This window comes from Salvia splendens, chromosome 7 (genome assembly GCF_004379255.2).
Source record: "Salvia splendens isolate huo1 chromosome 7, SspV2, whole genome shotgun sequence".
In the NCBI taxonomy this organism is placed as follows: domain Eukaryota; kingdom Viridiplantae; phylum Streptophyta; class Magnoliopsida; order Lamiales; family Lamiaceae; genus Salvia; species Salvia splendens.
Window position 1 is genome coordinate 31,399,660 of NC_056038.1, and position 51,608 is coordinate 31,451,267.

The following is a 51,608-nucleotide window of genomic DNA, read 5'->3' on the forward strand; positions in this document are numbered from 1 at the left end:
CAATTAACAGTGCCGTTTTAAGGGAAGCTAATTGTAGTGTCTACTAAGTGGATCTAACTCGCCAACCTCCTCTCACGATTATGTAGCAAGTTATATTAAATCATCATCGAATGTGTCACTCAAACGTGAAGTATTATAGAATAACTTAGGGAAGAAACGAAGTAGAAACAAAACGGATATTAAATAGAAAACGTATAACCAAAGTCGTTACTAACACATCCCTAGAATCCTATGAATTTAGTTACACATAATTGAATAAGCTAAAAAACATAGAATGAAAGGAAAACAAAGTGAACATAAGAACTAAAGTAATAAAACCCAAAGGTTGAATCCTTGTAGCCTTGATCTTCTCTTGATTCCTTCTTCAACCTCTTGCACAATGAAGAACTCTCAAATTTATGCTCTAGAATTAAATGGCAAAAAGAGGATGATTTATTGAAGAGGTTTGAGGGGGTATATATAGGCTTGAAAAAGGTTTAATCATGGTAAAAGGTGTCCTTCAAGTAATAGGAAAGATGGAATTTTCGTGCACCATAGATTAAGGAAAAGATTTGGCTTGACAAGGTAATGTCTTCTTTCATTCTTTAAATTTTCACCTAAATTCTGCATTTGACAGCTTTGCGCGACCTTCGTAAAATAACCATAACTTTCTCCACAAAACTCTGTTTGAGATGATATTAGTACCAACGCGAATCTCTTTCGAAGGCGAAGAGAATGACATAGAGAACGCCCTGATCGGACTTCAGAATCGTCAAAAACATGAGTTTGAACACAGGCTATCGTGCGCTGCGTTTTCCCAGCGAGCCGCTGCACCATGGCCAGAGGTCGCTGTATGTTGATCCGTAGCCTCTGCCTCTCGAACAACGGTCACTACACTTCATTCCAGCGGTCGCTGGCAATTATCCCGTAGTTCTGGATCTCTTGGAGCGATCGTTGCGCAATCATATCCTGTTTTTTGAATGCTTATTTTAGTAATTGGTGCATTGATTTATTCTTTTGTTCGTAGCAGTGAAGTATTTTTCATACCGAATGAAACTTTTTATCATCGTAATAAACTAGTTTTCATTTTGTATGAAGTGTGTTATTCTTTGCAAAATTTGTTTATCATCTCTGATTTATTATTTTTCGCTTAGTTTCAATTAATGTGTTTTTTATGTTGTTGGGATGAAACCTTTTAGCTATTTTATGTTAATAAAATCATTATTATGTGTTAGTCTTATGAAAGCTTTTAGTTAATAATGTCAATATTTATTCTGTGTTTTTATATATTGATAAATTGAAATTTTTAAAATTTTCTTTTTTTTTGTTTTTATCTCAGTGTCATATATCCCTGAATGTCCTCCCCAAATGGTTCAGGAAGACGGCCTCTCACACGCTGATACGATTCTTCACTTAATTAGTTTAGATTTATTAAGATTTTGCATATCTTTACGTATATTTATTTCTTGTTCGATAAGTTAGGATTTAGTATTATAAATAGGGAAGAATGTGATCATTTGAAGCAATCAAGGAAATACAATATTAATCTTTTACCCAACGACGAGTTGAGAATTATCTTTTACTAAGATCTCGCGCTGCCCGACGGAGAGGAATTCCCGCGCACAGCCGGTTCTTGCTACCGCCGATCCTTCGTTAGGACGCCGGTAAAACGGGATACAACGTAGGGTCGTATCATCTGGTGCTTTCATTGAGAGCCTGTTGGGTATCAGTGGTGCACACCCGAACTCCACATTAGTATGATATTGTCCGCTTTGGGCAAAGCCCTCACGGTTTTGCTCTTGGGATTCTCCCCAAAAGGCCTCATACTAATGGAGTTGGGGTAGCCCATTTATATGCTTGCATCTCTTGTCCATTCTCCGATGTGGGATATGGTTTGCTTCACCACAATCCTCCCCTCAAACCAAGACCACCAGACCAAGACCACATGTCTGTGCCCCCATGTTACAGGTCACCAGGTCACCCCGGGTCTTGGTCAAGCTCACATACCACATCGGAGAATTTGCAAGCGCAACCCACCGAACCCCGAGCCACACAGGCCCAGCCCCTGAACCAGGGCTCTGATACCACTGTAGGGATCAGACTATCCGGGTTCACTATTTACCGAGACCTCTTTGGTCTTGTTTACAAGATGACTCAATTAAAACTCTCACTGTGCAGGCTTTCTTTTCTCTCTCAGTTTTTTTGATTTCCCTTGAGTTCTTCTTCTTTGGTGATTCTCTGAGTGTCACACGGTGGTAGGGCTCATGTGCTTGAGTGTGTAATCGTGTGAATGGGTGAGATAAGCAACTGATTCGGTTCTGACGTGAGGGGTCGTCGCGCCGACAGGTTCAGCGGGAGCGCTGACTGGGAACCTCCAGGAAATCGATATGGCCGCCCCGCGTTTGGTGGGTGGCAGCAGCGGTCAGACGCGCCGCCGTCGTGTTGGGACCCCCCCCAACGATATAACCCAGCCGCGGCGGGGTTTGACAGGAACCAGGTTTCGATGAAGCCTCCCAGATTCGATGGGAGCGAGGCAACAAATTGGATTGCTAGGGTTCAATACTACTTTAATCACGTCATGATGCCCGATGCCCAACGTCTTCACTATGCAGTTATGTTATTTGATCCGCCGGCATCTGAATGGGTCTTCAATTATTGCGCGAACAACGAGTTCGTAAGTTGGCAGAAATTCCTGGAGGATGTACGTCACCATTTTGATCGTCAAAGCTTCAGAAATTTCTACGGCTTGATAGCAAAGTTGACACAAACAGGGACGGTACTGGAGTACCATGACACGTTCGAAAAATATATGAATCGGGTGAAAGGGGTGCCGGAATCAGATCTGTTTACATTGTTCGTCGCGGGCCTTAAACCCGCCATGCAGGAGCGGCTGCAGCTGCACAGACCATCGTCCTTGGCAGCTGCTATGGCTCTAGCACTGGAGCTCGCAGATACGCAGGCTGACCGCTGGCACCAGCCACCGCAGCCGACGGCGACTCGTCGCCCCTGGCAGAACAGGGACGGTAGGGGTCCGACGGGAGTCCCCCCCGGGCAGCAGCCGCCCCAGGCATCAGGTGTTGTGGTTCAAACCCATGGAGGTTCAGGCCGACCGACTGTTCAGATGAGACCCCTGATGGTTCGGGTTTCGCAGACGGAGAAAGCGGAACGGGCTCGGATGGGCCTCTGCTATTACTGTCCTGACAAATGGGTGATAGGTCATGTATGCAAACAACGTTTATTGTGTTACGCTGGAGAGAATGGAAGTGGGGATGATGGAGAGAATAATAAGTTGAAGACTTATTCGCAAGAGCATGAGGAGCTGAGGAAGCAGATTGTGAAATCTCTGGAGGAAGAAGATGATGGTAGCAGTAGTGAATCAGAGGGCAATGATGAAGAATCAATAAAAATTCCTAAAGTGGATGGTGATAATTCTACTAATGAGTCCGATTCCTTTGACAAGGATGGGAGTAAAAGTGAAAATTTTGAAGAAAAAGCAAAGATAACAAAAAATGCACTTCGGAACATTATTTCTTCATATTCTGGAAATGTGGATGGTGGTGATGATTCCGGATTGTCTAGAGGAAACAGCGATAAATCCATGCCAGGTGAAACATTTGGTGAGAAGTATTATGGTGCCGAGGATGTTGATCCGCAGTTTGGGACTGTTGAAGATGAAGATGAGAAGCTGCACATTGACAATGTTCTTTGGAATGCTTTGAATATGTTGTCGGATGATGATAAGGAGCCTCCATATGGAGTAGTTATGAAGTGCTTGCTAGCCACAAAGACAGTTAACATCGGGCTAAACATGCCGGCAAAACCAGTTGTCTTCACAAATGTTCAGGACTTTGATGAGGATTACTATGTCGGGAGACGTTTGCCTATTTGGCGTGTGTTCGATCCAGGAGGAGACGCCTCACCAAAGCTTCTGCTACCGACTACCGTTGTTGCTTCGTAATTTCCACCTTGAGGACAAGGTGGATTTTAACCGGGGGAGAGTTGATACGATTCTTCACTTAATTAGTTTAGATTTATTAAGATTTTGCATATCTTTACGTATATTTATTTCTTGTTCGATAAGTTAGGATTTAGTATTATAAATAGGGAAGAATGTGATCATTTGAAGCAATCAAGGAAATACAATATTAATCTTTTGCCCAACGACGAGTTGAGAATTATCTTTTACTAAGATCTCGCGCTGCCCGACGGAGAGGAATTCCCGCGCACAGCCGGTTCTTGCTACCGCCGATCCTTCGTTAGGACGCCGGTAAAACGGGATACGACGTAGGGTCGTATCACACGCCTTGAGCAAGCTATAAAGTTGAAGGCGAAGCCTGGTCGTAAACGTGCCGAATGCGGCGAGGTTGGTAACCATGATGCTAGAAATTGCAAAAAGATTAAGGACCAGCACAAAAAAAAGTAGTTCAGGATCCATTTTGTTACTCTGTCTTGATGTAATGTCTCAGCTTTTGAACTTCTTTATATTTTACTTAGATGAATTTATTTTTTAGTTTCAATGAAACTGATTTCATGATAAATGAAATATTTAGGCTATTCTGTTTATGGTTTAGGTGGATGAACTAATCTAACTTTATGATGAATATTGTTTTATATAGAATGATCTCTTTATATTATTTGGTTTATTTATGTTTTATTTATCTCATAAAATATTTTGTTCATATTATAGTAAATTTAATTCATCTTATAACCATATTTATGCATCCAGCAGCATAATAATCCCATAATATAATCTTACTCATTATGTATTGTAGTCTTTTCATCATGTAATCATAGTACTTTATCTTATAAAATTCTAATAATTGCACTTGACAATATACTAGTATTGATTAGTTTGAGCTAATAATAAAATCTGTGGAAAAAATTGTGTCATTCTCAAATTATTACATCACTTCTTCTTTAGGTAAACTGCTATCATTTTTTCAACATAAATGTCCATTTTTTTTGCTTGCCTCTGCGTAGTATCCTATTGTTCTGCGCTTGTTGTTGAGGCATTCATGACTGGTGGTTATTGTATTCATCAAAGCTTAACAGTATTTGGCCCTCAAGCTCTGTAATACTCCTTTGCTTGTATTTTTAGCCCACAATACCAATATTCCAAGCGCTCGCCCTTGTAAGTTTCCATGTGTCTCATCGGAAAGACACCACAATCTTCAGCATTAGTTGTTGTCCTCCATGGCATTGCCATCCTCTGTATTCTGTCACCTTCCCCAACAAACTCTTCATCCGTTCCCCTATTTCTCTTCGATCCTAAAATAAGGATTTATGGTCAATATGGATAATCATATAGAATGTATTACAATTATACGTTAATAAAACACACCTTTGGCATTATCGACTCCTGAAGTATGATCATTATCGGCTTCTGAAGTAGAACCATTGTTCCCATCATTGTTTATATTGCCCTTGCCTTTTCTGTACTCTGTCGTTGTTCCGTTTAGACCTCCCTTCTTCATTAGCTCATTCTTGATCAAATTTTGAAGCTCCTAAAAGTATCAGATAATAAACATTAATGTAAAACCACTTCATTCCCAAACCACATATATACATTTTATCATACCAACATATTTTCAGTTTTAAATGAAATTAATTCGGTTAAATAATCAGAGTAGGAAATTATCTCGTCTAATAACCATCTTACTTCATTATATAAAGAAATCATTTCACCCCAAAAATTTATCAAATTTCATACAACAAATTACTTACAAGAATTACTTCATGTTATGGTATACTTTATTCATCTTTATACAAGATCACTTCAAACAAAACTTCACTACATATTTGACCAATATCACTCAGCATGTCTACCTCAATATGTTTGATCAAACAATTGCGGCGAATTTTCAAGACAGCCGGAAAATAGTGAAGATGGTTAAATTAAAAGACTGGAAAATGGCTTTCAGGGTTAAATTAAAAGACTAAACTTTGTACTGTTATTGACAAGACTTCATCTTATAATTGTATAAATTCAGTTACATCTTTAAAACCTTCATTCAATAAATATCACCACTAATTTGAATGAGTGAACTTTCTTTACCTCATAAGTTCCTAAATTCCAGTATGGAGGAGTGAAAACAAAGAGAATTCAGTTACATGAGTACATATTTAATCCAATATTGAGCACTTCATTGTATAAATTACTAGATTCACCTTCACACGTCACTTGATTACACATTGTGATAAATCTAGAGCATCATACAGTCAAAATCAACTCATCAATTCAAGTTTATAATGAATGCAGAACTAATAAGGATACATACATTACACAATACAACAATTTCACTTGATTGAGGAAAAAAAATACTTCACGGTTTTGAACATACTTCATCTTATAATTTGATAAGTTCAGTTACATCAGTCAAACATATTTGATCAAACAAATTCAACCAAATTTGAAGGAAAAACAAGAACTTTAATTAACTAAATTAAACAAAAAATAGTGAACAAAAAGTAAATTTCAGAATTGGGAATAGCTCATCTGGAAGGTTTGGTTCAATCGGGTTTGGGGTGGACCTGGGTTTTGTTTTAGGAGGGCGTTGCGGTTTACTTGTTCCAATTGAAGGCCGTTGTTGTACTAATTAGAAGAAAAACGAGAATCTGAAAATAAAAAAGCTGAAGTAACTTACTGTAGTGAACTAGTTTGTGTCAAAACTAGATTTAGAAAACACAAAATCTGAACTAAATTAACAAATGATCTGAACTCACCAGCATCGGATGAAGTTCTGGAACGCAACATCCGCTCATTTACAACCAAAATGTTTTGTAAAGATTTGGTGGACAGTAACAATTGTGAAGACAACAAATACCGTTCAATTTTATATATTTTCAAATTATAAAATCTATTGTGAAATTTAGGGGAGAACCTCTTGAACCCCACCCCACGCTTCTTCTAAGGTTTACTTGTAATAATGAAGAAATCGTGCACATGCATTTCAAATGTATTTGATCCCTACGTCTCTTATCAGGTTAACTTGTCAGGAAAATCAATTCACGTGCATATCATTGTAATTTTTAAGCTCGGCAGGCATTTAGGCTTTACTTATATATTGTTGGAGCAGTCAAGTAGGATCAATTTAGAATATTCTGACTTCTTATAATGGACTATCTAAACATGAATCAAAGGAGTATTAATATTTCTTGATAACATCATTTTTCATGGATATGTATGTACACGTGTCATATATTCCTTCTATTCCATAAAAATAAAGATTTTTCTATTTTAGTTCGTCTCATAAACACTTTTTTTTATTTTTAATAACTTTTTTCTCTCTATTGAAGTAGATTCATCTTTTCATTGTAGATTCTTAATCTCAAGCCTTTTTTTTAAAGAATGAAAATAAGTTGAAGAATCTATCAATATATAAAGTGCTAATTTTTTGGACAAGTTTTGACAGGAAAATGTCGCCTCTTTCCTTTTTTTTAAAAAAATAATTTTTGTAGGCTTTCAATATTCATTTTTTGAGTTGCAGGCCTATTTTCTCTTTGCACACAATAGATCCAGTCTACTATTGGAATCTGATTGGTGTGTGCACATGTGACTATGCGTTGCAGCCTTGCATGTATGTATATGTTGTAGTATTTTATTACTATCTATTACAAAATATATTTATTATATTACAATGTTGATACACTATTTATTAGCACTAAAAATACCTGCAAGTTTACAGGGTAGAACAAGTATAGTTAAAGGTCAGTACCGGGATATCGAACACAGGGAATAAGATTGTAACTGACTATCATATACAAAGCGTCATATACTATCTAGAGACACGGAGTTTTGGGTTTTGGTTTTATAAACTAGACATAAATATAAAAAAAATATAAAAACAAAATAATACAAAGCAGGCTAAAGAAAGTAGAGTTTTAGGATCCAACTACTACGACCTAGTGATGATTAATCTCACAGAACCTTTACTTTTATGTGTCTCCAGGATTATTAGGAAAGTCGCGATTTTCAGATAAGCCCTTCTCGAGGGCACTTATCCAGTAGATTAGACTCTAACTATCAAAGTCTCCTTCCAATAGATTAGGTTCTAACTCCTTAAGTTCCTTAAACTCAAGTCCTCACAAAGGGTCTCTTCTCTCGAGTGCAAATAAACCTATGTGTTGTACTCGTTCCCTTTACCACGTAAAACTAGCTATCTCTCGATTAATCTAGTTAGACGGACATAGTTCTAAAGTTGGCCAGACAAAAGAACAATAAAAGCACGAGAACAAGCAAAACAATCACAAGAGCTAGGAAAAGGTTCAATTCAATAAATCAAAACATGTTCATAATAGTCTTCACCAAAAAATCTAAAAATGATGTTTAACTACTCATACACAAGTAGTAAAATCAATAATAAATGTACTAGACATGAAAGAAATTGATAAAACCCAAGGTTGAATCTTCAATCTTCAGTCTTCTCTTGCCTGGATCTGCAGAGCTCCGCTCCAATGGAAGATGGATGAATTATGTATGAAATATGGAATGGAAGAAAGTATAGAGAGGGAGTAGGATTGGAGGCTCTGAGATGGGGATTATGAATTAGGTTTAGGAGTATTTATAGGCTAGAAAAAGGGTTAGTCTTGGTTATTTTCGTGACCTACAAGAAATGAGAGAGATTTGGTTTCACAATTTAATAATTTATTCTCTTTCTTGAATTTTCGCCCAAATTTCCGTCAGCTTTGACTACATTGCGCAATGTTCGTAGAATTGTCATAACTTTCTTCACAGAACTCCGATTGAGACATGCGAGATATCCACGCGAAGCTCTTTCGAAGACGAAGAGAATGGCATGTAGTAAGCACTGACTGGACTTCAAAATTGCTGGCAGAATGGGCTCGAACAGAGGCTGCTGCACTTTGGCCTTTTTCACCTTTTTCTATATTTTTCTATCATTTATCAACAAACACGTCAAAAATACCAAATGTATAACATATGCAATTTAAGAACATAATTTGCATGATTGACATTTAAAATAAGTCAAATCTAGTCTTTAAAAACATGCAAAATCTGTGTTTGTCAACTCCCCCAAACTTAATTAATTGTTTGTCCTCAAACAAAACAAGAGAAAAACTACTAAAGAAACACGGATGCTAAGAACTAGACTTCATAGTTGTCTCAAAAATTGTAACAAGAAATAAGAGTTTGACAAGAATACAAATCAAATCAAGCAAAGCTTATTAGTGCATTTTCATTACTAGCTCGTTGATCACCTTAAAGTACATGCGCTCACAAGTATTTAGAAGTGTGTTTATCACTCACTCTCAAAGTATATATTGGAAAAAGTGTATGCTCTCATATCATGCAACATGCAATGTTTACCATAAGCTTGCTCAAAGTCTAATCCTTCCTCTACTTTATGTGATTAAAATCAAAAATCCGAAAGGTCTTTATTTTAGGTTATAATGTAGGCTCTTTGGTAAGGTGATGAAATATGACTAAAAAGTGACTAAACCCAAACATAGCAAAAGTGATCAATTTCTACTACATCAAACTTAGCACCCCACCAACAATTCAAATATCAGTAAATTCCAGACTTTGTCTAAATTTCTTCTCACTTCCCAAATTCCTTTGATTTTTATTTCTTTTCATTTTTTTTTCTTTTGTAGATTTTTTTTTCTTTTGTAGATTTTTTTTTCTTACTATGCACAACCAATTATCTCATTCAAACCACAAATGTCTATGCACTTTTCACAAGTAAGCACACTACTTTTCTTTCTACCTTATCTCTCCAACTCTTTTCATAAGATATGAACTAACTTTCTCCAAGAGTGTATGAATATTCCCCCTTTATTTAGCTTCCAAAGAAAAAGGCTTTAAAGACTCAAAATGGCTAGCTAGGGAAAAATATTTTGAGTAAGATCAATAATTTGGATATATAAAGTAGCTAAGAAGGATGGCCTAACGTCCTCTTTTATCATTTAAACACTTTGCAGACTTAAGCAGACTAGGAGCAAGTTCTAGAAACAACTACATGAATGCAGATAAATCACACAAGAAAGAAAATATAGCTCAAGTCTCACAAGGTATAAGCATGATTCAAGGTAAACAAGCAATTCATTATTTATGCACATTTTCACTAAACCTTAAATCAATGCATCAAGTCAACTCAATCAACACATAAACGAACTTTTAATCATAGGCAACTCAGTCTGATGTTCCTAAACATGAGTATTTCTAAATTTTCTATGTTATGGTCATGACAAGATTCACCTCGGGATTATTAAAAAAAACTAATAAAAATAAGCAAAAACAACTAAACTCACGGTCCACCACTTCATCCCCCCAAACTTATTCAAAACTACGTTAAGAATAAGTTTGCAAAGTTTGTGGAGATGTGAGTAAACTAAGAAAACAAATCAAACTTAATAAAAAAATACCAATGTTGGGTTGTCTCCCAACAAGCGCTTGGTTAACGTCTTTAGCTTGACGTTCTTTGAGGCTCATAAAATATCCCCCATTCTCGGGATTTTCTTTGGGATGCCTTATGTACCTACAATTTCGCAATGTGAGCATAGAATGAAGAAAATTATAGTAGAGTACAATGCATAACATGTGGCAATCCCCTAAACTTTAATCATATCAAGGCATATTATCTACCTTAACATGATCATTTTTCATCCCCCGTAATATTCTCTATCCCCCAATTAATTGCAAAAAATTTTCATCATTCCCCATCAAACTCCAATCCAAACTATCAATACATATCAATAACAAAATCATTCATGAAAGAATTCAAGTTCAAATCTCAGAAATTAAAAGAGAACGTACCTTGTATTGGTTAACGATTGAGCACAAGAAAATTGGTAGCATCCAAAGAATTTGATTAAGTGATGTGAACGTGAAGTGTGAGTGGGTGATTTATGTGGAGAAAAAAAATAAAAATAGAGGAAAAGAGGTTCTAGTTTTTTTTTTTTAAGATTTTCTTTAAAAGAAATGAAGAATAAGAAGGTTAAAAAAAAGGAGAAAAAAAAGAAAAGGAAAAATTCAAACGGAAAAGGAAAAAAAAGAAAAGAATTTTTTTTAATTTTATTTAACTAGCTCTACGGAGAAAAACTTCAACTCTACGGAGGAGAAAACTAATGGTAAAAAATAATAAAAGCAAGAGAGCAAGCATATTTTATATTTCACCCATGCTCTACGGAGTATATCAAATGTTGTAGAAGATAATTGTATCTTCCATAGGAGCGCAGAGTAATCCATTGTTGTGCTTCGTGCTCCTTGCAAAACAAATAAAACAAAAAAAAATTAAAATAAAACTATACAAAATATTACACTCCAAATTAGTATTATCAACTGTTCTACAATATCAGCTTAAAGCAATAATATTCCCCGGCAACGGCGCCAAAAACTTGATGCACTATTTTATTAGCACTAAAAATACCTGTAAGTTTACAGGGTAGAACTAGTATAGCTAAAGGTCAGTACCGGGATATCGAACACAGGGAATAAGATTGCAACTGGCTATCATATACAAAGCGTCATATACTATCTAGAGACACGGAGTTTTGGGTTTTGGTTTTATAAACTAGACATAAATATAAAAAAATATAAAAACAAAATAATACAAAGCAGGCTAAAGAAAATAGAGTTTTAGGATCCAACTACTACGACCTAGTGATGATTAATCTCACAGAACCTTTACCTTTATGTGTCTCCAGGATTATTAGGAAAGTCGCGATTTTCAGATAAGCCCTTCTCGAGGGCACTTATCCAGTAGATTAGACTCTAACTATCAAAGTCTCCTTCCAATAGATTAGATTCTAACTCCTTAAGTTCCTAAGACTCAAGTCCTCACAAAGGGTCCCTTCTCTCGAGTGCAGATAAACCTATGTGTTGTACTCGTTCCTTTTACCACGTAAAACTAGCTATCTCTCGATTAATCTAGTTAGACGGACATAGTTCTAAAGTTGGCCAGACAAAAGAACAATAAAAGCACGAGAACAAGCAAAACAATCACAAGAGCTAGGAAAAGGTTCAATTCAATAAATCAAAACATGTTCATAATAGTCTTCACCAAAAAATCTAAAAATGATGTTTAACTACTCATACACAAGTAGTAAAATCAATAATAAATGTACTAGACATGAAAGAAATTGATAAAACCCAAGGTTGAATCTTCAATCTTCAGTCTTCTCTTGCCTGGATCTGCAGAGCTCCGCTCCAATGGAAGATGGATGAATTATGTATGAAATATGGAATGGAAGAAAGTATAGAGAGGGAGTAGGATTGGAGGCTCTGAGATGGGGATTATGAATTAGGTTAGGAGTATTTATAGGCTAGAAAAAGGGTTAGTCTTGGTTATTTTCGTGACCTACAAGAAATGAGAGAGATTTGGTTTCACAATTTAATAATTTATTCTCTTTCTTGAATTTTCGCCCAAATTTCCGTCAGCTTTGACTACATTGCGCAATGTTCGTAGAATTGTCATAACTTTATTCACAGAACAACGATCGAGACATGCGAGATATCCACGCGAAGCTCTTTCGAAGACGAAGAGAATGGCATGTAGTAAGCACTGACTGGACTTCAAAATTGCTGGCAGAATGGGCTCGAACAGAGGCTGCTGCACTTTGGCCTTTTTTCACCTTTTTCTATATTTTTCTATCATTTATCAACAAACGCGTCAAAAATACCAAATGTATAACATATGCAATTTAAGAACATAATTTGCATGATTAACATTTAAAACAAGTCAAATCTAGTCTTTAAAAACATGCAAAATCTGTGTTTGTCAAAGGTATTTTTGAAATGAGAGAGAAAGTTGTCAGTGATCCATTTGTCTCTTTCTAATGAGATGTTGTCCCTGATAATAAATACAAAAGGAATGTTAGGAATCATAAAAATATATCATTTGGAGTATATAATTTTGATATAATATGTGAAATAGTAAATTTCTGTATGCAAAAAGTGCATACTTATTGAATACAACTATATGAATATTCCCCACTTTTTTCTTGGAACAAAAAGGGAAACCCAATTAAATTCAATAATTTTCCCTGCAAACAATTTAGTTATTAGTATCTGACAGTTAAAATACAAAATAGAAATATATCTATATGAAAATAGTATAATAATATTCAAGATCTTTAATTTAATTCCTAAATACTAATAATTTAACTCTAGATGAATATACATTTAAGCATGGTCTGAAAAAAACAGAATTGGGTAATTTAATATTATCATGTATAATAATGTATATGCATCTGTTAAGGTGATATATAACAACTACATCTCTGGGACGATTTGGATTCATATCTAAAGAATAGAGTTTAGGCACCCACGCCTGCCATGTCATCTGTGCTCTCTTTATGGATTGTGGCGTTCCAGTCCTCTAGGACTTTCTCTCTCTCCTTATTCTGCAGAGTGAGAGGTGGCTCCTCTATATTAGGGTTTGTTTTGTGTCACAACTGAATGAGTCACCTATATACACAAGAGTAAGTTAGTACTATAATAGAAGATATGGGCTTTATATGTAGTTATCTGATTCTGAACTTTATTAAATTAAATGGGCAGAGCTTTACCAATTTTTTCCAGTAATTTAAATGTCTTATATCAATGTGTGTTTATAAAATTATAATTTAGCTTTTTTGCATATTATTCTTAAAGGCCTTTTAGTGAATATTATTAACTGGTCCAATATTTATATTTATTATATGGCAGGTTCTTTGATGATTGTGCTTTTTTTTTGGAACCTACACTTTTTTTAACCAGCATGCACTCCATGCGTGTCCTATAAATACCCAGTTATAACACTTGATAATCACTCATCAAGCTCTCTCTACCTAAATCACTCAATAAGCTCTCTCTACCTAAATCACTCAAACATTATCAGCTTAAAAGATTACTTCGGTTTCTTTAAACATTCTTCCCTCCATTCTTCTTCATTTACAGTTCTTCATGCATTTCTTTGTTTTTCTGTCTTTTACTATTTTTAAATGTTCATTAGCTGCTATATAAAGTCATTTACCACCATTAAATGATATTTGCAGGAGGATGATCTATTTTTAAATGTTCATTAGCCTTGGAATGATATTTGCAGGAAGATGATCTGTATCTCTTATCAAGCTCTCTCAACCTAAATCACTCTAACATTATCAGCCAAAAAGATTACTTCGATTTCTTTGTACATTCTTCCCTCCATTCTTCTTCATTTATTGTTCTTCTTGCATTTCGTTGTTTTTCTGCCTTTTACTATATTTAGATGTTCATTAGCTCTAATATAAAGTCATTTACCTTCTTTAAATGATATTTGCAGGAGTATCATCTGTATCTCATATGTTTATACTAACATGTTTATATAGAATTCTTTTTTAATGTTCCTAGTTCTGAAAAAGTTCATACCTTTAATCTTCCATAGCATCCACTGCTATCTTATTTTTCTTCCTATCATGGCCCCTTCATGATGTCTGTTCTTTTAGATCATCTCCTACAAATAGACTGTAAATTACATTTTTTTCATTTACTATTCTTTGTGCATTTTAGAATAAAGTTTGTACTATTAATCTGTAATATTATTTACCTCATCCAGTATCAGGATTTAATATTGGTTTATGTCTTTGATGCTTTTTGTTATTGTTGGAGATCATTGATAAGGCTCGTTTCATGCATTGGTTTTAGATCTAAATTTCATGTTTTCGTTGCACTAATGTATGTTTGTAAGTTCGGGTGCGTGAAAAATTTGCCGGACCTAAGAAACACATACAAATTACCTGGGGCAGGGAAAAATGAGCAAAAAAGTGAAGCAAGGAGCAGTTTTAAAGATCCTATTTCAGAAGGGGTAAAAGTGACAAATCATGAAGAAAGAATCCCTAGGGATCTGAGCCTCAGCTATAAAAAGGGACAACTATCTTGAAGAAAGAGAGCTCTCGATACACTCCTTAGTTTTCACTTTCTAGTTAGCTCACTTTACACGCACTTGGCACAATGGGGAATTCTGGGCCGACGTGGTGGTTTGGATAGTTTCTGTGGTGCAACACCGTCCTCACGAGGGTGAAGATACAATTAATTACTTTTCCGTTGTTTTATCTCTCACCGTGAACTTCCTTGCCGGAAGCTCGACGACTGTTCTTGTGTTTGAACTTCATTTCCGTGGTTTCTGATGTTTGGTGTTGGTTTACTGATTTTGGATGCTTTTCGCAATTGAATGTTGAATTGGAGTTTAGATTGATTGAATCTAATTTGTTTAGTTGTGGAATTGTTTGAATCGGAGTTGTAGAAGATGGATCTGAATGTTGTTGAGTTTGGATCGGTTGGATCTGGAGTAGATTGTGGTTCCGAGGGATAAATCTGATACGTACTTGTTAGATCTGCATGGCTATGTCTGTTGCTCTTGATTTACTTGACCTAGTAGCTTAGATCTGATAGTTTTCTGCTTAATCATAATGTCTGACGTTCGATCTGAGTTTGCTCTGTTTTTTGATGCTCTGTTCCGTTTATGTTCATATTTGTTTGCTGAAGAAGATGAAGATCGTTGGTAGTTAGATCTAGATCTGTTGTTTGTTTGCTATTCGCAGCTTTTTCTGTTCCTAGCTATTTCGGGAAATTTGTCCCACTGCTTTCTCATGTTCTTTTGCCTAACCGTTTTAGGAAACCCCTTTTTACTTGACCCAGTAGTTTGATAAACCTTCTGCAGTTAATTTCAAGTTTCGAATCATGAATGCTTTTGTTTTTAAATCACTTTTAATTCTCCGGGACCAAGTAGATAGAGTAGTTTAGCTTTAATTTCTCAAGTCCAGTAGTTTAAATTCTTGACCCACTTGTTGCGTGCAGCAGCCGAACCCTTCCAAAACCCTCCAAATGCATGCTAACTCATCCGTCCTCGTGGGATCGATCCTTTACTTCACTATACTAGCCAATAGTGTAGTGGGTTGAGGTTTTGAAGTGGGAAAGTGTGTGTCCAACGACCGAATTCTGAAGGTTCCACGATCTCCTAGACCCTGTGATCTAGCGAATCCTCTGGACCTAGGGGTTTGTGATACATATCAATTGCATACGCTCTATCAAAAGGCTCTCTTCAAATGACGCCGTTGTCGGGGATGGATGGCGTTGTTAATGTTTGTGTTTAGAGGTTTTGGTGTATATAGTTTGATTTGTTTGTTTTTCCCTTTCTTTTAAGTTTATGAACAGAGGCTCAAAGTCTGGACACAGGAACAACTCACCCGGTTGGAGAGACGCCCAAACTAGTTGGCAGATCAAGAAAGCAGTATCCCCTGTCACCACCAGGTCAGGGTTAACAACAGGAGATCCAGTCTAGTTGAGTTCGGAAAGTGACGAAGATCTAACCTCACCAATCAAAGAAGAAGTAGAGTCATCTTCAGACTCATGAAGAGAAGAAGGTGTTATCATGGCGGTTGAACCAGATAACGACCCCGAGATTGGCTCACTCAACGCCCATCTGAATAGCGAACCATCCCAAGCCATTGTTATTACCCCAGCCCAGCAGTCTATTGATATCAAAACAAACGTGTCGGTCGTGATACCTCATTTCTACGGGCGAAAGATTGAGTTCCCATATGAATTTCTCCATGAGTTCTGCAAACTTTGCAGTGTTCAGAAGAGGGCCCCTAATTCGACCGAAGAGGATTACAGGTTGCGTGCACTCCCATTTGCGCTGAAAGGTGAGGCCAACACATGGTTACTAAGGTTACCGGCCAATTCTATCAGCACATGGGCAGACTTCAGACTACTTTTCTTGGACTACTTCTTTCCCTCAAACAAGACGAATACTATCAAGAAGAAGATTCTAGCGTGCAGACAGGATTATGATGAGTCCTTGAGCCAGTATTGGTCACATTTCAAGGGATTGCTCGATTCTTGCCCCAAAAACTGGATGTGCGAAGAAAAGGTCTACAATATTTTCTACGAAGGGGCGAATCCAGAGTCCAAGGATTTACTAAACTCTTCGAACGGGGGAATTTCACAAAGAAACGTGTGAGCGAGGTCAGAGAAAGTTTGGGAAGACTGATTGATGCAAAGAAGGCGTATGACTACCCTCGTACTATCTTTAGAAAGGGGAGTGTGGATGCAGTGAATGTGCAAAGTGATGATATGATGGATGTTAGGTTTGATAAGCTGGAAAAGACGATTATGATCGCCTTAGGAAAAAATAATCCGCCGGACCCAGCCGAAAAGGCCAAGCAAATGTCGGGCCCAGAGGAAGGATACCATTGCTATGGTCAGCAAGGAGATGGAGGATTTCAAGCTCAGGTAAATGTGTTGGGAAGTTGGAATCCGAATGGAAGTTGGAACCCAAGGAAGAAAAGGGACGCCCCGTGGAGGGAGCACCCAAATTTTAGATGGTCTGATAATGACCCAAATCTACCACTCCAACAGCAGAACACCAACTATTCGAACCCTCAGGAGCGGCAACCCAACTGGGCGAACCGAAATCAGGAAGGGCAGAACAATTGGGGTAACCGGAATCAAGGCGACCAATCTAATTGGGTAAATAGAAATCTATACAATCCAACAAACTCTCATGTGCCACCACTCCAGAGGAGTTACCAGGGCAACAACCAGAACCCTCAGCCCAATTACCAATGGAATCAAGGGTATCAAGGGTCGAGTCATCAATACAACAACAATCCGGGAGGTCAAGGAAATTTTCGTCCAAATCAGGGACATGGACCAAACCACCATCAGGGACTGAATACCAGTCAGCCAAACTCCAGGCAGTCGAAGTACCTCGATGAGATGGTGAACGATTTGGTTATCTCGCAGCAACACATGCAGAATAATATGCAGTCCAACATTGATGTGGTGCATAAGCTTCAAGACGCTCAAGTGGAGCACAAGGCAACCATGGACATGCTGGCGAAGCAGCTATCTCAGATCACGACTTCCCTGAGTGAGATGCGCGAAAACGAAGGACGGATTCCCGCCACAGTCAAGCCATCGGCCAGGGCGAACATCAGTCAGATCAATCTTAGGTCTGGATGAGAGTATAAATGTCCGACAATGAAGATTGATGACGGAACGCCTCCTGTGGAGAGCAAGGAAAAGGATAACCCAACCCCACAGAAGGAAGACACTAAAACAGGGGAAGTTGAAACAGGGGAAGCTAGAACAGGGGATGATATCCAGATCGGAGACTTGGGGAAACCAGTACCCCGAATGGCTGACCCGTTCTTCTCGTACCCGGGGACTGAGGTGGAGGTTGAAGAAATGAGGAAAGAGGCTGGAGAGTCCTCCAAGGGAGATTCCAGCGACACGGTCAAACAAGTGAAACATTTTCCTACCGAGGGGAAGCCAAGAAGAAAAAGGATGATCCAGTAGACTTCATGGAAATCTTCAGGAAGCTGGAAATCAACCTGCCATTTCTCCAGGCTTTGAAGCTTCCTATTTTAAGTAGATTCATCAAGGAGTTTATTGCCGGGAAGACTAAACCCAATGGCAAAATAGTGATCGGAGAAACTGTGTCAGCAATGATCCAGAAGCGGAGGATGTCGTCAAAACGCACTGACCTAGGTATGTTTACTCTTCTCATTTCAATCGGGAACATTAGAATTGAGCATGCTATGTGTGACCTATGAGCATCAATAAATGTTTTACCGCTTTCCACATATAAGAAACTAGAAGGAGTAAGAATGGTTAATACAAATGAGAAATATATTTTTTCAATTTATCTTTCCTTTTTAAAGAGGGTGATGCCGTGATGTTGTTATATTTAGTTCCCAATTCTATCTTCTTATTATTCGTTTTTGAAAAATGTTTGGGTTGTATATCGCACGAGGATAGCTACTAAAGGTGGTATACATAGCTATAATTGATTTGATTTTTATTTCTTTCATGATCATAATTGTTGCAATATGGGAAAAAATATTTAAAAAGTTTGAAAAATTATATTAAAACTGTATAAAATTGTTTGCCGAATATGAAATGTTTCATTTAGAGTAGGTAGAGAGAAATGCATTTCTCTTTTTGTTAGTATTATTTATAATATTTTTAATTATTTATAATGTTATGAATACTTATTTTAATTAACCCATATTTTTAATTATAAACATCATTATATTTTTATTTTTTTTATTTTAATCTACTTACCTTTTAAAAAGTCTCTATCTTTAAGGGATGGAGGGAGTATATGATAAATGCATGTGATATATAAAAGTTATAACAACATAAGTTTGATATTAATTTAATATGTGATATATGAAAGTTATGACAATATAAATTTAATACTATTAATTATTTAATACTATTAATTTATAATTTTAAAAATATTGAGATGAACAAATGATAATATGGTGTCGTGTAGGATAATAATTAAAAATAAATATCATATATACAGAAGAAATACGTTAGATGAAATGCCATATTATTTAATTGGGTTATAAATATTTTACCAAGTATATTATGATTCAATGAAATACGTTATTTAAAATAATTAATTTTGGTGACAAGATCTTGATATTCACCATGTGGCATGTAAAATTGTTAGACCAATTTATTTATTCAAATTATATGATATTTAGTCGCGTCCTTTATGTGTATATCTTATCATAATTAACCCATGCTCTTTAATTCTTATAGTCACACACCTCCTCTTTGTCATTTGTTTTATTTTATTTTATTCCACTCATATTAGAATTTGAAATTGTATAGAATCATTTTGCTGAATATAAAATGTTTCATCTAGAGTAGGTTGATAGAATTATATTTTTCTTTTTTCGTATTGTTTATAATATTTTTAATTATTTATAATTTTAAGAATACTTATTTTAATTAACATATATATAAACATATTATATACTCTTTATCTCTTTTTTATATTTAATTTTTATTATTTGAAATTCGTATGTCCTGTGCATAGCACGGGTGATACAGGGAGTGACTTTAGACAAATTTTATATGTTGTTCCTAAAGGGAGTCGACAGAATGTTGTGAATGCCACCATTAACTCTTCATATCTTTGGAGTAATTGTACAGTATTGAGGTTGACTAGAAACATGAGACTGTTGAGTGTCGAATATTCTGTTGAAGCTTCTAAGTTGAAGGAATTTTCTTCTTGGGTTACTTCTATAGGTGATGGAGTTGTTGGTGGTCCTAATTATGGTGAAGTCGTAATTGTTCTTCCCTCTGACATTGTAATGTCTAATGCTGGAGATCCTCTTAAAACCATTGTTGAGAATATATATCCTTCTTATATGGATCCTGAAGAGTTGAACAATTGTTTGCATGATCATGCTATACTTGCTCTCACGCTTGATGTTGTCGATGAGGTTAACCAGTTCATGATTTTGATGGATCAATCTCAGGGTCAAGTATATTTTAGCTCTGATAGCATTTCAAATTCAGATTCCACATCGAATGGTTCTACTGAGATACATTCAGTTGAATTTTTGAATAATTTGAAGTGTTCAGGTACACGTAATCATGAATTGATGTTGAAAGTTGGAACTCCTGTGATGTTGTTAAAAAACATACATCGTTCTAAGGGTTTGTGTAATGGCACCAGATTGATAATTACCCGGTTAGGTGATTATGTTTTGGAGGCCCGTGTCTTGAGGGGGCATAATATTGGTCATAAGGTTTTGATTCCGCGAATGTCATTGATACCGTCTGATCCAAGGCTACCATTCAGATTCCAACGACGCCAATTTCCATTGGTTGTGTCATATGCAATGACCATTAACAAAAGTCAAGGCCAATCTCTGTCCCATGTTGGATTATTTTTGAAAAAACCGGTCTTTAGTCATTAACAACTTTATGTTGCTATATCTAGAGTCACAAGTCGTGAAGATTTGAAGATTTTAGTTTGTCGGGATTAGAATGATAGTAGAAGTGATTCTACTCTTAATGTTGTTTACAAAGAAGTCTTTCAAAATGTATGAATTACTGGTGTCAAAGAGATGTTATGAATACAAAATTTAAATAGTTTCTATTCTTGATTTGCAATAATTTTTACATTTTTACTATATATTTTTTAGTATGATTTAATTCATTTTAAATATATTTTTTTATTTTTTTAAAAAAATCATTTGGCCCGTGCACGGGTGGTAACACTAGTTTTCAATAAATAGTCAAGTTCGGGAAAATAAATTGTGCTCGCATTGATGATTGGATGGTCAAGTTTACATGGGCTCCAGTTATGTGACAAAATCTATCGCCAAATTTTCAGTTTCTCGACCTATTTTAAAATACCACGAAAGAGAAGTTTTTTTTGAAAGATAACTGTAATTTGAAATTTAGAAACATGAAAGATAGAAGTTTTTAAAGATAACTGTAAGTTGAAACTTAGAATTAAAAAATGTACCCTATTATACAATCATTACATCGTAAATGTAACTCGGATCATTATACTACAAAGGAATGTTTTGTGCATTAGAGATCAATATTGTTGATCTCTCCAAAATATTATTTCGAGGTAAATTTTATTTCATCCCTTCCCGTTTAGGTTCCTGGATCCACCACTGTATACATAACTTATCTCCGTCGTAGAAACGTTTTTCCCTGCGCATCTTCTTCGAGAATACGCATAACTTCATTGGGAGGAATGTGTCTCCAAATCTGCGGCTTCTTCAACCTATGCCCCATCTGTGCGAATCTATCGGCCGCTCTGTTCCCTTCCCGATAAATATGCCTCACAACGCACTTTTCAAATTGCGGTATGATATAATTCACCCACTCAACATGGCTCTGCACTTGCCGGCATTTGGCCTCTCGTTTACGAGCAATAATGTCGATGAGACTCTTGGAATCCCCCTCAAGGCAGACGTAGGCCCACCCATTCTCGAGGGCGATTTCAAGGCCTCGCACGAGGGCAGCCAGTTCCGCTATGGTGCTGTTGCTCTCGCCAATGGACTGGGCGTACCCAAGCACGAACCCTGCCCTCTCGTTTCTGAAGATGCCGCCGATGCTGCATTTTCCGGTCTTGCATTTGCACGAACCGTCGTAGTTTAACTTGGTCCAACCGATCTGCGGCTTCTCCCACGTCACGTTGATTCCTTCCTTGTGAAAGCTTCTTGCTGCACGGATCGCGCTACCGTACCGGAATAATCTTGAACTTATACTCATCATCTCTAGTTATTTTGATTTTTAGGTTCATCAATATTTTGTTGGACGAAATGTGGTTTAAGAATTTTATTCAAGGAATCTGTATCTTCATGCATTTTGTGCTAGCAATCCATATTCTTACATATATATAAAGAGAGAGAGTTGGTTTAATTTGAACCATTGTTTTAATTAACCGCGAATATTGGAGATTAACCGCCGAAGTATCAGAAGCCAAGAACTTAGGCATTGGCAGTTTTAAGTTTTAACCAATAAAGGAAAAGGCCACACGCAACACCCTTTATAGAAGAATCCTTTCCCGGAATGTGATCAAATGCAAACTCTAAATATTGTACAAACTCCAAACTATGATCTGGACTGTTAGAAAATATCAACAGATGATAAAATAATAGCAACAAAAAATGTCAACACAATGCCAACGGTTAATGTTGTTTTGAAATTGTGTTGACATTGTATTGACATTGTGTTGACATCAAAATCTTGAAATTTTACACTGTGTTGACGTTGCGTTGATACTGTGTTGAAAAGCTTGGAGTTTGTATAATATATGAGTTTGCATTTTATTGTTACCCATCATTCCCCTTAGTCTACGATGTTTAAATTCTAATACAATCATATACGTCTCATATCCGGTTTCCATCTATTTCATAATTGGAGTATTTGATAGGAAACTCATACAGAAAAATTAAAAAACAAGATGCGTGCTTGGTATTCAATCATGGCTTTTCAAGTCAACACTTTCAATTCTTTTCTTCCTTCTTTAAAATAGAAATGAGTTAAATAGACTCTATACTATTCTTCACGTTTCAAATACTATATGAATTGAGTAATTTAGAAGTACAAAGAAATTGTTATTGTTTGCCTATGCAACTAAATTAGATGTACATCTACAAATATAAACTAACAACATATTATGTTATTATGTTTATAAGTTACTATGTTTTTCTAAAGAAATTTTATATGAACTGGTAAAATAATGATAGCCAAATTTCTAAAAACGGTTTTCTTTTTATAACTTTCTAAAAAAGTCGTACATAATTCTTAAACTACTGAATGCTACAACCCCCCCCCCCCCCAAGGTATCAAATTAGGTAATAAAATTGTAAATATATTACCAGAGATTTTTCATCTTTGGATTAATATTTTTTGAAGTACTTTTCACGTTTTCGAAGAAACTACCCTTTTTCACGTTTTCGAAGAAACTACCCTCAAGTCCTTATAGGACATTTTAGTCTATTTGTTGTAAATATATAGCTTTGGCTAGATTAAATATGGCTCATGCATGGGATCATTTCTTAGCTAAGTTAGTTATTCTTGATGAAGTGGAGAAATTGAGGAGAAGATATATATAATGGTCTATGTCCGCAGGGGCAGCGCAATTCCGGAGGGACAGATTTGCAAGGATATATATACTGGTCTAGCAATTGAATAAGACGTGTATATATAAACTTAATTTTATAAATTATTTATAAATTTAACTTTTTTTGAAAATATTGAAAAATATTTTAAATAGCTTCGTCGAGAAAGGAATTATTTAATATTCATACGAAAGCGCACTAGGAATTTTAAATTGTGATCAAAGTCCAATATGGTAGTAATAATTTTAGTGTCCACAAATTTTATGCATTGCGCACCAAAAATACACATAACTATTAACATTAATTTAAATATTCCAATATTAGAATTCTAACTTCACAATTGAATTTAGGGTAGTTAAATATTGTCGTTTCATAATTATACAGGCTTAGAATAATTGCTTTTAGTTAAGGAGAACATATTATCGATTCTTTTACTAGATCAATGCCATATAGTGGAATATGAAAATGAATTATGAAGCGTAGCTCATACAGTCAGCATCATCATTAAAATTTTGACTTTGTAGCTTAGCCCAAAGCTAGCAGATTACTATAGCCCAAAGCTAGCAGATCAGTGGTAAAGAACGGCCCATTCATATTCCATTTCATGAGGCCCAAAACTATCATGATTATACCTAGGGCTGAGAAAATATACCGAAATACCGCACTTACCGTACCGAAAAAATACTGAAAATACCGAATTTTCGGTATACCGTACTTTTCAGTACGGAATCATACCGTACCGACAGTTTTAGGTACGGTAAAGGTATGCATTTTGTATATACCGCGGTATACCGCAATTGCGGTATATACCGCAAATTTACGGTATATACCGCAAATAACACGGTATACCGCAAATACGCTTTATACCGCAATTGCGGTATATACCGAAAATCACGGTATACCGCATATTGCGGTATACCGAAATCACGGTACGGTATACCGACAAAAGTGGTACGGTAACGATATCTAAATTTTGGTATACTGACAAAAGCAGTGGTAAAGGTATGGTTTTTGGTCATACCGCATGGTACGGTACGGTATGCGGTATGGCCATTTCGGCGCGGTATACCGTACCGTTCCAACCCTAATTATACCGGACTTAGCCGTGACATTTTATTAGGGAAGTTCTCCACTTCCACCAAAGATGTAGAGGTATTTATTTTTGTTGTTTTACCTCTAGTTATTTTTTGCATTGATGACAAAAATAAATAACACTAGTAATTTTTACAGTTTTTACATCGATTTTGAATATAACACTTTTAAAAAATATTAGTTGGATCCTAATTCGGTGATAAGTAAAGTTATAAAATTCAGGTGGCTAATTAATAGGTTCGCGGTTTCATTGATCGGACCAAAAACCAACCAGTAGTCAAATCCTTATGCAGACTTGATAATGTTTTTAATATTTACTATATTTTAGTTCAGTAAGCTTTTAGAAAAATTATTAAAATTATAAAAAAAAAAACAGTCTAATCTTAAAGTTTTCAGAATGAATACAATAAGCGTTTCCTTACTTTTGATAATAATAAATCCGGTCAAAACGAGAACAAGTTACTTTCTACGGTTTTCTTTACAGACTTGTCGGCTGAAGCAGAACCACCAATAGTGACTCAAACATAATTGTTGGACTATGCATGTTTATTATTAACATTTTAGAACTACAAAAATGTCCCTGATTTATGGGTTTATCTTGCTCATAGTTCATGAGCTTTAAAAATATCATCAGACATCCCTGAGCTAAGGGTTTATTTCGAAATTGGTTATTTTGCTATTTTTGTTCCGAAAATGCCCTTTTGAGCATTTAGATACTTTTGTTTTTCACATTTTAACTGTTCCAATATGATATTATTTCAATGATGTACAAAATCTGATATTATTTCAAAATTATCATCTTCTTCTTCCCTTTGTCATTCTTCACTTTATTTTTTATTTCAATATTAAATTTAATTTTATAAAATTATATTTAAAATTTAGATTTTTATATAAATAAATTACTTTAATTAAAATTATTAATTTATGTTTTCTTTCTCGTCTCATAGCTATATTGAAATAAAACTAAGCAGCCAACTCACACATAACTATTTTATAATAAATACATAAATTAATAATTTTAATTAAAAATAATTTATTGGTATTTAAAAATCTAAATTTTAAATTTAATTTTTAAAATTAAATCTAATATTGAAATAAAAAAATAAAGCGAAGGATGGCAAAGGAAAGAAGAAGAAGAAAATTTTGAAATAATATCAGATTTAGTACATCATTGAAATAATATCATATTGAAACAGTTAAAATGTAAAAAGACGAAATTGTCCAAATGCTCAAAAGGGAATTTTCGGATAAAAAATAGTCAAAAGGACCAATTTCGAAACAAACCCTTAGTCCAGGGATGTCTATTTTTAAAGTCCATGGACTATAGACGAGATAAACCCATAGTCCAGGGACCATTTTTGTAAATATATTTTTATAAGTATATTTTTACTAATGAGTAATAACCCAACACAATTTAAGTTATTTATCACTACAAGTTTCTCTGAATTTATAATATGATGATGTGTTTCAAAAGAAGATTTACAAAATAAAGAGGATGGCAGCTATTTTGCATTCCATAACTGCAAAATAAAGTCATACTACTACTTCCTTTTACTCTACAAACTACAAATAATATTCTTTTTTTATCCATCAATGATAATTTAAACTTATTCGGTTTATAATATAATTTTCTCTATAATGAAATAGATCACTTCTATACTAATGATAATATTTGAATCACATTTTCTCATAATATCTTCTATTTTACTAATTTACTTGATATTAAACTTCGTACAGTATAGCATGAATTAAGGACTATTAAAAGTGGACGAATAGAGTATAGAGTAACTAAAAAAATATTTGTACTTATGAACAAAAATGTGCATGGTCCAAGTATATAATGAATTTCTTCAAATGTGGTGGAGCCCACAGAATGAGGGTGTACTAAAAAACACAATGATTGTGTTGAAAGCGTGAAAGGCATATATGTTCTTCACTATTGCATTTCCATCGCATCATAAACCCAAGAAGCCCTCTTGAATTTCCTAATATTATATAGGTAGTAAATAATAAAAAAAAATTATACCCCCTTATATAATACTCATAGAAGTTATTTAAAACAAAGTCTCAATCTTGTGAATTTCTATGTCTCAGTGTTGCTATTTTTTCTAGAATGATATGCATAATTTTTATGCAATTGAAAACATAATTCATTTATCTTGTAAGTCCATTTTACATCAAACATATCTCTAGTTTCTTTATTGAGATTTTCTCAATTTATAGGATCATCATAAATATTAAAATGGGGAATAGTTCGTTCTCCATGAAACACATAGCTAGTATATTTTTTATATTAATCACTCTAGTCTTCAATTTTATCATGTCATTAGACTAACTCATGTTGTTACGAAACTATGCATCTACCTTTTAAAATAACGAATCTATCAAGAGCAAATAATTTTTATTTTCTTTAACTCATCTTCTGATTTTTCTTTTTTTTTTTCTTTATCTTTTCCATATAAACATATCCAGAGGCCAATTTATGGGCTTGGGAGGGGGCGGCCAACCTATCCAAATGATCCGAAGTTCCTAATTTTTCATAAGATTCGAGCCCGAAAATACATGATTTATTGTCTCGCAAGTGTAAAAATATACTATTTGCTTTTAACACATGTCATACAAGATTTAGTACTCTATTAATTAAGTTCTTAGTTAACGTTGTTAGGATATATGTAGAAAAACATACTTCTAGGTGTTTGTAATCATCTAAATTTCTTATTTTTGCAATTTGTGAGAATAGATTTATTTATCATTTAATTTGTCATTTATCATTATTTGTAAATTAAATCACTCGTAAATGATTATTTCTCTCTCCAATTAAACATTTTAACCAATAACTCCTAAAATCCTGTGTCGGCTAAGAAATGTGTCATCTTAGCCGGGATTGAGGGAGTATATTCTAACTTAATCTAAGGATTACAATTTTATACATTGAATTTCAAAGGTTGCCTGAAATTCAAACCTGAAACTAGTAAGATAAGGTAGATAATTTCTTTGTTAGCTTGTTATGTTTATTAAGTAGAGGAAAAACCTATCCCTAAGTTGTGCTTGCAATTTTTATTGCACATGACTTTTCCTATGCTGCACAATTTCATTTCTTAGAAATACTTTCAAAAGTTGAATACTCAACCAAATTAAATACATCTAGTGATATTCTTTTAAACTCAAAGGTCGTAAAAGGTGCAAACCTCATTTTTTAAATACGAAATTTGAAGTTATTTTATTAATACAATCATATATATATATAAAAGCTTCTTTCAATTGAACTTCAATGTTTAATACTCTCTATGTCCCAATTTAGTAAGAGTGAGTCTGTTGGACACCAAGATTAAAAAATGTGTTAACTGAAATTAATAAAGATAAAATACGAAAGAAGGTAAAGTATGAGGGATAATTAAAGAGAATAATAAAAGAATGTTTAGATATTTTATTTTTTGTTACAAAGAAAAATGACTTAACTAAGTTTGGACATCTCAAAAAGAAATATAACTCAACTAAGTTGAAACAAATCGAAGTATTCGAAATGAAGCGTTATTTTTTCATTCATAGTACTATAAAAAATGGGTCTCTTCTAGTCATCGACCCGAAAGCTAAAAAGACCAGCACGTTCAATCCTATAAGTGCGGTCCACTCTTTTATTACTTCCTCCGGTCAATAGAAATACGTTGAATTTCTTCTTCGTTCGTCAAATACTCACATATGATAGTCCATATCCATTTATGAAAATATTTTGTTATTCTTTTTTATCCTGAAATGGTGTACTTAGGATTTTAGTTTCGAACAAACTACCTCTTCCTTTTATAAGACAATGTTTTACACTGTTAAACATTTTTCTCTTTAATTTAATTTCCATAGCGTAGTGGGAATTCATGTAACTATACTAGGTGAAGAAACGTACAAATGAAAAGAAGCGTAATTAAGAAAGAAAAAGTGAAAAGTAAGACTATGAATGAGGGCAACGCTTTTTCTTGCTTAAATGAATAAGCTTTACAGAGTTGAATATGGGCAGTGGTTAATTTAGTGAAGGCTAAGAATCTATACATTACTTGTTGATGGAGTAATGAAACTCTATCCAATTAAAAGTAAGCTTCTATCTTTATTTGTTAACCCAATAAAGTATGTTTTGTTTGTCTTTCTCAGAACTTATATAAGAGAAGAATTAAATTTCGACACGTGATTAATTCTTTTTAATGTAGTTCTAATTGAAAGTTCATGCATTATATCAACAATTTTTTACAATTCCAAAAATAACCTATAGTTCATGGATTAACATATTTAAAAACATAACTATTTAACATTTCAGGAGCCAAATAAATTAAAAAAGGCCGGCCCCCCAATTAATTGAGAAGTGAATATGTTTTTATGTCAAACATATTTAATATTTTGAAACATTATAGAGGCTCGACATTATCGATTGCCAAATCAAATCACGAACACGTTTATTTTCCTTGCTTGGCTTTCCCATAATTCCAAAATAAAAATCAGATAAGTAAAATTTATAAGATTCCGTTATGTGGATGAAAAATTACACGATGTTAATAATAGTCGTATTTCATAAATCTACTTAATTTAGTTGGAGCAGAAAAATCGTCCGAAATTACAAATGTACAATGAAAGGGGCAGATGATACAGAAACATAAATATTTGATTTGAAATGTCTCACAACCACACCAAAAATATTGTGGCCACCAATCCTATCTCTCTGTAACTAATAAATATTTACCCTAAAAAACCTTGGACCAAGCAGATATTGGAATTCCAATTAATGCAGTCACGTGTGTGACACATTGAATTAGCAAGAGGATGCTACACTGTGAAGTTTTTATTACCAAACATACAATAAATTAAAAACAATAAAATTTGGAAGAGAAACTCCACAAATGTAATAGTATACCCAGCTTGAAACTGTACCAACTTCTGCTACATGAATCACGTGAGAGTCCCTACTTCCAGCTACGTTTAAGAATTTTGTTATCTATACAATGTTATCTTCTTTGTGCGTATATATATAACAATACAATGGATCAATTGCCATATTTATTTATTTATTTATTACCTTTTTTAAGATGCGATTGTATTTTTACTCAATACAACATCTGACACTTCAGTTTTCTCCCCCCAAAAAAAGATGCTGGATAATGAAGTAAATTGATTGGATGCGTAGCTATCGCACATATTCTTTTCATACAAATCGTCGTTTTAATTAATTGGATTGGCTTAAGATGATTTTATATTGTCACGTAAAGTATAAACGATGTAGCTTTGCGATTGAATTGTTTCGAAAAATGGCAAGTTGAGCTAATGCTGCATTAAAGAAAAAATAATTATTACACATATATTTTGACGCCAAACTCATATCTCATTTCATACCTAAGTTCATACTATATCATACATATCCCTTCATACATTATCAACCATATCAATTTCAGTGTCAGATCATAACTCCTATAACTAGGGATGTCAATCGGGCCAGCCCACACCAACCCTATTCGGGTTGCGGGTCAATCGGGTGCGGGCTAATCGGACTGTTATTTTTCCGGATTATAAAAGTTCAACCCTAACCCTAAAAGCTCGGGTTTCGGGCTAGCCCATCGGGTTAATCGGGTTGCTATCGATAAAATTAACATGCGATCAATCCAATAAATAATGGTGAAAATTAGTTATATTTATCAAATGTAAAATATTTAATTATTATAAATTTGAGATATATGCTTAAACTCAAACATAAACATGATCAAATACTAATACTTGAGATTTATGCAAAATAAAACATAAACAAGAAATTTTAAAGCATGTTTAGAAATTTAAATATATTTTTAGTGAAATTGAAGTTTCTAATTCATTTATCTATTATTATATTAATAAAAACTTAATATATAATTTATATATTTAATATATAAAATGGAAAGTTATTTTTTCAGTAATCTATATTATAAAATAATCAATGAAGTGTCGAATTAGAGTAAAACAAATAGAACAATATAAATTTTATCGGGTTTCCGGGCCAGCCCATCGGGTTTTCGGGTCTGGCCCTAACGGGTTGCGGGTTAATCGGGTGCGGGCAAATCGGGCTGTAATTTTATCGGGCTAGAAATTTTCAGCCCTAACCCTATAAATTTGGCGGGCTATTCGGGCCAGCCCACGGGTTGCGGGCTAAATTGACATCCCTACCTATAACCATATATCTCTCCTTAGATCTCTTCTCCAATAATTTTAATTTGTATGTTTCATTTTTCATAATCATCATCCACTTTATAAAATTAATAATATAAATAATAAAATTATTGAAAAATTATAAAATGAAATGTGTTAAAATTTAGAGTTTTTAAATTACAAAAATACCAAACATTGCATAGTTAAATTTCCGAAAAATGGAGTACATGAATTATACAACAAAAGTTACATAATTTAAATTTTAAATTTTTTTGAATAAAAAATTATTTTCAATTTAAAATTTATTAAATAAATAATTTATAATATAATTTCAAATATTAAAAGATAAGATTGATGTGCAACCCGAAGTGCTGCAACACATACCCTCTTCGTGCCCGTGCCCGTGCCCACACCCAGTGCCATCGCTCTTGTGGGTACCAAACCAGGTGCCACATGCACCCCTCCTGCAACCCATTGGGACCGCCACCGCACCTCTCCCCATACCTTTGGAGCATTGTGGCACCTCCATTTCTCCAGGGATTAATTGTTTTACTAAATCTCAACTATTAGATCAAAAATTGGAAGAATTAAATTGAGTTTAAAAATTTTTGAATTTGAAAATATTAAGTTCACTGTAAGGATATTTTAGTTTATAGTATGTACTACTACAATTTATTTAAAATGATCTCCACATGTTCAAAATCCATCCACTCACATTCTTCCAATTTTTAATATAATAATTGAGACTTGATCCATTTATGCATTAAAATATGATTAAGGGTTGATGAATACATTATAGGGATTTGATTAATTACTAACTACTATAACTACTACCAATCCTAGTCATTAGATCTAAAAGATCTAGTGGTACCACGTGGAAATTCATCTTGTATTAATTAATTAGAATAACGCCTTTTCATCTTTCCTTATACATGATCGTTTTCGTCATTTTTGCGATGTTAACAGTAACAGTAATAATTTCAACTAAATGCCTTGAATATGTCAACTAAATTTACATTGAAGATGCATATGATTGACATTATATGTATTATGTGTTGACATGCGTCTGAAATTCAAAAGTATTGAAAATTTAAATAAAACTATCCAATATTATCATCAAAATATATGCAATTAGGATCTTGTTATAATTCTTATAAAGTTTAAAACGAGATACTTATATGAGTTTGAAGCTGTGAGATATTTTCTAAAATTTAATTATAACTAACAAAATTTAGTCCATTAATACTCTTGGTTGACATTGTTAAGTAGCTAGTTCACATCAAGTATACACTGATTGACATTGTTATAACTGTTAGTTGACATCGCATGAAAATTGATCTTGACCTTTTATTTTAAGATCAAATAGACTAAATTTAATAGTAATTATTAATTTAAGCTGTAGTTAGCAAACCTATAAACCATCATCCTAATCCGAGATATTAAATAATAAAATTGACAAAGAATGATAAAATTGAAAAAAAATGGTAATAGTTTGGATACATTCTATTAGAGGTGCACAAACTGAAACAGAAAGGCGGTTTACCGCCGGTTCGAAAACCGGAACCGACGAGACGATTTGGAATGTCCTAACGGTTCAACGGTTCTTACGGTTCGGTTCAGGGTAGAAATTTTGAGGAACCGGAACCGGTGGTTCAACAGTTCAAAGTAGGGATTCCGGCCTAGGGATAGGCTTTTCACACTTGCAGGTGTAGCATGTAGAAAACCGGCAGTTTTCCGTCGAAAACCGCCTGTTTCCGACCAGTTTCAGACGGTTCCGGCGTAGGGTTCAGGTGGCATACGTAGGCCTGCAAAATCGTTCAGAAACCGCCAGTTTTTGGTCAGAAACCGTTGACTGATCAGCCGCTCAGCCAAAAAACACTCGGTTCTAGCGATAAACCGACCAATTTCAAATAAAAAATAAATAAAATAACGAACCGCCTAACCGTCCTGGAACCGGCGGTTTTTAAACCGGAACATGAACCGCCGAACACCTTGCCAGGCCGGTTCAGGTTCACCATTTTCTTGAACCGTGAACCGCCGGTTTCGAACCGAAACCGGTGGTTTTTGAACCGTGTGCACGTCTACATTTTATAGTTAATGATATGAAAAGTGAAATGGAATGAATGTAGAATTTTAGAATCCAATGCACAGCAAAGTCAAATCTCCTTGCTTTTAATGTTTCTAGAATTGCAAAGTCGGTTAGATTAAACCTCTTAACGAGGTGAGAAGTCTGTAGATTAGATGTTGATATCAAAGTCTCCTTTAAATACCTAACATATTTAACTTCCAAAATATTTATAGATTCAACACCTCACATTAAACCTGAACTCTCCCGAGTTTTATTGATTAAAGACTGAATTATCAAAAATCCAAGTTAATTATTTCATCTCCCGATTAATTTAATTAACTCTAACAACATTCATAAGAAGCTAATCAATTTGAATGACAAAAGCACAAGGATAAATCAAACAAGTACAAGAGCACGCAAAGAAGAATCAATTGAATAGTGGAGACGTTTCTTTTCGGTACGGAATTTAAGAAAAATTGTGTTAGGTGAGTTAAGTAAAGAAAGAATAAAGTAGGAAATGAAAAAGGTAGAGAGATGGAGAGAGAATAAAGTAAGAGAGGGTAAAGTAAGTGAAAAGAAATGTTTTGACTTTTATTAAAAATGAAAATGACTCCACTACTATGGAACATACTAAAATGGTGAAATGACTCTATTACTATGGAACGGAGGGAGTAGTCAACAAAATCAAAAGAAATATTCAAAGACACTGTTTAGAAATAAACAAACTAAAGTAAGGACTCCTAAAATTAGAATGGTTGGACTGGAAGCTCCATTTTCAATCTTGCAATGAATACTTGTTTTTTGCTCGTTCTTCTCTTTTCCAAGGTGTAAAAATGTATTTTGAGGTGTGTACGTGTCACAATGTATGTTGGGAGGTGTGCAATAGGCATAATTATACTTATGGTTGAATTCAATGTAGAAAACGAGGAGGCGGTTATTACCGGTGAGTCATCGGGTTCGTGGAATTGGTGAAGTCGACGAGTCGGTAGATCTGTTTAGGGTTTCCGTCGCCAATCCCGACGAGTCGCCGGGTTGTTCACCTTTTGCGAAGTCTGTGACTCACCGATTTTGTTATGTATTTCTCAACATTTCGAGTGAGTTGCTGGGTTCGCTTTGAGAGTAAACTCCTGGCTTTTTGTTCATTTTTTTTATCATGACTTCTCATTTTTTGCATTTTGACCCATTTTGGATTCTTTTCGGTCTTCACAAAATAATTAAATACCAATATAATAGAGATGTTATAATCACGCCCAACATGGTGTGTTATATTGCTAACACACTCTTAAATTGCTAACTACAACTAAATGATAAGCATTTGATCATTAAATCAAGGGACAAGATCATTCATTTACAAGTATCAATACAATGTACAAAAAATGTCAATTAGGGTTATTAATGTCAATTAACAAAAAGTTAATTTTATATACTCCCTCCGTACCAAAAAATATGTACTTTGGGTTCGGCACTGGTTTTAATACAGAATTAGTAAAGTTGGAGAGAGGTAAAGTGAAAAAGTAATTAAAGTATTGTTAGTGGGAAATGAGTCCCACCACATTAGAGAGAAAATAGTTTACAAAATTGGAAAGTGCATATTCTTATGGGACGGACTAAATATGAAATAGTCCATATTCTTGTGGGACGGAGGGAGTAAATATAAAATGAAATTACACATGGCAATTTGTAGACCACTAAATCTCTGCTAATCTTATAGTTATAAATTAGTTATAGTTAGCATTTAAAAATTGAGTTAGCAATTGATCACAACATACCCAACAAAGACTAAATATGATTGAAATAATGCAAAACTACCTAACATGCAAAATCTAAAGTATATCAATATCTGACAAATCAAATGCAAATTAAATACAAACTCATCTACAATCACTTTTTTTTCAATCCAACTTTATGAATTTCTTTCAATTTTCATATGTCTTTCAATTGTGTACTTTAATTTTAATTTTGGAGTATGATTTAGTTGAAATATATAGTACTTATCATCCCGAGTTTGTTACATCAAATTCATATATAAAATTATTTTTTTAAATATTTATTATACTTAATAGATAAAAGATAATTATTGAAGTTGATAAATTTGGAAAGTAAGATGGAGTATAATATTTTGAAAGTCTATATTATGAAATATTATATACTCCTACAATAAGTTTTGTTTTCATAATAGATAATATTAACAATCCAAATTAGGAATTATATATGATAATGAACGAATATTAACTACGTTCGTACATATTTTGATTTTATATCATTGATAAAATTAATTTTTTCTATTTTTGATAAGTTTCTTTCTTTATAGAGGTAAATCTTGTTTTATGTTAATAATACTTTAATTATTTTTTTAAAAAATGAAAATGAGATTGATTGATCGCTGTATGTTTGGATGATCGACACATAGTCGGATGAAGATAGAATAAATATGGAGAGTGAGGGAATGCTCATTGCTGCTTTAATACCTACTCTCCCTCCCTCCCTCTTTATTCCCTTTGTTTTTCTCCAGAAAAGAAAATGGAACAGGAATTGGATCTTCAGAATCCGTTTTACAACGACGACGTTTCGTCCCTCTTTGCCAACGAGTCCGACCACATGTCCCTTCTTCTCTCCTTTGACCCCTTAGATTCGCGCTTCTCTATTCGCCGGACTGCTCTCTCCCTCATATTTCAAGTAAACTCAACATTAGTATAATTCTATTGTCTCTCTTCTACTTGGTTTGATTTCCCCCCCTTTTTTTCCAGGCGAAGTTCTCTTACGGCTTAGATCCGTTTCTGGTCTACCTCTCTGTCAATTACGTCGATCGATTTCTCTCCAACCAGGAACTTTTGGTAATTTTGATTTCGAGATTTTCATTGCTTATCTGTATTACTATTATGTATTAATCGTTGAATGTAAAAAAAATCAGGATAAAAGCCCATGGATTCCGCACATTTTGTTTGTTGCTAGTGTCTCACTTGCCGCCAAGATGCGAAATTCTGATTCGTCGATTCTGCTCGCTGTTTTACAGGTTTGAATAAATTACACACATTCCATTCCTAATAAATCATGTTTTAATAGTGAAATTGGGGAATGTTTGAACAGAAAGGAGGCGGTTATGAGTTTGAGGCAGAGTCAGTTCATCGAATGGAGAAGATTATACTGGCGGCGCTGCAATGGCGAATGCGATCCATCACTCCTTTCTCGTTTCTTCAACATTTCATCTCTCTCCTCAACACACAAGAACAAGACTCTTCTCTCACTCAATCTCTCACCACCCGAGCTTCAGATATTATTTACAACGTCCAACACGGTAGCAAACTAATTCTATATTTTAAGTTTGAACCCATTAATTTAATTATTCTAATTTGATTATTACGCAGAATTGAAGCTTTTAGAGTACAAACCATCGATGATTGCAGCTTCAGCGCTTCTCTGTGCCATTCAGGATTTGAATCCGCCCACATTTTCATCTTCCGAAATCACACTCTCTACCTGTGAACACGTCAGCAAAGTGAGAGGACTGACTCTGTAAAGCTTTGTTTTAATAATAGTAGTTGGTTTAAACTTTAAAGTTAATTAAAATGCAGGAGGTAGGATTGATGGAATGCGTTGGTATAATGAGAGAGGCAAGTTCGAGTGGTACATCGACTCCAACTAGTGTGCTGGAGGAAGCCGCCGTGTCGGAAAAGAAGAGCGTAAAGCGGCGCAGACTCAACGGTTTATGCGACAATAGAACATTCCAGATATCTCAGATACAGCACTGTTTATAAACTTCAATTTCCTAAACAACCATGGAAAAATGAGTATCTTTAACTGCGCCATTATAAACTTCAAAATCCGCTCAATATTTTCTTAAAAAAATATGTTTTTAGTGGTGTTGTTTTCAACTTCCTATCCCCTGATGGGTGAGAAAGATGTAAACTTATTTTTCTTGTACAGTAATGAGATGATAAAATTTTTGACTAAATTAATTATCCAACAAAAATGTTACTAGTACCCATCTCTTCCGAATCAACAGACTTTGGACATGGATGTATGGGTGATTTGGAATTTGGAAGACTTAGCTGTGAGTCATAAAAGTATATTAGTAAATTTTTATTTCAAGTAGCCATCTATTGAAAATGAGAAGTTGAAAATAATTTGGGATAGACGAATCGATGAAAATGTCGAGACATTTGACAAGTTGGCATACCATAATGGTCAGGCATCGTCGTCGAACATATTGCAACAAATTTTTTAGAGAAAATTTAGAGAGAAAATTGAGGGTAAGAAAGATTTTTAAGTGTGAAAGAAATACTAATACATATAGAAGATAGATGAATATAGAAGATATTTATAGATGAATAAGAAAAATAATTGAATAGAAACCCTTTGTATAACAGATATATTTTGAATAGTAGGGGAAATTTGAATCAAAATACAATCTCCGTCTTATCTCAAGTGATTGATTTCTTTTTGATCGTTGTTTTACGAAAATAATAATAAATAGTTAAATGGAGAGAAAGTAAAATAAGAGAAAGAATAATATAATAGAAAAAAGTTATCTATATTATTCGCTTACTTACTTTACTTTCTCACCACTTTAACTATTTATTATCCAAACATGTGCAGAAAAATAGTCAATCACTTAGGCCATCCACAATAGGAATAACCCAGCAATAGCCCAGCCATAGCCTAGCCACTGCCACATCATCAGCACTAAAAATCCTCCTGCCACATCATCAAAATAAGCAAATAGCCCAGCAATAGCCCAGCCATAGCCTAGCCACATAATATCCACATCACTATTAACAAATATATACAAAATGAAATAATTAACAATCACACAATATACGAAATTTAATTTACGAGACATATACGGGAAACATTAATAATACTATTAAAATTTTAAAAAGTACAATAATTTAAAAAAAGTACAATACTAAAAAAAAATTACAATAATAAAAAAAGTACAATAATTCACTCCTCGTCGCCGTCGTCGTCTCCTCCGTCGCTGTCGCCACCATCGCCTCCGCTTCCGTCGCCGCCGCCTCTACTCCCGGCGGCTTCCCTCCGTGCCGCCTCCAAATCCTCCTGCATGCTCAGGAGCAATGTTTGAAGCAAACTCTTCTCCACGTGGTCCACCGCCGCCCGCCATTCGGCCATCGTATTGACCATCTGAGCGCGCGTTTGTTGACGCGCGAAGAATTTGAGATCCGCTGTGGATTGGCCAAGGGGGGATGCCGACTGGACCTCCTATGAACCCCCGGCGACCCCCCTCGCCTCCCGTTGAGCCCGCCTGTGCCCAACCGGGCGAGTACGGCGAGCAAACGAACGAGGGGTCGGGACCTCCTGTGCCGTCTCAGGGAGGTCGTGGGAACCACCGCTACTGCCGCTGAAATCACCAGAATAGTTCAACCGTTGCTTCTTCGGCCAGCCAGAGTCGACACCTACTCGGAACTTCTCGGAGTCGTTCAGCACAAGATAGCAGTTCCAGTAGGTGAATTCCTTGTACACCCCCTTCAGGGGGAAGGCTTTCTCCGCTATCCTCCTGCAGTCGTCCTCCGTTTGCCCACTGCTCATCATGTGGAGGGCGTTGGTGTACAAGCCCGAAAATCGGGAGACCGCAACCCTGATTCGGTCTCACCCCTTCCGGCAATCCTCCCCATTGCGTGGCCTCCCCTCCGGGCAAAACCTCTGGTAGGCTGCTGCTATCTTGCCCCACAAGTTGACGATCCTCTGGTTGTTCGAAACGAGAGGATCGTCGCAAACACTCACCCACGCCTTGGACAGCGCGACGTTCTCCGCGTCCGTCCACCTCCTCCGTACCGAGTTGTCGTCCTCACTCGGCTGCGAGGACTCGCCGACCCTTTTCCCCTTGCCTTTCTTCTTTGGGGCGCCCCGACCCCGCCCTGCGCCCCCGTTTGAACGGGAGCATCCGGAACACCGGAAAGATCTATCCCCAAGTCATCGAAGGAGAAAGTGTCAAACTGGGCCGGAGGCGCAGCCTCCGTTGGCGTCGATGTGTGCGACGAACCAGTCGAAAAATCAAAACTGGGGCGATAGACGTCCCCCGGCGTCCCCTGCGTCGCCGGTACCCCCCCGGGCATCATCTGCATCCCGGGTGCCCACCCCGGCATCGCCGGAAACGCCCCCGGCGGACTCCTCCCTGCTGGTATCCCGGGCATCATCTGCTGCCACGGGTACATGCTGTAGTATGGGTGCATCTGACTCCATCCACCTCCCACGGGGATCGGGGGAGTTTGAGATCCGCTACTCCCTGAAGTAGGCTCGTTGTTGAGATCCATTTACCGTTATTGATCTTGTACAGAAATTTAAATAGAGAGAGTACTCGTCAATACAAGTGGTGCGAATGAAAATGACAGGCAAGTCGCGTATATATAGTGTTTCGGAAAAAAAAAATTAAAAATTCGTGCTAGGCAGTGCGCTAGGCGATCCGGACGCTGCAATAGCGCCTAGCGGATCGCCTAGCGCCGCGGAACCGCCGAGCGCTAGGCGGTTTTTTTTCGCGAAATCCGCTAGACGGCTGCAATAGATCGCCTAGCGCACCGCCTAGCGCCGGCGCTCGGCTAGGCGGTGCGCTAGGCGCTATTGTGGATGCTTTTAAGATGAGAAGGGAGTAATATTTTGCGGTTTAAAAAAAAATGGTTAAAAAATAAAGCTCACCCGCAATACGTCGACGCCTAATTGGCCGAGGAGGGACAGCCCCCCTTCATCATTTATCCGAGTAACGGATGGGGACGGACACTTGCGCTCTGTCTCGTCCCCTGCATCGGAACAAAACATCTGCCTTGCGGAATCTTGTTTTCCAATGCTGAGACTGAGCTGACCTATTCTTGTTGGGGATACGTTTAAAGAAACATGATATATGGTCAATGCATGCCTAATTAATCAAATAAGTGGCATTACTATTAAGATAATTATTAAGTACAAGGGGTAAAATAAACTGTAAGTTATTGTGTAATGGAAGCCGTCTTCAAGTAGTCCCTAAGCTATTTATTCTATTCCTCCCCTCCCTAAAAAGAGTAATAGGGAGTGGAGTATATGATATTCATAACACGATCTCACAAACAATTCATTTTGTTCCTCCTTTGAGAGGGACGGGTTGCTTGAAGATTGACAAAGTAAGAGAGAAACACCCGATCAGATGACTTAGGGCGAGCAAGTTCACCCGACCGGGTAACAGCTCGTGGTGGTGACATAAAAGAAATTGAAAGTTAAGGCCATCCGCAATGGGCGGACGATGGCACGCCCGATGGCGCGCATCGTCCGCGCCATTCATCGTCCGCCCCCACTGTGGGTGTGTGGCATAGGCCGCGGACGATAGTCGCGGCCTATGCTTCGGGCGCGACTTAAACCGCGGACGATGGCCATCGTCCGCGACATAGTCCGCCCCATTGTGAAGGCCGCGGACGATGGCACGCGGACGACCGTGCATCTAGCTCTGCCGGCACATCGACCGAGACACCCGATAGAGGGTTACCGTTAGGTTTCGATGAGGTTTTATCTAGGCAGGCCTCAATGCGCAACCAACAGGAGCATGCGCAGCTCATGAGCGACATGATTGAAGAAGTGTAGGCTCGTAACCGCCGTCGCTAAGTTTGCGTTTTTTATTATTTCGCATTGTAATGTATTAATTTTTATTAAATGAATGAAGTTTTTAAAATTCGTATTTTAAATGTATTTTAGTTTTTTTTTTAATTCGTATGTATTTTGTAAATATTACAAAATTGATGATGTGGCGCGCCATAGGGCGCCCCAATGCAGGTGGAGAAGGAGGAGGATAAAAATGCTGACGTGGCGCGCCATAGGCCGCCCCACTGATGGTCTAATGTAGTATAATGAAAGTAGTCATAAAACAGTCTCCTAAGAGAGTGATATATTATGATATTCAATCATGACATAAATATTATTGAAAGGCAAAAATAAGAAGATTGACATCGAGAAGAAGAAAATGGAAAACACACAAAAAGTATGAAGGAAACACACAAACAAAAGTGGTGGATACTACTTATCGACGATGAGCTTAGCCCTTGTATGGCCCTCACTGATTTGAAATTCCTCCCCTAACCCAAAATGAGCCATGAGCAACCAAACAATGGTTATGAGCTCTCCCCCTTTGCTCAACTGCTGCGCATGAGCGTTGGGTCTACAACGGACGGCGGCGTAGGACAGCATCTCAACCCAAACTCTGCTCATAATTTCCCATTTACGGTGTCCCACCTTCCTAAGCTCCTTGGCCAATCGGCAGCCATCAAAGAGCACCGATTTGCTCCTATCTCCCTTGATCGCAACCGGATCCACTTCCGTGTTTACATCATGGATCTTAAAGCAAGCTTCTACTTGTTTCGAATCAACTGTTTTCTTCCCCGTTAAGTAGTCCAAAATCTTAGTGTAGCACGTGAATTTCGTGTATTTCCTTAGCATCGCATCGAGGTTCTTAATCTTATCTTCGGGAATGAGAGGCAGAAACACGGTGATGAACAAGGAGAAGATGAAGGATAGAATGGGAGCAAGTAAGGCAAGTATCAAGTATTGGAGATATTTGGAGAAACACTTGAGAGCGTAGGTCAAGACTCGCAAGGGGTGTGGCTTCTTCTTTCTGGATCCTTCCATAAACTTCTTTGTCTCGGCGCACGTGTCGCGGAATCGGATTTGGCCGATACCAGCCACAGCGGACATCATTGTAGGCTGCATAACGAGAAGATAGAGCATGTAATCAGAGAGGAGCTTGGAGAAATCTCTGTACTGCGCCACACTGAATTCCTCAGGATCTGGATTAGGATTAGGATCAGGCGCTGCCTTGTTGCTGTCCTGCTCCTGCTCCTGCTCCTGCTCCTTTTCAATGCACCAGCAGATCTCGGTGGCGATATGCCACAGCAGCAGGCTCTTATCGTAGTCCATCCCCCGAACATAAGGGAGCAGCTCGGCGTCGCCATGGTACACGCGCAGCGCCCAATCGCCCCGTGCCGCGCTCACCTCTTTTGCGGTTTCTAGATCATCAGCCAGTTCCGATTTCTTCTTCAGCTCGTAGAAGATGTGATCCCGCAGATCGTCGGTGAACGGCTCGTTGCTCACGTACCTGATTCCATCAAAAACTGGAAGCAGGTTGAAGAATTCCATGATTTTCTCTTTCTCCGGCTGCCTGGAATACAAGCAGTAGTGAATGAGGTTGAAGCAGGCGACTGAGCCAGACCAGCGGCGGTGCATCAAGCTCGTGAGCTTCTTCAATAAGCTTAAGTCAGTAAGCTTGCTGACAAAGTCGGGAGGAGGGGATTTCGCCTTAGTCCCTGTTTGGGGTGTCTCCAAGTTGACATCGGGCAGTTTGTTGACATTGACACGAAGCCAATTGGAGGTGATGAGCTTGACAAAGGCGATGACATCCAAGGCAACGGCTCCGAAGAGGAGAGTGTAGGTAATGGCCACATCAGGGGTTTCGAAGTTGTGCTTGTCCACTTTGTAGAAGAGAATGATGGAAGCAATCACCAAGCCGAAGGCCACGGATCTGCCCACGTATCCCCACATTGTGTAAACCACGCGCACCTTAGTAAACAGGACGTCGTACATGAAATTGAGCTCGATGGTTAGCACCTCGAAAGCGTCCCGCGGTGATCTCTCAAGGAAAAACCCGCGACTCTTGTTGCGGTCGCGGGAGCTGAAGATGAGGTCCACGATGAGGCCCTTGAAGGTCTCGAAGAAGTCGTAGGCGTAGAGCACAGCTTCAATGCCTTCCACTCTCCCCTTTTTCACCACATTCATGGCTTGGTCCGGCCGCGGTGGCTCCTCGATCATCTCGATCCTGGTGGGAAGCTTGGCCTCTTTCATGGAACGGTACTCGTCCATGATCTTGGCGTAGTCAGGGCCGGGGTCCGGATCTTTAAGCATTGAGTCACGGAATCTGTTCAAGCTAGCGCGATAGAGGGACATGGTGCGCTCGGAATACTTGATGAGGCCGGAGAAGAACATGCAAATGGTGGGGATGAGGAGTGGGTTGGAGGGCAGGGTCTGGTAGAGCACGTAGCCAGCGGCACAGGCTTGGAAGATGAGAGCGAGAAGATGCCTGAGCCAGAGCTCGTTGTCCTCGAGGGCGAAGGCGGTTATGGTGTCGGGCCCACCGAGATGGACCAGCAGGAACGGAGCCCAAAATGCAAGGAGATCCGGATTTGTGGTTCCATCTTTGCCGCCTTTGGGGCACTTGCCGCTCTGGCTGTTTGAGATGAGGCCAACAGCGAAATTGGCCGCCCAGTCGGCCAGTAAGTAGGCCGACCAGAGAGGCAGGATGACCCAGCTGGAGCGTGTCCGTTTCCTGAGCGGCGCGGCTAAGATGAGAAATGACTGCAGAGATAGGCTCAACAGGACGAACCCTCTCAGGTCCCATGTGTCCCATAGTCTCTTCAACTCATCCATATTCAGTCCTTTCATCGTCCCACCTGTAACTGTAATGCCACAACCAGGATATCTTTCTCAAATAAATATAATACTATAAACAAATAAACCACTTACATGGATCACGACTGTGGAACTTGGGGATATTTAAAGAATATAAACAACAACGTACAGGGGACTCTAGGAATAATATAATCGTGTTGAGGTAAAAACAAAAAAGGAAAAGGGTAGTAATTAAAGATGAAAGAATGACCTCCAGGGGAAGGAAGGCAAGTAGAAAAGTGGATGTCTTGCTTGCTATATAGGGTAGGGTAGGGTACGGCTTGAATGCTTTATTTGGTTCTCTTCGTGAACCACGAGATTCCATTATTCAGACCGTCTTTGTTAATTCATATACCAAAACCTCCGAGGCCATCTGCAACGCTGTCTCTTATCCGTCCCTTAAATTATTATTCATGAGCTTCACTGTACTTTTTTACTCCGTCTCTTAATTAAGGGACGGAACCTGCAACCCTCCATCTCTTATCCGTCCATTAACCGTCTCTTAAATTACTATTCATTCAATTTCATTTTTTATTTTTATTTCCAACCAAATTCAATTAATAAAAACACACTTCATTAAATAAAATAAAATTACAACATAAAATAAAATTACAACTTAAAATTCAAAAAAATAAAAAAAACACATAATTAAAATCCTAAAAAAATAAAATTACATAATTTAAAATACAATTTTATAGAAAATAAAGAAAACTACTCCGCCAGCGAATCATCCCCCGAAGGCTGTGGAGGTGCACTGAAGCCACCTGGAGGCGGAATACCAAGTTGTCTTGCCATAAACTCAATTCCGGCAAGATAGGCTTGGTATTGGGGAGGTGTCATGCGGGAAGTGTCCGCCATTGTAACGGTCATGTACATGGACATTAGGGAGTTCGATGGTGCCCCCGAGCCCGAGCCCGCCTGGCTTGATTCAGCTCGGCCCCTCCTACCTCTAGCCGCCTTCGCCGCATTTCTCCCTTGCGGCCGACGGCGCCCACGGGAGGACCCCCCCGGCATCGTCTACCGTGCCCTCAACCACCTGCGAGGCAAACTCTTGTGCGACGCTGCCCGAACCGCCCTCACTAGACGAGTACTGGCCACCCGCCATGTGCTTCTTGCGCTTCGAGGTCGAGTCCAAGCTGGACCGGACACCGCCGGCCCACCTTTCCTCGTCTTTGACGACCTCCCAAACATCGACATGTTTAAATTGTTTGGCGGTGTCGTCGAAGTAGACTCGCAAAGCCTACCTCAGAGTGTCGGCTCCCGTGGCTCCGCTTTGGTAATGAGCCGCTTCACTCTTGTAGATGACGCAAAATTTTTTGACCTCTCTGTTGACTCGGTCAAAGTGAGCGCGGAGCATCTTATATGTGCAGCGGCGGGACCCCTTCTGCTTAATCTCGTGGTAGGCCTCGGTGACCTTTTCCTAGAAGCACTTTCGGAATTGTTGATTCCCGACGATGGGATCGTACGAGACGCTAATCCAGGCATTGTATACCGCCAGCGTTTCTTTAGGGCTGTATAGATGCCGGCCTAGATCCTCCTACTCCTCCTCGTCCTCGTCCGCCTCCGCCCTGGAGCTTCCACCACCTCGGCCTTCTTCCATAGTGGGTTCAACGGAATAATCCTCCCGAATCTGGGATAATCCCTGCGAATACCTCGGGGCGGAGGGACGGACGTATGCATCCACATCAAAATGGGGTGGTTGGTACCCCCGGCGTCGACGAACCGGAACCACCACCCAAGACATTGTACATGCCCCCAGTCGCCGAATGCGTTGATGTCGAACCCGCCGGAGCCGCCACCGCCAGAGTTTTCGTCGCCGGGCATTTTGTGATGAGAGGTTAGATGAAAATTGGAGAGGAAATGAAGATGATTTGGGAAGAATAGATGTGTATTTGTGTGAGAAATGATGATGAATTAAGAGTATGTATAGAGTAAAAAAATAAAAAAAAAATGAAAATAAAAGAAAAAAGAAAAAACGGTAATATTAATTGTAATATTACCGTTTTCCATTTTAAAATTTTTTTCAATTCGAATTTAAAAAAAATTGATTTATTGCGTCAGCGTGACGATGCCCACTCGCGGGCCGGCGAGTGGGCGTCACACTTGGCGCCGGAGCGCGCCACGTCGCGCTGGCGCGTGGCGAGACGTCTCGCCATCCGTCTCGGCGGGACGGAACGCTCGGTGGGCTGGAGACTAGACGGAGCGCTGCAACGCGTCACGCCGCCGTCTCGTCCCGGCGTGACGGATTACGGGCCACCCGCGTGACGCGTTGCGGGTGGCCTGAGCAATGCATAAAGAGTGCTTCCCGTCTGTAAAGAATACAGATAGCGACATCGACACTGAACAGCCACTGCATTCCGAACGATCCACAAGTCTACCTACCGCTGGAGTTGTCACTCAATGAACTCGCTAAGACTCAACAAGACCTCAAAGGATTGTCGGGGTAGCTGGCGTTGGCAACGGAGAACTTTGTCCTCTGAATTTGGCTCTGCTTGTCCATCCCCCATAAAGTGGCTGATGCAACGAGCTTCAGAGCATCCGCAGCGGTGGCGAAAGACGCCACCGCCGTCCGCGCCGTTGGCAAGGCGCAGGACCGCCGCCGCTGCAGCCGCGCCGCTGGCACGGCGCTGCTCGATGTATCGAGCACGTCCGTGCCAGCGGACGCACACGTGGCGCGCTCCCATTCGTCAACGGCATAGCCGTTGTGTTTAAACTTTTTTTTATTTTATTTTTTTAAAAATCGGTATTTAATTATAAATAATGCTAAAAAATAAAAAAAAATATTTTCCAAATCCCAAAAATATGGCCGTTTTTTTCCCGTTTTTTCTGAATTTTTTTGATTTTTTTTTATTTTTTTTTTCCCCAAAATCATCTATAAATACACACATTCATCATCCATTTATCACATCAAATCATCTCTCATTCATCTCTCATTCATAATTCTCATACAAACTATCAACACATTCATCCCCCACTCAAAATCTCAAATGGATTTCACCCATATTATGGCGGAAGCGGAACGCGAAGAACAAGAATACTACGAACAACATCGTGCCGCTTACGAAGCATATGTCGCGGCGAATACCCCTGCTCCTCCTCCTCAACGAACCAGATCAAATCGACGGTACATCCATCGTGACCGGGAGGGAGCCCACGAAAGGCTCGTTGCCGACTACTTTGCCGACCAGCCGCGGTTTCCGGCAGATTACTTCAGGCTCCGTTTTCGCATGTCAAAGCGCTTGTTCATGCAAATTGTCAACACATTGTCCGCACGTGTTGAATACTTTCAAACAGGTGTAGATGCAGCCGGCCGGCAAAGTATCACGGCGTTGCAGAAGTGTACGTGTGCCATCCGACAACTCGCTACTGGGCAAACGGCCGACATGTTCGACGAGTATTTGCATATCGGTGAGTCCACTGGAATCCTATGTTTAAAGAATTTTTGCGAGGGCGTTCGTTCTGCTTTTGGGGATGAATTCCTTCGAGCACCCACCACTGATGATTGCCAACGGTTGCTTCGTCTTCACGAATCAGTCCATGGCTTTCCCGGAATGCTTGGCAGCATTGACTGCATGCATTGGAGGTGGAAGAATTGTCCGACTGCTTGGAGGGGGCAACACTTGAGCGGTCACAAAGGCGGCGGCCCAACGCTTATCCTTGAGGCGGTCGCCGACTACCGCCTATGGATTTGGCATGCATATTTCGGCGTTGCTGGATCCAACAACGACTTGAATGTGCTATATTCGTCACCACTCTTCAATGATGTGATGAATGGTGTAGCACCGGCGATCGACTTCACCATCAACGGAAATATATACCGCATGGGTTACTATCTCGCCGATGGTATCTACCCAAGGTGGTCGACGTTCGTGAAGACGCTCCACAACCCGCACGACCCGACGTTCGTGTCGAAAGAGCCTTCGGGGTCCTTCAAGCTCGATTCAACATTGTGAAGGCCCCGGCTCGGCTGTGGTACGTGAATAATATCGCCGACATCATGTTCACGTGTATTATATTACACAACATGATTATAGCCGACGAAGGGCCGAGGGCGGCTAGCTTCTACGACGAGGACGAAGCCGGAAGCTCAACAGCGAGGTCTCCCCTACGCCGAGGCGAGCATACGACGGTTGGCCAGAGGATCGAGACAAGACACACAATGCGCGATACTCGAATCCACAATCAACTACAAGAAGACCTAATCAACCACATGTGGGCGAAATTCGGCAACGAGTAGTGTCATTTTTAATTTTTAGGATTTTAATTATGTAATTTTTAATTTTTAGGATTTTAATTATGTAATTTTTAATTTTTAGGATTTTAATTATGTAATTTTTAATTTTTAGGATTTTAATTATGCAATGTTTAATTTTATTTGTCATTTGTAATATTTATTGTGGGTTTTAAATGAATTTTAATATTATGGAAATGTTTTTGTGTAATTGAATTTTATATTAATTGTGCTCGTCCTTGCGGAAGAGCACAGTTGTGGGTGTTGTGCTCTTGCCAGAGAGCAGGCATGAATAGTACCGTCCGGGCCCACAACCGTGCCGCTGGCAAGAGCACGGTTGTGGATGCTCTCAAATCAGCGCATAGTTTATTTGTTTGTTTGTTTGTCATTAAATTTTAAACTATGGCCATGTTTAATTAATTATATGTATATGAGATTTCAGTATGTTTTCTAGAGTTGAATTCTGATTAATAAAAAATTACTCTTCTGTTCTTTTAATATTCAATTCAAATTGAAATCTCACTCTTATTTGAATTATAGTGTTGTGAAATTTTGTTAATTTTGAATAATAGATTAAATGCTTTTTTTTCATCAGCTGCTTTCCATAGTTTTAATAGGGACATAGACCCGTGTGTGTGAGTTGACCAAGCGGTAGAGAGCTTAAGGCCACCCGCAACGCGTCACGCGGGTGGCCCGTGTTTCGTTCCGCAGTGACGGAACCGGGGCGGGACGCGTTGCAGCATCTCGTCCCGTCACCAGCCCGTCCCCAGCCCGTCACGCAACCCGTCCTGCTGCGACGAAACGCGGGATGGCTCGCCACGCGCCGAGGCGACGTGGCGCGCTCCCAGGCCATGCGTGACGCCCACTCGCCGTCCCGCGAGTGTGCATCGTCACGCTGACGCAATAATTCATTTTTTTTAAATCGGATTAAATAAAAAAAATAAATAAAAAAATGTTAAACTGTAATATTACCGTTAATAGAGCCGTTTTTCCTTATTTTATTTTATTTTTATTTTTTACTCTATAAATACTCATATTTCATCACCATTTCACACACAACTACACATCTATTCTTCCCAATTCATCTCTATTTCCTCTCCAATTTTCATCTAACATCTCATCACAAAATGTCCGGCGACGGAAACTCCGGCGGTGGCGGTGGCGGCTCCAGCGCGTGGGATCTCAACGCGTTCGGCGACTGGGGGAGCATGTACAACACATTAAATAATTTTCATTCTCACATTTCTGGTGTGAAATGCCTCTCCTATAACCTCAACTAAGATTTTCTTTCTTTTTTCCATCAAATCCACATCAATATCTATTTTCTACACAAATATTGGCTTGTTAGGAATGAAGGAAATTAGAACATCCGAATCCATGCTCTTTCTAAAGAGCATGGATGTGGGCCCGGACTCACATTTATTCATTTTTATTCTCTATTCTTCCGCAAGAGCACAACATCCATATCTATGCTTTTCCACAAGAATATGCTCAAGTGTCCCACCATTCTATCATTTAATTTAAATACTTCCATTAATAAAAACATTTCCACAATATTAAAATGTTTTAACAATACCCGAAATACTATTAAAAATTATTAAAAAATTTAAAATTACATAATTAAAACCCTAAAATTAAAAATTACATAATTAAATCCTAAAAATTGGGGTTGAGAGAGTTGTTTGGTATAGTGTAATTTTTTGTGTTGAAATGAAGGTATTTATAGATGAAAGTGTGAATTTTGGGATAAAAATAATGAAAAAATAAATTAAAAGTGTGGAAAAATGGATATATTTTATTGGGAAGTGGGAATATATATTTTTTTATTAAATCTGAAATTTTCAGATTTTTTTAATTAAAAAACAACAAAAAAATTGATAAATCAACGGCTAATCAGAGCATATCATGTCGTCGTCGTCGGCTTATTTTAATTGACTTCAAATTTTTTAAATGATGTAGTAGAAATCAATGCTGAAGTGACAAATCTACACATCGAAACGATATCATTTTATGAATAACATCAACAAGAAAATAAAAATATAAAAAACTAAACTGACTTCCTCTCCAATAATCTAACACTACTGAATGATAATTTTATAGCCAGTGAAACACTTATCGATCCATTTTCTTCTGAGTCTTAGTATTAATTGAGTTGAATAGAAGTTTAGATATAGAAATCTAGGCGCCAAAGTGTATTAAGGTCTGTGAACATAAGTCAATGAGCTTGTCAATGATATAGATATCATTTTCTCCTCCTGGATATTGCATTGTGTCTGACTTCTTAATATACTATTTTTTAATATTCAAATTTGAAAATAGCTGCAAGACCAAAACAGGGTGAAAAAACCGAAGCCCTTCTTTAAAAAAAAAACAAGTTTTTCAAGAAGTAAGAAGTTTTCTTTCCCCCCGAAAGACAAGACCTGCAACTATAGGAAAAAAAACTATAGGAAAAAGCTTCTCTTTGATAGCAGTCATAGGGGAGTTCAGAAAAGATCTGATCGTAGATGGAGACTTAAACCTGTGTGGGGGTAGGGGCGGATGTAGCCAAGTGGATTAAGGCAGTTGATTGTGAATACACCACGCGCGAGTTCAATCCCCGTCGTTCGCCCATCAATAAATGGACCATTTCTTTCGGCGACACAAGACAAAGTAAACCACGGGGTATTTCTTTTCTTGTTCTAGACTAAAATTTAGATTCCATAATTGTACTGGAGTTTTTTTTTTCTTCCGGCTTTGGGAGAGACGCATGACTCTCACGCGTCTCCTTTTAATGAGACGCATCACGGAGATGCGTCTTTCACAAAGACGCATGAGGGATATGCGTCTCTCAATTTTTTCTATTTTTGTTGAACGACGCATGACGCTTATGTGTCTTAGGGAGGGACGCATCTCCCTCATGCGTCTTTTATTTTTTTTAATTTCACGGACGACGCATGAGCGTCATGCGTCTTAGGGATAGACGCATGAGGCTCATGCGTCTCTAATTCGCATAAAATCGACAGAATGAGACAGTAGCTCCCGCAAACGCGAGAGAAAGAGAGGCAGCGAAAACAGACGCGATTTCCTTGGCAATTCCGGTGAATCCGATGATTTCCCCTCGTATTCCGGTAAGTTTCCTTCGATCTTTCAACATTCCTCCCTTATTTGTTGTTAATTTGCATATTTTGTTTAGATTTCTCTCAATTTTGTAAATTAAGGTTTATAACAAATTGCTCAATTTTAGCGATGTTTTGTTGTTTGGTTAATTGTAATGGATATTATTGGTGAAATTCATTCTATTGTATAGTTTTTGATATGTTTGAGATGCTTGGTGTTGTGATTTTGGTTGTTATTGGAGAATAGAGTATGGGTTGAAATGTATCTTTTAATTTAACCTTCTAATTTAGTAGTTACATGTAAATTAGACATTATAAATCATTAATCGTGTTGAATTGGAGTGAATCATTTGATTTATGATGTTTTGTTATTTGTACTGTAAATGTGAGTTTGTAATTGTTGTTTTGTGAATATGTTATTAGACTTCAAGCCAGCCTGAGCCTGATTGGACTCGTCGCCCCTATTCACAAAGCCAAGATGTGCCTCAATGGAGTAGAGCCCGAGCATCAGTCGACTCATTCTTCCAAAATTATCAGTTTGTGCCTCCTGTACAAGTTGAAGAAGATGACGATGAAGGAGAAGAAGAAAATGATGAAAGAGATGAGGAAAATGAGGAAGAAGAGGTTGCTCATAACATCCATGTCCAACCTCGACCAGTTGCGGAGGGTTCTTCACGCGGCGGGGTTGGGAAGATCATGAGCAAAATGTACAAGAGATTGTCAACCAGGAAGAATAAGGGGGTTGTACCGTCGAAATACACTCCATCGTCGTATAAGTAGTGAATGAAGTAAAATATTTAGTAATGTGGTTGTGAAGTTGGTGAAAGAGGCTAGTCTGTTTCTTCATTTTTAATATATAGCTTTAACCCTTTATTTCTTGTGGATTAGAGCAGTAATTAGATGAATTAATTTAGTTGCAACTGTGTGTTTAACGATAACTGACAACGATAAGAGCAGCAGACAACGATAATTGACAACGATAAGAGCAGCAGACAAACGATAAGGCGTGAAGCAGTTAAGCAAACACAAGGCTGCACCACAGCTTCCAACGAGAGCAATATAGGCATTGTGGTGGTGTCATTGTACTGTTTATTATTTGAGACTTCATAGCTTGTTTGATTTTGTGATTGTGAAGACAATTTTGTGTCAAGTACTATGATATGATCATTTGATGACTTTGCAGCTAAATTGTTTCAAAAAT

General features: G+C 37.6%; 3 protein-coding genes across 3 annotated transcripts; 2 read left to right on the forward strand and 1 right to left on the reverse strand.

Moving 5' to 3' along the window:
* Positions 1 to 16,328: 16,328 nt before the first annotated feature.
* On the forward strand, positions 16,329 to 16,919 carry LOC121810734 (activity-regulated cytoskeleton associated protein 2-like). Its single transcript, XM_042211480.1, has one exon. The coding sequence runs from the start codon at positions 16,329 to 16,331 to the stop codon at positions 16,917 to 16,919; it is 591 nt and encodes a 196-aa protein (XP_042067414.1).
* Positions 16,920 to 35,109: 18,190 nt separating this feature from the next.
* On the forward strand, positions 35,110 to 36,649 carry LOC121811428 (putative cyclin-D6-1). Its single transcript, XM_042212282.1, has 6 exons — positions 35,110 to 35,344; positions 35,416 to 35,502; positions 35,580 to 35,681; positions 35,756 to 35,963; positions 36,034 to 36,164; positions 36,241 to 36,649. The coding sequence occupies exons 1-6, from the start codon at positions 35,189 to 35,191 to the stop codon at positions 36,421 to 36,423; spliced, it is 867 nt and encodes a 288-aa protein (XP_042068216.1). The 5' UTR covers positions 35,110 to 35,188; the 3' UTR covers positions 36,424 to 36,649.
* Positions 36,650 to 40,501: 3,852 nt separating this feature from the next.
* LOC121740987 lies at positions 40,502 to 43,293 on the reverse strand. Its single transcript, XM_042133660.1, has 2 exons — positions 43,157 to 43,293; positions 40,502 to 43,089 (listed from the first exon to the last, which is right to left on the reverse strand). The coding sequence occupies exon 2, from the start codon at positions 43,073 to 43,075 to the stop codon at positions 40,661 to 40,663; it is 2,415 nt and encodes an 804-aa protein (XP_041989594.1). The 5' UTR covers positions 43,076 to 43,089; positions 43,157 to 43,293; the 3' UTR covers positions 40,502 to 40,660.
* Between the last annotated feature and the right edge of the window lie 8,315 nt (positions 43,294 to 51,608).

What these genes read in the sequence shown, in the direction of transcription:
- LOC121811428 (XM_042212282.1), top strand. Translation starts at nt 35,189, where the DNA reads ATGGAACAGGAATTGGATCTTCAGAATCCGTTTTACAACGACGACGTT. An exon ending in TTCTGCTCGCTGTTTTACAG is followed by an intron (nt 35,682 to 35,755) that starts GTTTGAATAAAT and finishes ATGTTTGAACAG; the next exon opens with AAAGGAGGCGGTTATGAGTT. An exon ending in CCTGTGAACACGTCAGCAAA is followed by an intron (nt 36,165 to 36,240) that starts GTGAGAGGACTG and finishes ATTAAAATGCAG; the next exon opens with GAGGTAGGATTGATGGAATG.
- LOC121810734 (XM_042211480.1), top strand. Translation starts at nt 16,329, where the DNA reads ATGGCGGTTGAACCAGATAACGACCCCGAGATTGGCTCACTCAACGCC.
- LOC121740987 (XM_042133660.1), bottom strand. Translation starts at nt 43,075, where the DNA reads ATGAAAGGACTGAATATGGATGAGTTGAAGAGACTATGGGACACATGG.